The 72,089-nt window shown below is 50.5% G+C and overlaps 1 pseudogene; it reads right to left on the reverse strand.

Annotated features, from left to right (window-relative positions):
- Positions 1 to 50,483: 50,483 nt before the first annotated feature.
- LOC147711463 (transcription factor HES-5-like) lies at positions 50,484 to 58,061 on the reverse strand (annotated as a pseudogene).
- Positions 58,062 to 72,089: the final 14,028 nt, after the last annotated feature.

Raw genomic sequence — 72,089 nt, forward strand, 5'->3', positions numbered from 1 at the left:
AATGAGATGTGAGATGCGTGAGGTGGGTGGACTAACAGCAGTGCTTGAAATGGAAAAAAAAGCAGTGCAGGTACTCTGTACCAGAGTACCTGCTTGTTTCTGAGAAGTGCCGGTACTGTACAATAAATAGTATTTCATCTTTCGTGAGAAGTGCCGCTCCCCTCCCTCACAAAATAAACAAGCATTGGAAATGCAATAGGTCTCGCATTAGGAAAGTTTGAGCTATTGGTATTGTAAATGACACTTTTTTTTATTTATGTGTTGGTTTTGAAAGTAGCAAAATTAATAGCTTTGCCAGTTACAATGTCAATAGTTTTAACTTTTGCAAATTTGACACCTATAGCATTTGTAATGCAATGTGTGTTGTATTTACGTGACTTAGATGTATTGATATTACAAATAACAATGGCTTTTAATTTTGTAAATAATTAATACTTAAATAAAAGTTATTGTAATTTATAATGGCAATAGCTTAAACGTTTGTAAATAACTTTTGTGAAGATTATGTTCAGTGTATTTTATTGTGGCGAAAATCCAAAAACATTGCATTTGCACCTACACACACACAGAGCCACACACATATAGATGTGGTGGTGGTGGATCTGGGGGATATGGTGGTGGTGGATGTGGTGGTGGGTGTGGTGGTGGATGTGGTGGTGATGGTGGTGGATGTGGGGGTGGATGTGGTGGTGGTGGAGGTGGTGGATGTGGTGGTGATGTGGTGGATGTGGTGGTGGTGGATGTGGTGAAAGTGGTGGTGGATGTGGTGGTGGAAGTGATGGTGATGGGTATGGTGGATGTGGTGGTGGTGGATGTGGTGGTGGTGGAGGGGGTGGATGTGGTGGTGATGTGGTGGATGCGGTGGTGGATGAGGTGGTGGATGAGGTGGTGGATGTGGTGGTGGATGTGGTGGTGGTGGTGGATGTGGTGGTGGTGGTGGATATGGTGGTGGTGGTGGTGGTGGTGGATGTGGTGGTGGTGGATGCGGTGGAAGTGGTGGATGTGGTGGTGGTGGATGCGGTGGAAGTGGTGGATGCGGTGGAAGTGGTGGATGTGGATGCGGTGGTGGATGTGGTGGTGGATGTGGTGGTGGATGCGGTGGTGGTGGAAGTGGTGGTGGATGTGGTGGTGGATGCGGTGGTGGTGGAAGTGGTGGTGGATGTGGTGGTGGTGGATGTGGTGGTGGTGGATGTGGTGGTGGATGTGGTGGTGGATGTGGCGGTGGATGTCATGGTGGATGTGGAGGTGATGGTGGATGTGGTGGTGGATGTGGTGGTGGTGGTGGATGTGATGGTGGATGTGGTGGTGGATGTGTTGGTGGATGCGGTGGATGTGGTGGTGGTGGTGGATGTGGTGTATGCGGAGGTGGTGGTGGATGCGGTGGTGGTGGTAGTGGTGGATGGGGTGGTGGTGGTAGTGGATGTGGTGGTGGATGTAGTGGTGGTGGGTGTGGTGGTGGTGGTGGATGCAGTGGTGGTGGATGTGGTGGATGTGGTGGTGATGGATGTCATGGTGGATGTGGAGGTGATGGTGGATGTGGTGGTGGTGGTGGTGGAGGTGATGGTGGATGTGGTGGTGGTGATGGTGGTGGATGTGATGGTGGATGTAGTGGTGGATGCGGTGGTGGTGGATGCGGTGGTGGATGCGGTGGTGGTGGTGGTGGATGTGGTGGATGTGGTGGTGGATGTGGCGGTGGATGTCATGGTGGATGTGGAGGTGATGGTGGATGTGGTGGTGGATGTGGTGGTGGTGGTGGATGGGTTGGTGGTTGTGGTGGATGTGGTGGTGGATGTAGTGGTGGTGGGTGTGGTGGTGGTGGTGGTGGATGCGGTGGTGGTGGTGGACGCGGTGGTGTTGGATGTGGTGGTGGTGGATGTGGCGGTGGATGTCATGGTGGATGTGGAGGTGATGGTGGATGTGGGGGTGGTGGTGGATGTGGTGGTGGTGGTGGATGCGGTGGTGGTGGATGTGGTGGTGGTGGTGGATGCGGTGGTGGTGGTGGTGGTGGATGGGGTGGTGGATGTAGTGGTGGTGGTGGTGGATGTGGTGGTGGTGGATGCAGTGGTGGTGGAAGTGGTGGTGGATGTGGTGGTGGTGGATGCGGTGGTGGTGGAAGTGGTGGTGGATGTGGTGGTGGTGGTGGATGTGGCGGTGGTGGATGTGATGGTGGTGGATGTGGTGGTGGATGTGGCGGTGGATGTCATGGTGGATGTGGAGGTGATGGTGGATGTGGTGGTGGATGTGGTGGTGGTGGTGGATGTGATGGTGGATGTGGTGGTGATGGTGGATGTGGTGGTGGATGCGGTGGATGTGGTGGTGGATGCGGTGGATGTGGTGGATGCGGTGGTGGATGCAGTGGTGGTGGTAGTGGTGGATGGGGTGGTGGTTGTAGTGGATGTGGTGGTGGATGTAGTGGTGGTGGGTGTGGTGGTGGTGGTGGATGCGGTGGTGGTGGATGTTGTGGTGGTGGATGTGGAGGTGATGGTGGATGTGGTGGTGGTGGATGTGATGGTGGATGTGGTGGTGGATGCGGTGGTGGTGGTGGATGCGGTGGTGGTGGTGGATGGGGTGGTTGTGTATATTGTCTAGAAGCCTTGTATTAGCAGAGCTGGGCATTATTGAAATAACAGCAGTGGCTACATGCACGTGACCTGGTGACTCTGGAGGCGTGAGTGGTAGGACATTGTTACACCCCTACAGTGTGCGTCTGTGTGGTGTGTCCTGGTGCGTGTCTGTCCGTTTTCACGTGCATTTATTCTGGGAAGGTCTGTGTGTCTGTCAGTCTTTGTTAAAAAATGGTTGAAGGGACATCTGTTGTAGAAGTGTTTGTGTGTTTGCGACTGTTTTCGTGTGAATGCGTGCCTGCGGGTGTTTATCATCATCTGTGGGAGTCTCTTTGCAAAACGACATGTATGTTTGTGTGTATGTGTGCTCGCACGTGCCTGCGTTAATGTGAATGTGCGTGCTATTGTGTGTAGTGTGTGTGTCTATATGCGTGCGAGTGTGTTTCTCTGTATGTGTCTGTACGCGTGCGTTTGCACCATTGTGTGCGTGTCCGTGGGCGTTTGTGTGTTGAGCTAAAAAACGGTTTCCAGTCTCAATTTATTTAAAAATGGCCGAGATTTGACTGGCTGCAGTGAACCCCGAGGCGTTCACATTTAAAGCACACTTTAGCAAAGCATTCGAAGGCCAGTTCACTTTGCGAAAAGGTAGTATATGGCGAAATGTTCCACTAAACTCCTTCATCAAACAGATCAGGTAGAGATGAGAGAAATTCACAAGTCGGTGCTCCCGACTGACTCACAGTTAAATCACCAAATGATTGTTTGACACAGGAAACACCAGCCATGGGTTCTGAAAATGTAAGGTGTGTATGTGTTACATCTCGAGAACTTTAGCACCAGGAGAATGGGGATGTAAGACTTAACGATGCACGCACCTCTAACTATATGGCAAACAATATGATTACATGCACGCAGAGAGCGCTGCATTAAAAAGGTACTTGATGTGAAGGGTGCCTTCTGGAATAGAAGGGGAGGTTTGGACAACTCAATTTATTGTAGCAATTTCGTGTGCCACCGATGTTATTACCCGTCTGCACAGGTCTATATACAGTTACGTCCAAGTAATTGCTCCATCTATGTGACATTTACAGTGCAGCATGACAGGTTGTCTTTTAACCAATTTGTAAAAAAAATATTGTCGCCTTTTCACTAAAAAGAAATCTCGGCACCGGAAATCTCTCAAAAACACATGTTCTGATGTTCCCATTTAAATTGGCTGCTCTAGCCGTAAGACGGCAGCACAGACGTGTACACAAACGGAGGGGGTTGAAGAGAAGTGTTGAATTTCAGCCTAACGCGTTTTCTATCTGGGAAATTGCATGTGGCGAGATGTGCCAGGGTCATATTGCAGCTCTCCCAGGCACAGTTGATAAATACCTTTTGTCTTTCACAATACATTTCACGGAAAAAATGTAAAGAAAAGGCGTGAAACCAGAACAGGTCTGCGCAAACCACAAGTACAAGCATCAACTATAACAGACTGCTTCACCGTGTCACTTTCATGCCACTATTCAAGATGACAGAGCTATGGGTTTTAAAGTGCAGTAACATACAAATCCGAGTATCAACATAAGTTGATAACAGCTTAAAATGCGGTAGCACAGCACCAAATGTCAACCTTCTCTAACATTCCACTCTAGTCCGGAAAACCAAAACATGGAAAGGGTTAAAAAAAAACAATACGGATTGAAGGCAAAGAAGGGGGGGGGCGGAGAAATGCAACACGGCGGGCAGGGGAGGGGGCGGAGTGGGGAGAGGGTGTTAAGCAGCAGGGGCCTTTGAAGTGAAGCTAAGCTTCACTTCAAAGCTAAGCTTCACTTCAAAGGTGTGGGAGGAGTGCGGCTGAGGGAACAGACGGCGATTTGATGATGTGCACGTGCATTGACCTAAAAGCCACGGGCACAGCACCAAATCGCCCAGTCTAGGTAAAGCTTATTTAAGCCCCTATATATCTTCGCTCCCGCTAAATGCGCATGCGCATTGAGATAGGTCTCTCGACCTAAAAAGTGCTGGTACTCTGAACAGGACAGTACCAGCCCATTTAAAGCACCGACTAACAGGGAGCGGCAGTGGGACGTCTTTCATTAAAAGGCAATAAATACATGTATGGAGTCACCTCCTATATGGAGTGTTGGCGGACTCAGTCATAATAAAAATATTTAAAGGGTTATGAGCTGACAAAGGTCAGTCTTGAAAGCTAAATAGGAGCTTTAGTCTACACACAGGCTGCTGTTGTGCATCAGGCACTGACAGACGCAGACTGACAGCCCCAGCGAGATTATTTACCTTCATTGTCTGAGTGTTTATATCACGGGTCTGCAATACATCCCGATACAGTGCTCCTCCGTGCAAGCTTGGGGCTGGAGAGAGGTTCCCACACTCAGCAGCCAATCAGAGAGCAGCAGGGACAATAGAAGTGTGACACATTACAGGGAGGGAGGGGTTATGACATCTGGGACCCGGACACAAAGGATCGGAGTGTCGGAAAGCGCGGCCCCTTCTCCTTTATAGGTTTAAATCACTCTGGGCCTGCGAGAGCGAGAGCTGTGCTGTGCGGACAAAAAACGAAAAACGCAACGGAGCCACGGAGCCGAAAGAGCCTCCTGTAACTTGTAATTAGGAGCCAGGCCCACGGCAGCCGCTCGGAAAAGCAGTTAGCGGTCAGCAGAGGAGTCCGCAGGGCTCGGCACGGCAGGGGCAGTGCGGGAGAACTGGGAGCTGTGAGTGTGCCGCTGCAGGAGCACTTCCCCCGCGCTCACCTTTTCTCTCGAGTATCGGGCCGGTGCAGTGCTGGGAGCCGGGAGGCGCTGCTGCTGGTGTGCCGCCGCAGGAGTGCTGCAGGAGTGCTTCTATCGCCCCCACCTTTTCTCTGTGTCCTGAGCCAGGGCCGGTGCAGAGTACTGCCGTGCCGTCGCGTTGAGTCAAGTCGTCAGGCTGGGCAGGGTGAGCACCAGCGAGCGACGGGGACCAAGACCACAACAGGGGCCCGGGCTGGGCTGGTGTCACGCTGTGCTGCGGAGCTGCCGGGCAAGGCGAGCAGCTGCCAAAGCGGGACCAGCCATAAGCTGTGTGCAGAGTGCACGGCACCGGCAACGCAGCCGCATAAAGGAGACGGCCACGGGAGGCAGTAGTGAGCGGAGGTGACGCAAGCATACCAGCGCTGCGCCGCACCACCCCGGGGCACCTGAATGCCCGCCAGGTGCAATGAGTCAGGAGACAGGAGACAGCGACAGAGTTAGTGAATACATTCGTTTTTCGTTCACACTTGGTCTGCATTTATTTAAATTTATTAAAATTCCCGCCCCACCCTACGCCCGTCGTTGCCAAAGTTAACCTCAAATAAAGCCGGGGAACCGAGAGCCATCTGTGGCCGGACGACGCCAAATCCAAATCAGAAGCCACAAGAAAAGAGGTAGCGCGGGCAGCAGAACCGGGAGAGGAGGTAGTGGCAGGGGGGACAGAGGGAACGGTGGCAGCAGCAGCAGTAGTGCCGCAGTACGCACCGCAGACATCCTTCGGCCACGGCCACTGCCCCTGTCACAAATTAGACCCATCGAAAAGGATAACATAAGTGCGAGAGAGCGGAAAGCCTCATAAACGACTGTCAGCAAGCGGCAGGTTTTACATTCACCAACTTTGAGACAAGAGTAAACAAATAAACAAACAAAAAAAAACCTTTTCAAAGGATCAGATTCCGAAGTAGGGCAATGAGGAGCACAAGGCCCCGTCTGGGGAAATGAGATCGGGGAAGATGCGCCAACTCACCGAAAGTAAAAAAAAAAAAAAAAAATCAAGGAAGCTTATTACGGAAGTAAAATCATCAACGAAAACAGGGACCGAATCAAACCCCAGGGAGAGGTTGGTATCAGCCCCAACCCCCGATCTAACATCAGACTCCAGACGGAAAACCGGTCTCTTAAAATTCTTCTATTTAAAGGACCCAATGGCAGCGATCTATGCACCAACAGCCGAGGCTGGCAAGCTGCCAAGCCCCATTGCGCCATTGAATGTACCCTCCCCACTGGCAAACGGCTTGCAGAACACGACGAGCACTGAACCAGAGCGTATACTGTTTCTATCTTGTTCAGGTTGCCCTCTCCAAGGCAAACTGGAGTTAGTAACCGCCTAGGTGCACTGTTCCAACTCTCCCGTAGCCACAAACGAAATCAAGGGAGGTAGAGCCATAAAGGACACCATAGATAACCGCCTCGTAAAGGACACCCGGCCAAGTCAGAGTACAAGTGCGACAATCATGGAGCTCGTCGAAGCCAGTGTCCACACTAAGGAACCTAAGAGCGCCAAGGAGGGTAATTTAGGTCCCAAAAACGTATCTACTTCATCTGTACAAGAAGGGGACCTATGGTTAAAGCCCCTTTTCCTATCAAACGATTCTCAACTCGAGGAACTCTCTGAAAGAATCATGAAGTACATCGACTCACAAGGGAGAGGACCACGAACAGAATATGGTTTTGCTAATCGACATCTGAGTCCCGGTATGCTGGTCTCAACCCCTCGCTGCCCAGAACTAAAAAGAGACCAACAAAAAGTATCCATAAACGATAGTATCATTATGCAGATGAACCAGTCTCATTTCAACCATCCCGTACCAATTACAATTTCATCGGGGAGCACGCTGGACTCAGAGCCCAAGGACCCAAGCATAATCCAAAAAGTCGAACCCTCCACGTCATGGACTCAATCCCTGTTAAGCACTTTAGAGCAGGCAATAAGGGTATTGAACTACCAATCCAACAAAATGGAAGTCCAGATTGACCTCATCACGTTAGTGGCTGGGCACATTTCGGGCATAAATGCTAAACTGGACTCCTTAACATCCCTATTAACAACCCAGGGGAAATTGGAGGCCAACACCAGCTCGAGGAAACAACAGTGCAACTGTGGATGCGGAAGCATAATCGAAAAGCTAGCAAGCCTCCCGGCCATCTTGATGGACATTTTAGGGGAGGTAAAACAATCGCGCAGTCACAGTCAGGTGATAGAAGCAAAACTAACCCCGGAGAAACCTCACATAGTAAAGACGATGTATATTAACGGTCCCACAAGATGTAAACAAACAATGGATCAAGACCAAACATCAAATGAAACTGGTAAAGGAAAACTAGTCTCGGAAACTGACGAAACACAATTTATCCAACAATCCTTTACTGAAGATAAACCAACAAAGAGGCAAAAGAAAAGGGCAAGGAAGGCTAGGCTTAAGTATAAAAAACAACCAAACGCAGATCCAGATAAAATGTTTCCAATTTTCAAAACCAGCATCTCTCAGGAAAATAAACCTAAATTATTGAACGAGGCGCCTGCGGGTGAGGAGTTTCTTGCAGAGCCATCTGAGAAGGCAAACTCATCGAGTACTTCAAGGGTCGAAGGCCCTAGAACAGGAGCCAACTCGTGTCCATCCCCATTGATAGGTGCAAACAGTCAAATGGATATAAGATCGGTCCAGCGACTAAAAGTGCAAGAGCCTGGCCGGGATAATATGAGGTTCACGCAAGTGGTTGAAAATGGAGGATGTGAGCGAAACAAATGGAAATCAGCCCTGGGAAGAAACAGTATGGGCACAAAAGGCATTTGCAGAGAGGTTTTAAACCACGGTACAAAAATTATTATTGAGAAACAATTACCCTCAACATTTGAAAAAAGTGTAACCGAAATTCAGGGTCAAGCAGTAGCACCAAAAACAAAATCTGTGCCAACCCCCGTGCGAATAACAGTTTTTGAAAAGGATCGTAAATGTTCGCTAATGCCAAGGGTTCCAAGTTCGGCACTAACTAAGTTAACCAACACAGCTCCATTACAGGAAAAAACATATACAATTGAGGGAGTACAGAAAGATGAAGCACTACAAGAGACACACCCCCCTTACGGAAGTATTCAACTCCACAACTCGTCATCACGCAAAGCAGGCTTAATACATAAGGAGCTAAGTCAACATCTGGAGACATTTGACTTGAAACTAATTTTTATTCCCGAATATTCAACCAGGGGGACACAGGACATTCTAAACCGAGGTAATCTGTTAAGATTATTTAAGGAAATACCAGCTTTACAAGAAATTTCTTCTCATGACCTTTACTCCATTGAATTTCAACAAAACTTAAACAACGCGGCCATTGAGGAAACAGTTACAACATGGGCCTCAAAGGTCCTCGTAGAAAAAATATACTCTGCAAGACCTCAGTTTGAATCATGGGGTATCTCCATTATGCGACACAAGCGCCCAAGATATCCCTATCCTTTACAAATTAGGACAGGTGACCTGAACAAGGGGCAAGAGATAAGAGGTCAACACACCACCTGTCTACGTGGCGCCCGATCCGCCTCGCTAGTGTCATCAAGTGCAAGTCGCAAAACAACTGGTCTCCACCACGCAGATAGAATGGATTGGTCCTGGATACCCAATGTCTTGAGTAATAAAACTACCTAACCCAGACCCAAACCTCTCTGGGACCACGTGGAACAAGATGCTCTCCCAGAGTACAACAAAGAAATCAAATGTTTCACTTTGCTCGTGGAACGTGCATGGCTTTCGAGAAATGGCTCATGATCACGAAACACTATCCTTTTTCTTACGACAAGATATAATCTCGATCCAGGAGTCATGGAAACTACAACCGACTTCAATCCCAGGTTTTACAGAACACCATATATCTGCAGAACGCAATTCAACACATGGGCACCCCTGTGGTGGATTACCAATATATGTAACCCATAAATATAATTGGGCATCAGAAGAGTTGGACGTGGGTCTGAACTGGGCCCAAGTGATTAGAATCACTGAAGCCCCACTATCGAGGTTTGATCCATGGAAAATATTAATATTCAATGCCTATATCCATCCCGACAGAAAGACACAAAAAGAAAAATACGCAACTTTGCTGTCACTGATCAAGGCAATGCAAAGAACCCACTCACAATGACCAATGGTTATTTCCGGGGACTTCAATAATGCCCTCATTGTCCAAAACAAGATGAAGGCGAAGTCGACCGCAAATATTGGCGGAAAAAGGCTAGTATCAAGCCTAAAAGAATACGGACTGTCAATCCTGAACGGCAACACAAAAGGGGATAGGCCGGCAGCCGTCACCTATTTGAGCGGTAAGGTCCATTCAACAATTGACTACTCCATAGTAAGTGACGAGTTAATTCCCAGCATCGAATCATTCAGCATCGAACACCGAGTAGAAAGTGATCATTTCCCCCAAATAATAAGACTAAATATCGTACTAAGTAAGGCTCCAACCATGACCTCCCTTTTCCACCACGCATCAAAGTTCAACTTAAGAAAACTAAAATGGCGTGGTGACGGGTTGGGCAAAATCACGGACACCGTTAAGGACCAAATGGCCAACCTTGGGACCCAAAAAGAGGTGGAGCTACTCTCTAACTGGGAGCAAACGATTCAGGTCCTTCAGCAAAAGTTCCCAGCAAGGTCAGGGAACCAGGGTTTTCGCAAAATCAAGAAGGAGCCTTGGTTCAACATGGACCTAAGAACAAAAAAAAGAAAAGTCGCCAAGGAAGTCCGAGCACTCGCAAGGCAAAAAATGTTGGGGGCCGTGACAAACAAATTTAATTTGAATGGAGCCAGGAGCATCTATAGGAAGGCACTGAGGGCCGCAAAGTACTCGTATAAAGAAGCCATCTGGAACAAACTGCTAACCGCGGGCAAACAATCAAACAGCCAGGACTTTTGGGGTATTATAAACGATTTAAATCAAGGGGCAAAACTCCAACAGGAAGTTGGGGTTGGAGCAGAAACCTGGACCAGACATGTGCAAATTCTATACTGTAACACAGATTCTGGCCCCGTTAATGGTTCCGGGGCATCACAGGAAAATGCGGAGGAACTAAAAGGAGCTGAGTACAAAGAAAAAAGAGCTCTTGAGCAGGAAAAAGTTCAGAAGGGGCCAACATAGCTCGACGACTTAACCACCAAGGATGAACTATGGATGATAATATCAAGATTAAAGTCAGAAGGAGCTGCAGGGCCAAACGGGCTGCCAAATGCGATCTTTAAGCATGACCCGGACCTGTGGTCTGAGATCCTAACGCCCCTGTTCAACCAAATATACAAACAAGGAGAGTTACCCGCATCCTGGAAAGGCAGTATCATCCACCCCATATTTAAGCATGGCGATCATCGTAACCCCAGGAATTTCAGACTGATATCATTAATAGACATAGAGGCTAAGCTCTATGCTTCCTGCATTCTACGAGAACTACAAGCCTGGATAGCAGAAACAAAGATAATGCCCAAATTTCAAACCGGTTTCAGGCAAGGAATGGGAACAACAACAAATGTAACTTGCCTGTCCATCCTAATGGATCAAGCGGTTGCAAAGGGATGCCGCTTGTACGCCTGTTTCATAGACATCAAGTCAGCTTTTGATCGGGTGAATAGAGAGCGCTTATGGATGAAATTAAAAAGCTGGGGGTTGCCACATCAACTCTTAAAAGCCATCAAAGCCCTTCATCACCATACTTGGGCAAGAGTGAAACTGGGAAACGGGGGCAATACAACCAGGAGCATCCCGACACATCAAGGCCTAAAACAGGGCTGTGTATTAGCCCCCACCCTCTTTAACCTTCTTCTCTCCGACCTCTCAAGCGCGCTGGAATCGGCAGATAGCCATCCACCATTTCTAGCTAACAACCCAATATACTACCTACAATATGCTGATGATATTGTATTGCTGAGCAAAACACCAATCGGCTTACAAAGAGCTATAAATAAATTAACATCCTACTTAGAACAGGAAAGCCTAGAATTAAATAAAGAAAAAACTAAAGTGGTCCGTCTGGTAGACGCGCACAAGTTACGGTACAAATGGATGGCTCAAGGGGCAACAGTGAAAGAAGAAAGGAATTACAAGTATCTGGGAATAATAATATCAAAAGGTGTTAACCACAAGGACCATAAAACCGCCCTACAAGCAAAAGCACAATCTTTAATTTTTGCGTATCGTTCCTTAAAAGTAAAAATGGATTGGCCAAATTATAACCATCTACTAAAAGTAATGGCAGCGCAGATCATGCCTACCCTATCTTATGGCCTGGCGACGTGGTGTGGCAAGGAGGCCAATCTTTTAAATGAACTACAGACGAAAATTTATAAAACGGTCTTCAACCTGCCAAAATCCGCCTCAGCTTCACAAGTCAGGCTTGAATTTGGACTGCAAAACCAAAACTTCCGGAGCATGTGCGGCTTCGTGAAACTCTGTTACAAACTTCGATCCGCAGACCCAGACACATTGGACTGGCTGAGCTGGGAGGAAATCAAAAAATGGGCGGATACTGCACACCCGAACCCATGGGGAAAGTACCTGAAACTATGTGTGGAAAAGCTGGAGCTGGAATCAGTCTGGAAATTAGGGACAGATAAAGCAAGCCTAAGCAAATTAGCCAATGCGGCAGTAAAAAGGAAATCCTTTTTGGAGGATAAAGAGACATTGGCAAAACGTCGGCATGGCTGGACTATCATGAACTCGTATACAAACTCAAAACCACTCGCTTACCTATTATCTCACTTTAGTGGCCATTTAAAAAAGGCTTTTATTGATTATCGGATGGGGATGCACGTTTCAAAAGACTTATTACCGTCCTGGAAACCCTCCGACAAGAAGGAGCAATGTCGCCTCTGTGGGTATAAAACTGAAACCCTTGCCCACTTTCTTTGTGTTTGTCCTGCTCTGATAGGACAGAGACGACTGTTATTGAAACCTATTTTTAACGCACTTAACATACGCTCTTGTAGACACGCCGTTACAAGCTGGCTTGGAGGTTCCTCCATAATCCTGGCATGCCGCGGAGTTAAATTCCTGGCTGAAGTAAGAAATCGCCTTGGACAAATTGAAAAGGGGGATCACCAGGCTGGTGGGTTATCAGAAACGTTTTTAACATGATGATCTTTCACGTTTTGACCCCAATTTTAAAAGATGCAGAGAGTTTATAACTCTAGTAGTTTTAATCCATTTTGTATCGCTATTTTATTATGCGAATTTTGTGATAATTTTAACCAATTATGCAAATAAAACTTTGACACTCTGGGCCTGCGGGCACCTGTTGTGAGTAAATACTGTTCGCACGGGTCAGATCAAGGCGCTGGGCCGATGAGTTAACAAAAGACTCCCGTCAAGAACAGATGACTACAGGTTGCTTTGAAAAGGTCACTCGGCCCGAAAAGCCCCGTGTCTGTATGATATGACTGACTCATTTGTGTGTTTTGTAGGCGCGCTCAAAAAGGAATTGCAGTTGTTGGAGCTGCCTGTTGGATTACACTCGCATCTTTCAAACAAACACGTCCGCAGCTGTTTTGGAGAATGCTACAGTCTGCTTGCCTTTGAATTGACTGTTTGACGGTCCTTTTAAACTGATTGAGAAGTGAGGATATATTCCGATATTCACACATATTTTACCCAAATATCGAAATCAATCACCCCAGGCCTAAGACAACAGACAGACAGCTGTACAGCACAGTTGACGTGCGCTGTATTTCTTATTTTAGAGTTTACATAGTGCACACCATTCAGCACACTCTTTATCACAATACAAGTTCTTAGGTACTATGAAGTTCCAGCAGCAGGCATTGCCACTCTGTCATACAAGCGTACTTAGTGCTGGCAAAAGATGTTCAACCCACTCCACACTGCAGTAGTCCCAAATTAGAACGGGGTGTGCAGCCCTGCCAAGTGTCTGTGGGCCATGCATGATGTGCTGCTCCAGTACATGTTTTTCTTGTACTACAAGTCCCATAATTCAAAGGAGAAATCCAGTACTTGAGGAGCTCGAATGGACCTGTGTAACTTGGCACTTATAGATGTGGGGGCTTTCACAGTTCGGCCCGACTGTCCACCCCGCTCTGAAGACAGCTTACTAGCCTGCACCCCACTGGGAACAGCCGGAGTGCACCCACAGGCAGGGATGCAGATATTGTAGCATACACACAGCGATGCAGATATTGCTATGAAGAAGCAGTTCTAAAGGAGGGCCTCGTTTAATTATCCCCAGCAGACGTTCTACGCGCCAGTATGGCGAAGGTACTCTGACCTGCGCCATAGTGATGGATGACAGTCCGACATATTTCAAGATGGCGACACTGCAACGAGGCAGCTTGGGTTTACTTGTAGATCTGGCAGCTCATCCATGGCGGTAGACTCTAGGGCCCGGATCCCCCAGCATGCTCCACGCCCGCCCTACCCACCAATTAATCAAACTTTGAGATAAGGTGGGAGTACAAAAGGCCATGTTTAATGACAACACTCATAAACATGACAATAGATGATTAACAGAAAACACATTAGCAAAACATTATCAGCTATTATTGAAGCATATTATGCAGAAAAAGGTAGGGTCGATGAACCTTTTTAAGTATTGCCCGGCGCTAACCGCCTCTCATACCACTTGAATCTTTCAAACAAAGAGGCAGGCACTGGAGACTGGAAGGCAGGAAACAGAAGTTTATTCCGACGGAGCAGAACACGTCGACTCAGACAACAGGGTATCTTCTCGAGGTGCTCTAACCGCATCTCTGAGGCCTGGCCTCTTATACACAGGTTTATGGTCTTTATTACAGTTTATTACATGTGGTACATTCTTGCAAATACTTTGAAGTACGGAAAGACATCCTCGGAATCCCCGCTTCAAGCCCGTTCCCACACACATTTACAGTAGAAGTCCCCACCCCGGTCACAACAGGTGACGATTGTCGCGCAGCTGGGCATTCCGCCGATTCCCGGAATGCATGTGGTCGATCGGATCTCATGGGGTGGGGGCTTTGATCAGTTTGTGGATCCTTTGATGGGAGAAGCTTCCTACTGTATGGGGGCAATAAACAGCATCCGCAGGGCCAGGTGGCGGCCTGGGAACGAGCAGGACAATAGGGCACAGAGGAAAGGGGGGTTTTATCAAAGGGATACAGGATCATGAAAGGGATGGAGGGAGGTGTTTAGCTGGGAACTGGATGGGGTTCCGAGGCAGGGTTGTGCCGAAGAGGGGTTTATGGCCCAAGCATGTGAGAGCGGGGGCTGTCAGCGCGCGGGGGATGCCTGCGAGGTTAGGAGAGAGTGAGAGAGAGACGCGCTGGCTATCGGCAGTGAGCAGAGAGGCCATGGCATTCAAAATGGCTGCCGCTTACGCGCACGAATGGGCCTAAAAAGGGACAAGATGGCGCCGATAATGTTGAGGCCGCAAACTAGATTTTAACAGTCCTCCCTTTTCAACATATCTAGCCAACTTGTCTAATCGATGTCTATCTTCATCAAATTCCTAACCTCAACATCGTACAATGCTCTCATGCGTTCCTTTTCGAAGTCCAGAGTCTTAGGGCAGATACAATTCGCACATAGTGAACACAGAGGCGGCAGGCATTGGATTCCTAAGCAGAACCCACATATCACAACAACAGGTATCAGTATAAGTGTAAATAACCTCCACCCCCAGTTCTTTACAGTACTCCAGAACCAACCACCAAGCGACCATTCTTCTTGTTCCTGGTGAACTTCTGAGGAAAGTCTGTGGAGATGTTCGATGGCTTTGTACACTGAGGGTGAATTGTCCGGTATATATGTGCAGCAGCTGGACCCAATGATGCAGCATGCTCCTCCACGATTCGCTAGAACCACATCTAAAACAAGGCGGTTCTGGAGAGCCACCAGGCAGACCGCTTGAAGCTCGGCTGTGTTGTTTGCAAGGATGCCAGCTGTAATGTTCATCGTTGTTTCGACTGCCTGGGTCAAATGTCGGATGGCACGGCTGTTCGCCATCTGGCCCCAGAGTGGAACAAGTCCCTTCATTGCATCGAGGAACTGTGCTCCGGTGGAGTCGGCTTGCTCAATGTCCTTGGCTCGTTTTTGTCTGTGGTGATTCGCTGGAGCCACATAGGTCGGAGGAACGATGAAGGAGATATAACAGGTGCCCCCCAGCCTTTGGGGAGCCAGGTGTAGGCCTTTGTACCACAAACAAAGTACATGTTCGGAGAAGAGACAAAAGAGGGTGGATCAGTGGAGTCCAAAGTTCTGGTGATGCGGCAAGCGCTGCGGCCTACCAGCTGTGTCCCAAGCCCTTCAAAACACATAAGGCCTGTGACGTTGATGACGGATAGGGCCACAGTCAGGGTGGCGGCTGTTCGTTTCCGGAGGTAGGAGAAGGTGGGTCTGGTCGGATTGTTTAACACCTGCATTTCAATTCGTTCTTTGACAGGGATGTCCATGTGGATAGAGTCCTTAGATGTCTGTGGACAGAAGCGTGCAGCAGTTTTCTTCGTTTTGTTCTGCCAGACCTCATGAAAGAAATGTATCATAGTTCTTCTGGAGGTGGAATTGTCCCTATAGCTTTCTTGCAAGAGGATCAGCCAAGCAAGGCAGGAGCCGTGAATTGAGAAGGGTGAAGGGATGAAGGGTATAGAATGTCCAGTGGCGTGGGGTAGCAACCCACAGATCCAGCAGTTGGTGGCATTGGTGGCAAGATTGTGTTGGTGCAGCAGTTGCACAAAGGAGTTGTTCCAAAACTCCTTACGTCTTTCTCGGAGTTGGGGTGAAAGAGAAATCAGATAATGTTCTTTAGTTGTGGTAGGCTGTGCAGTGGTCAGGAATGTCTCATGAGCTGGTGCGCTCTCTTCCACAATCCAGAGGGTGGTCATGAGGAGGAGGCAAAAGAGAAGGGCGATAAAAAGTGCAACAGTCTTTGAACCATGGATTTTGTCAGTCTTTGGATTTCTGTAGCGAATCTTCGGATGTCCGGTTGCTTCCATCATCTTCTTATCGGGCGCTTCCATCACCTTCTTATCGGGCGCTTCCATCATCTTCAAGGGAGCTCGGTAGTGGGCAGAACCACAAACTTCATCTGGCTTCTCTCCTGACAGCCTTAGTAGTGTTAGGCCACCGCTCTGAGAATTATGACTTAGTCAGTGGTCTGCTTAGCCGAGCTCCCTCCTTTCGTCGCAGGTTATACCCTTCTCTGGATGTCACAGTGGGGTCGGGATATTTTGCTAATTCGAGTGTCTCTGTGTCGGGGTAACAGTTCAAGGATGGTCGGTCTTTGTTCAGGAGCCACGTCTTCGGTTGTCGTCAGAGTCGATGCGATTTTCTTGCAGTGGTGTGCATGTATCCAATTGCGTTTACCCTCCAATCGAAGAGCTGTTCGGGTGGTGAGTAGGACTTGCCAGGGGCCCTTCCACCGGGGTTCCAGACTCTTAGCACGCTGGAAGTTACGGATTAGGACGAAGTCCCCGGGTTGCAGGTTGTGTCCGGGACCCCTGGAAGCGTCAGGAAGGGCATGCAGCACCTGTTGGTGGATAACAGACAGTGTCTCAGTCAATTTATACAAGTAATCAGACATAGAGTCACACATATACATTGTGCCAAGTGGCACGGGCAATATTCACAGGGATTATGTACACAAGACAGGGCCACAAGGGCCACTGTCATATTCAGATATAGCACTTCTAGATAAAATGTAGAATATAAAATAATAATCAAAGATAACAACCAGTAACCACTGGTAACAGGAACCAGGACCTTACTAGGACCACCTGTACTAAGAAAAGAAGAACCCCCTAAGTATCACACAGCATTTAGGGGTCTAAGAAAGAATACATTACTCATGATGCAATAAACCTACATTCAGAGGAGTAGAAAAGACAACCATCTAAGAATAAACACATTTAGGGGTATAAATCAGAACACCTTACCCATGATGCATGAACACATTCAGAGGAGTAATAAGGAGAAACACATGACGCCATAAACATTCAGAGGTGTTAAGAATAGAGCACATGATGCAATAAAATACATTCAGGGGTGCAGCGCAAGAAGACACATGATGACTAACCATTCAGAGGTGCAGCACATGGAAGGAAGACACATGATGCAGTAACACATTCAGAGGTGCATAATAAATCAATAGCGCAAAAACTCACATTAGCAATAACTATTAAAAAGCATAGAAATCACATTGCGCCAACACTACATAAGCCACTACCTGTGGCAGTCCGTAGGCCAACTGGCCTTGTGGGGCAAGGATGCCCTGGGTCCAATGTCAGGGCGCGCTGCCATGCAGCGCCAGTCCAAAGTACAAAAGCCTAAACGTGGCAGCTGCCCACAAAGTGCTGGGCAACTGGGATCAAAAAGCTGTGGCAGGGCTCTCAGTAGCCCCTAGAACAAATCTGCGCCACCTGAGCCACACAGGCTCTAAAACAAACACTGCGCACGTTGGAGCCACACAGGCTCTGGCCAACACTGGTCAAACGTTGGAGCCCTCAGGCTCTGCAGACAATGCCCCCTCGAGCCTTCTCATGGCCCTGGACAACGTTGGGGCGACCCACTGCCAACCGGGGCCGCCCTGACTCTCTCTTCACGGTGGAGTCCCCTACGGGGGACTCTAACTTCTCAAAATGCCCCCAGAGCCTCTCAGGGCTCTAAATACAACATGAAGCGGTGAGCCTCTCCGGGCTCCGTGCACGTTGGGGCGACCCACTGCCAACCGGGGCCGCCCTTGAAGCCTTCATGGCTTCCTACTGGCACTAGGCGCAACGTTGGGGCGGCCCACTGCCATCTGGGGCCGCCCTTGAAGCCTTCGTGGCTTCTCTGCATCGAGCGCGAGCTCGCGCTACTGCGGGGGAGGGGCGGACACCGACAACGTGTCCCGGCACCCCTCCCCTGCTCTGCCCCACTCCGCCCGGCCCCAGCCCAGACTCACCGGGCCTCAGGGGCGGCTCCTCCGGGCGGCGGCTCTTCTCTGCTGGCGGTGGGGGCAGGCACCAACAATGTGCCTCGCGCCCCCGCCGCTCCTCTCCTCACTCGGGCCTCCTCCTCAGATGCCGCCGGGCTCCCTCAGCTCACGGGAGCCCGGCCGACCCGCCGCCATGCGTCCTCTTCTCTCCCTTCCTTCCCCGGGCTCGCGGTCGCCATTCCTCGGCACCCGGGCTGCGGGGGTGGGACTTCTGGCCGGCCGCGCTGCAATTGGCCGGCCGGCCGAGCACTTCCGGGTCGCCGCGGGCAGCGCGGCGGCCCTCGCTAGGCAGGCCGGTAGATTCAAGTCCGAAACAAGAACATTTTGGAAGGGGACACAGCCCCTTCTTATACACAGAAAAGCCTTTGAAGTCCTTTGAAGTCCTTTGAAGCAGGCAGTGTGAGAACCAGCTAGACTGGTTTAGAGGGAAGTCCCCTTCAGTATCAGGGACAGAGGTGTCAGTCGCCCAGCGGGAGGTGGAGCCAGCTTTGTAGTTACACAGGAACAGCCCTTCACTATCAGGTGCTAATCTCCTCCCACTTCCTTGGCAGCAGATGCTGCCTTTCATCCATGGGCTGACTTCAGACAACCTCCTGGGCTCTCTAGCCCCTGTCATCCTCAAACCAGACAGTCAATCCACAAGCAGGCCCAGGCACTCTGGGCCAGGCTCACCAGCCAATCACACGCTAGCACCAACTTACACAAATAAGCCCACTTCTAAAAGTAGTACTTCTAGACTAGACACAGTCATGCCACATACATCATTTTGCAGCATTCACTCTCACGAGCTCATCCATACCAAACTCGCCCCTGCACTCCCCACACATCAGGAACTACCATGGGCATACATATTCCCCATTCATTCCTATGGGAGGGCAGGTCACTCACCACACATTCACAGAGAGCTCAAGCACTTTACACTGTACCACAGTGAAAAAGTGCGCAGAGGCCTAAAATCACCAACACCAGGTTCCATAAACAGGCTAGGAAAAAGCAAAAAGTCTAGGGGTGAACCTGCCCAACGGGCCGGGTCCAACAACCCTCCACTCGAAGAACTGTTCGGGTGGTGAGTAGGACTTGCCAGGGGCCCTTCCACCGGGGTTCCAGACTCTTAGCACGCTGGAAGTTGCGGATTAGGACGAAGTCCCCGGGTTGCAGGTTGTGTCCGGGACCCCTGGAAGCATCAGGAATGGCATGCAGCACCTCTTGGTGGATAACAGACAGTGTCTCAGTCAATTTATACAAGTAATCAGACATTAGGACGTCCGGGACGTCATGAATGGAAGTTGGTTTTGGTGCAGACCAGACGCTCATGGGCCGGCCGAAAACGACCTCGTAAGGTGTCAAGTGGTGTTTGGTGGGGGTGGAACGCATCGATAGCAATGCCAGTGGGAGAGCGTCTGGCCATTTCATTCCTGTGGTAGCCACTATTTTAGCCAGTTTTAGTTTCAGAGTGGCATTGTGTCGTTCAACTAGTCCAGCAGATTGGGGGTGGAAGACTGCGTGGAACTTTTGTTTTACACCCAACCCCTTCAAGATGAGTTGGATAACTTCGGCTATGAAGTGGGGGCCATTGTCGCTCCACAAAATTCGGCAAAGGCCATAACGAGGGAAGAATTCTTTCAGTAGTACTTTTGCAGTAGCAATGGCAGTGTTGTCACGGGTGGATAGGCTTCCACCCACTTGCTAAATGCACACACCACAACAAGTACATACGTCAGGCCTTGGCATCTGTCTAGCTGGATGTAGTCCATCTGCAGGACTTCAAACGGGTGATTGGGAACCCCAAACCCTCCCCGGGGTACTACAGTTCCTTTCCCAGGGTTGTGTTGCAGGCATATCAGACATTGTTGGACCAGACGTTTGGCGGAGTCTGCGATCTTGTCATTGTGCCAAACTTTGGAGACAAGCTCGGTTATAGGGGCTGATCCTATGTGTGCAGGGGAGTGTGCCATGGTCAGTATGGGGATCAGATATGAATCGGGTAGCAACTATTTGTTTGTGTCTTTTGTTCGCCAGCAGCCTTCATCGTCCTTCAGTCCCACCCATTCCCATTCAGTCAATTTGTGTTGTGAGCTGGCCATTTGGATGTCCCTAATAGTTTCCCTAGCGTCTGTCCATTTCTCGGCTTGTGACATGGTCACGTACATGCGTGTTGTTGTCCTATTCTCAGCTGTGGTTCGGGCAGTCATGTCGGCTAGTGCATTCCCTTGTCCAATGATGTCTGTCACCTTTTTGTGTGCTTGGCATTTTATTACTGCAAGTTGTTTGGGAAGAAGGACTGCTTCAGTTAGGGCAGAGACTAGATCTCCGTGTAAAATGGGGGTGCCGTGTGAGGTCAAGAATCCCCTCTCCTTCCAAAGGAGCCCAAAATGGTGAACCACCCCGAAGGCGTACTGGCTGTCGGTGTAAATGTTTGCTGTGGTTCCTGCTGCCAGGATATCAATCAATCAATCAATCAGTGACACTTATAAAGCGCGCTACATACCCGTAGGGTCTCAAGGCGCTGGGGGGGGGGGGGTGCCGCTACTGCTCGAACAGCCAGGTCTTCAGCTTCTTCCTGAAGGAGAGGTGGTCTTGGGTCAGGCGCAGGTCGGACGGGAGGGAGTTCCAGGTCTTGGCGGCTAGGTAGGAGAAGGACCTTCCTCCTGTAGTCGCTCTTCGGATGCGGGGGACGGCGGCGAGGGCGTGGTTGGCTGATCGGAGGTGGCGTTTGGGAGCGTAGAAGTTGACTCGGCTGTTGAGGTAGCTCGGGCCTTGGTCGTGTAGGGCTTTGTGTGCGTGGGTGAGGAGGCGGAAGGTGATTCTCTTGTTGACGGGGAGCCAGTGAAGGTCTCTCAGATGTCCGGAGATGTGGCTGGATCGTGGGATGTCGAGGATGAGTCTGGCTGAGGCGTTTTGGATCCGCTGGAGTCTCTTCTGGAGCTTGGCGGTGGTCCCGGCGTAGAGGGCGTTGCCGTAGTCCAGTCGGCTGGTGACGAGGGCCTGGGTGACGGTCTTCCTGGTCTCTGTGGGGATCCACCAGAAGATCTTCCGTAGCATGCGTAGGATGTTGAAGCACGCCGAGGAGACGCTGTTGACTTGCCTGGTCATGGAGAGGGAGGAGTCCAGGATGAAGCCCAGGTTTCGTGCATGGTCTGTCGGTTTGGGTGCGGTGCCCAGGGCGGGAGGCCACCAGGAGTCGTCCCAGGCGGAGGGTGAGGAGCCCAGGATGAGGACCTCCGTCTTGTCCGAGTTCAGTTTCAGGCGGCTGGTCGTCATCCACTCGGCTACCTCTTTCATCCCTTCGTGCAGGTTGGCTCTGGCGGCGGCGGGGTCGTTGGTCAGGGAGAGGATCAGCTGGGTGTCGTCGGCGTAGGAGATTATGCTGAGGTGGTGTTTGCGTACGATGGCCGCGAGGGGGCTCATGTAGACGTTGAAGAGGGTGGGGCTCAGGGATGATCCTTGGGGGACGCCGCAGATGACTTCGGAGGCCTCTGACTTGTACGGTGGTAGGCGGACTCGCTGTGTTCTTCCGTCGAGGAAGGAGATGATCCATTCCAGCGCCTTGTCCTGGATTCCGATGTTGCTGAGGCGCCGTACTAGGGTGCGGTGGCAGACCGTGTCGAATGCCGCGGAGAGGTCTAGGAGGATGAGGGCCGCTGTTTCTCCATTGTCCATCAGGGCTCGGATGTCATCGGTGGCGGCGATGAGGGCGGTCTCGGTGCTGTGTTTGGCTCGGAAGCCGGACTGTGAGGGGTCGAGGGATCCGTTCGTCTCGAGGAAGGCGGCCATCTGCTTGTTGACGGTCTTCTCGATGACTTTGGCTGGAAACGGGAGAAGCGAGATGGGGCGGTAATTCTTGAGGTCGGTGGGGTCCGCTGTTGGTTTCTTGAGTAGAGCGCTGAGTTCGGCGTGTTTCCAGCTTTCAGGGAAGATGGCGGTGTCGAAGGAGGTGTTGATGATGTCTCGCAGGTGGGGTGCGATGACAGCGTCGGCCTTGTTGAAGACGTGGTGAGGGCAGGGGTCGGTCGGTGATCCGGAGTGGATGGAGTTCATCGTGCGGATGGTGTCTTCGGTGCTGATCGGGGTCCAGGCGTGGAGGGTGGTGGTGGGGGGGGTGGCTGGTCGGTCGTGGTGTGCGTTGGTTGGTTGTTGAAACTGCTGTGTATGTCCATGATCTTGTTGTGGAAGTATGAGGCGAGGGAGTTGCAGAGGTCTTGCGATGGGGTGATGTCGTTGTTTCCTGCGCTGGGGTTGGAAAGCTCTTTCACGATGTTGAAGAGTTCCTTGCAGTTGTGTGCGTTGTTGTCCAACCGGTCCTTGAATGCTGTTTTCTTGGCGGCGCGGATCAGCTGGTGGTGTTTCCGGGTGGCAAGTTTGTAGGAGGTCCTGTTGTCTGGTGTCGGTTCCCTTTTCCAGACTTTCTCGAGGGCTCGGCAGTTCTTCTTGGAGCTCTTGAGTTCGTCGGTGAACCATGGGGCCTTCTTGCTGCCGGGTCTGCTAGGCGGGGTCCTCAGCGGGGCGAGTTCGTCCGCGCAGTTGCTGATCCACTTCGTGAGGTTGTCGGCGGCCTGGCTGGGGTTCGCTGAGCTGGCAGGAGGGTGTTGGCTCAGGGAGGTGGCGAGCTGGTCTGCTGTGATCTTGTTCCAGCTTCTGCGGGCGGTCTGTTGCTGGTGTTGGTGGGTCGTCGTTCTCTTGAAGGTGAAGTGGACGCAGCTGTGGTCCGTCCATTGAAGCTCTGTGGCGTGGCTGAAGTCGATGTCTGTGCTGGATGAGAAGACGGCGTCGAGTGTGTGTCCGGCGAGGTGGGTGGGGGTGGACACCAGTTGCTTGAGTCCCAGGTTGGCGAGGTTGTCGAGCAGGGTGCTGGTGTTGTGGTCGTTGTTGTTCTCCAGATGGAAGTTGAGGTCTCCCAGGAGGATGTAGTCAGCGGAGGGGAGGGCATGCGGGCTGATGAAGTCGGCGATGTCCTCGCTGAATTGCGTGCGTGGTCCAGGGGGTCGGTAGATCAGGGTGCCTCTGAGGGTGGTGTTCGGGTTGGTGTGGATCTGGAAATGCAGGTGTTCGGCGCTGGTCAGGGTGTTGTCGGTGCTGGTCGTGAGACGGATGGTGTTCCTGTGGATGATGGCGATGCCTCCTCCCATCTGGTTGGCATTTCGGTCCCTCCGGACGATCTTGTAGCCCTCTGGGATAGCGATGGCGATGTCGGGAGCTGAAGAGGCGTTCATCCAGGTCTCCGTGAGGAAGGCAACGTCAGGGGCTGTGGCGTCTAGGAGGTTCCAGAGTTCGATGGCGTGTCTGTGGACGGAGCGGGTGTTGAGCAGGATGCACTTGAGGTGGGTGCTGCTGGAGTTCGACTTGGCGGGTGCTGGTGCGGGGCTGGTCCGGATGCAGGAGAACTTGCAGGCGTGGCAGCTGAAAGGTCCGTGGGTGCGTCTTGGAGTGGCTTGGTGGCATTCTGGGAGTCGGCCGGTGTTGAGAGCGATGAGGGTGGCGGCTGAGTACGTCAGGCGGGTAGGTCGAGGTCTTCGAGGTGCAGGGGTCCTGGCGATGGTCGCGATCCGGTCGCGGACGGGCGCAGACGGGCTTACCTTTGGCGCGCCTTCGGCGCACAATCGGCGCGCCCGCTGCGCGTGACCGCTGCGCGTTCGCACGGTCGCCATTTAAGGCGAAGTGCGCGGGTGGGCGAAGCAGCTGGGAGGCGGGAGCGGGGAGGGTTACAGAAGACAAAAAAGGGGCGGGGACAAGCGGCGGTGGCGGGAAGGGAGGGCGGGGGGCGGCGCGGTAGGCGGACAACAAGGAAGGAGAGCAAACACGGGGAAAAATGCAAATACAATCAAATAGGCACAAATTAACGCAAAAACAGGGCAAAAAGAGAGTTAAACCAAGTTTACACAAGCAAGCACAAAAAAACGTCAAAACAAGGGCAAAAACACTCGCAGCGGCGGCAGCCGGCAAACGAGGCAGCAGCGAGGCAGAGGACAGGCAAGGGGCACACGCAGCAGCTGGTGGCCGTGCGGCGCGGGGGTGTCCCACAAGTGGGTCACACTCACCTGCGTCGCACGGTCGCCATTTAAGGCCAAGTGCGCGGGTGGGCGGAGCAGCTGGGAGGCGGGAGCGGGGAGGGTTACAGAAGACAAAAAGGGGCGGGGACAAGCGGCGGTGGCGGGAAGGGAGGGCGGGGGGCGGCGCGGTAGGCGGACAACAAGGAAGGAGAGCAAACACGGGGAAAAATGCAAATACAATCAAATAGGCACAAATTAACGCAAAAACAGGGCAAAAAGAGAGTTAAACCAAGTTTACACAAGCAAGCACAAAAAACCGTCAAAACAAGGGCAAAAACACTCGCAGCGGCGGCAGCCGGCAAACGAGGCAGCAGCGAGGCAGAGGGCAGGCAAGGGGCACACGCAGCAGCTGGTGGCCGTGCGGCGCGGGGGTGTCCCACAAGTGGGATACATGCTCATGTGTGGGCAATCAGTTCTGCTGCCTGTGCAGATCTTTGTGTGATGCGGGCTGTTTGTACTACAGTTCGGGCTGTGGTAACTGCATAAGCAGCTGAGGTGGTGCCATCGGGGAGTTTGATGCAAGAACCGTCCACCCACAGCTCTCCGTCAGGGTCAGGGAAAGCCGAGTCTCTGAGGTCGACCCTACTCCTGGTCTGTTCGTCCGTGAGGGTCACACAGTCATGTACAGGGGACACATTGGGATCGTTCTCTGGTAGGGGTAACAAAGTCGTTGGGTTCAGTGTGGTGCATCTTTTCAGGGTGATGTGGGGTGCAAGCAGAGTCAATTCGTATCCAGTCAGTCATGCACTCGTCAGGTGTTGCGTCTTAGTCTGGTTCAGGAGGGTGTCAACCGCATGGGGCACTAACACTGTGAGGGAATTCGAGAGTATGATCCCCTCACTCTGTCAGATAGAGATAGAAGCGGCAGCTACAGATCGAAGGCAGGCAGGCAAAGCTCTGGCTACGGGGTCAAGAGTGGCAGAGAAGTAAGCGCATGGGCGTTACTTTGGGCCAATGGACTGGGTCAAGACAGACAAAGCACATCCCTCCCTTTCGTGAGTGTAGAGGGAGAAGGGCTTCGTGTAATCGGGTGTTCCTAGGACAGGGGCTGAACAAAGGGCATCTCGTAGTTCTATGAAGGAGGATTGGCATTCAGGGGTCCAAGGGAGTGGGAAGGGAACATCTTTAGCTAGCAGAGAAAGCAGCGGTTTCACGATGAGGCTGAAATTCGGTAACCACTGTCGGCAGAAGGAAGTGAGGCCTAGTAGGGAGCGGACTTGTTTCTGAGTCTTAGGGACAGGGGTCTCTAGAATGGTTTGGATTCGGTCGGGAGTAAGTTTCCTTCCGTCTTTGGACAAGAGGTGGCCTAAGTAAGTGACCTGGGGTTGGCAGAATTGCAGCTTCTTTTTGGAGACCTTGTGGCCATTTTCCGCAAGGAAGTGCAGGAGTTGGATGGTGGCTGTGACTGCAAGTGGAGTGGTATCGGCCGCCAAAAGGATGTCATCGACGTATTGATTCAACACCACTCCATCGGGTAACTGGACTTCGTCCAGTTGTCTCTTGAGGGCCTGACTGTAGATGCTGGGGTTTTCTGTGTAGCCTTGGGGTGCTCGACACAATCTATATGAGCGGACTTTTAGGGTGAAGCCAAAGAGGTATCGGCTGTCTGGATGGATAGGGATAGAGAAGAAAGCATTCTTCAGGTCAATGACAGTGAAGGTGGTGGCAGTGGAAGGAATCAGAGTCAGAATAGTGGTGATGTCTGAGACCACGGGGTACTGAGGTACAACTACTTTGTTGACCTCTCGAAGGTCGATGATGAAGCGGTACGCTTTCTCATCTCCCTCTCCTTGTTTCTTTATGATGGGTAGGATAGGGCTGTTGCAAACATTGCTAACTACTTCCTCTACCACTCCTGCGTCTATCAGGGACTGAATAATCTTTACCAATGCCTTCTCGCCCTCGGGCGATATCCGATATTGTGGGAGTTTCGGGAGTATTGCATCCTGTCGCACAGTTATGTGTACTGGGTCAATCATCATGCGTCCTACGTCCGAGTCAGTTTTGGCCCACAGATACGGAGGCAGAGTGTCAAGTAGGGACGAGTCAGCGTCAGTGATGGAAAACATGCGTCGGGAAGGACAATGTCTAAGCAGAGCTGGGTTGTCGTACAGAAAGACTCGAACTCCATCTTGTGAACATCTAATAGTAGCTCGGAAATGTTTCAGCAAGTCTAGTCCCATAATGGCGTCAGGGGTATTGGAAGAAAGCAAAAACGTGGAGGGTGTTCCATCGAAACCTATCGATGTTACAAGTGAGCCAGACAAGGGTGCCCTTGGAATCAGTCGCTTAGATAACGCACTACGTGTCGCGCCAGTGTCTACCAGAAATAGAGACTTCGTACCTAGGACCTTAGCGGTGACTTAAGGACATTGCTGGTCAACATAGAGCTCGACTGGATCCCTCCCTTGCCCTAGGCAGTCCTATGCAAAGTCGTGGGCGTCGTCGCAGTCAGACTGCTGGTACTGGTTCTGTCGGGGACGGTCAAATGTATTCGATCTGCCTGATCTGTCGTTATTCGTATCATTCGTGGACCCTCCTTGCTGTCCTCTATTTCTCGGTCCACCTGCTACGTCTTTGGGGTCCCTATTCTTGTTCATCTCCAAGAGAACCGGACACTGGGATTTCCAGTGGCCGAATCCCTTGAAGAATGCACACTGGTCCTCGCTAATATCTTTACGTCCAACATGGGGTACTGGAGTAGGGTCTTTAGGGGGTGCGTTCCTAGGGGCATTTGTCTGGTAATTCCCTTTGTACTGCTCTCGTCCTATAGTCACCCCTTGCAACTGCGCAATCATTACCCTCTCCTTCAAGTCCTTCTTCTTTTTCTCTGTCGCCCTATCGTTTTCGTTTTTCTGATGCTCATAGTCTTGGGCCATCGGGAGGATAGCTGCGGGTTTGGAGGCTGCCCAACTACTCTTGCTGGCCTGCAGTTTCTGAGAGACCTCCTGTGACAGACCTTTGACATAGTTCTGGACAAACAGATGGTGTCCGGTTGCAGTGGTCATGTCCTGGCCGCTGTAATCGGAGAACACCATTTCAAACCGGGAGAAGTATTCTGATACGTCTTCCTGGGGTTTCTGAAGACAGGCCGTTACTATCGACCAGTCTACTTTCTTTTCTGGGATCAGGGTTTTCAGTTTCTGCACAATTTTGTCTGGGAGTTCTAAAATGGATTTCAAAGGCTTCTGTTCAAGCTCTTGTTGTCTATCTATGCCGGCGAGTTGTGACCAGGTATGTCCAAACAGCTCAAGGTGGTCGACTTTCCGGATTTGCTTCCACACATCAGCTGGCAGGCATAATCAGAAAAACAAATCGATGTCGGCTAGGGTCATAATCGTTGAACCTAAGGCTGTACCTAATTCAGTGTAGAAGGCAGTGGGGTTTTTACGTAAATCGGGCAGAGATTTCCGGAACGTCATAATATCTTGCCGATCCCATGGTTGGTAGACCCAGTAATACACTACCCTCCCTCTTGCATCTTGGTGGTTGACGTCATCGTGTGTTCCCTGACCTCGTGGGGGAACCCAGTAGGGGGCAGCCTCTCTTATTGGCATCATGGCGCCAGCTTGCTCTATTCGTGGTTCGGTCGCTACAAAAGTCGTAGGCTTAGCTTCCAACCCTTGTTCAGTGAGGTGGCGGAAAACCTCAAGCGTACGCACAAGGAGGTCCGTCACGTCACACTCGCCCTCATCCCCGATATCGACTTTCCTATACAGAGTCATTAGGCTCTCTGGACCTTTGTCTCGATATCGGTCCTCATACGCATTTAGGGCATGGTAACATAATCGTACAGCAAAGTGCCGTCTGTGGTTCCCAGCATATGAGTTGAACATATCCATGATGTGCTCCTCACTCTCCTTTTGTTCTACTAGTGTCCTGACTACCTTGTCAATCCATGCTCGCTCATCTTTGCTCAACCTGTTTGTTCTTGTGGAATCTGTCTTTCGGGCCTCAGGGTCATCTAACATCGTTGCTTGTGCTGTATCTAGTACGGATCTATGACAGAATTTCGACTACAAAAATATCGACCTACAAGAATATCGAGTCAACAATATCGAGGGCAAAAATATCGACATCCTATCTACAACATGGTAAGTACAAAAATATCGAAAAATTAATATCGTTGTAAAAAATATCGATGTTAAAAATATCGATTTTTTTTTAATATATATAAATGTAAAAGTAAGTATATAACACTAATAAATAAAATATACATATTTAAAAGTATCTAATAATGTTTAAAATTAATAAATAAAACATATATATTAATAATACATTAATTAAATATATACAGTAAAGATATAATATATATGTACTGAACAATAAGTATTAATAATTAATTTACTAATTTCTAAATTAATGAAATATATTCTAATTTACTAATACATGTACAAACATAAAACAATAACATACATAAAATGTAAGTAATATAAAAAATAAAATAAACATGTGATATTTTAACAATTAATTATATAAAGCGTTTGATAGCATAGGGATAAAATTACTATTCCCACTCCAGAGAGTGCAACAGTTGAGAAAACTGACCCTGAACCCAAAAACAACCCCTTTACCCACGAACTGAAAACTGACCCTGAACCCTAAAAATACCCCTTTACCCAAAAACTGAAAACTGACCCTGAACCCTAAAAATACCCCTTTACCCAAAAACTGAAAACTGACCCTGAACCCTAAAAATACCCCTTTACCCAAAAACTGAAAACTGACCCTGAACCCTAAAAATACCCCTTTACCAAAGAACTGAAAACTGACCCTGAACCCTAAAAATACCCCTTTACCCATGAACTGAAAACTGACCCTGAACCCTAAAAATACCCCTTTACCCATGAACTGAAAACTGACCCTGAACCCTAAAAATACCCCTTTACCCATGAACTGAAAACTGACCCTGAACCCTAAAAATACCCCTTTTCCCATGAACTGAAAACTGACCCTGAACACTAAAAATACCCCTTTACCCATGAACTGAAAACTGACCCAGAACCCTAAAAATACCCCTATACCCAAAAACAGAAAACTGACCCTGAACCCTAAAAATACCCCTTTACCCATGAACTGATAACTGACCCTGAACACTAAAAATACCCCTTTACCCATGAACTGAAAACTGACCCTGAACCCTAAAAATACCCCTTTACCCAAAAACTGAAAACTGACCCTGAACCCTAAAAATACCCCTTTATCCAAAAACTGAAAACTGCCCCTAAACACTCAAAATACCCCTTTACCCAAAAACCCAAAAATGACCCTGAACCCTAAAAATACTCCTTAACCCAAAGTTAAATAATATTATTTAATTAGCAATTAATAATTAATTAACAATAACAATAAAGTAAATATATTAGCACATAAGCTGTAATTAATATAATTTAATAATTAATATCATTTTTCCCCAATTAATTAATTAACAGTAACTAAAAATTATATATATAAATAAATTACTCTAATAATGTAATTAACTAACTAATATTATTTAATTACCAATTAATTACTAATTTAAAATATGTACCAAATTATATTAATTAATTAACTAATTAATATTAATTATTTGCCAATTAATTAGTTATAAATATTTAAAAACATATATTAATTAATTAATTATTATTAAATTACTCCCCACCCTATTCCCCTATAAACCCACATCCCGCTACAGAAAATATATATCAATTAATCAATTGATTATTTCCCAATTAATCAATATTAATTAGCAAATAATTATAATTAATTAATTAATCCTACTAATTATTAATCAACTTACCATAATTAAATTACTTCCCACCCTATTCCCCTATAAACCCACAACCCGCTCCGGTACTAAAACATCAAATTTCCTTATAAATTTCTATATTATTATAGAAAATGTATACACATATAATAGTAATTATTTTAAATACTTAAATTAAACATATAACACATACATAATAAAAAACTATAAAATAATACAAATATCGATATTAGTGTCATCGAAATTATTAACATCGATATATATGCTATCGATATTACTAACTTCGATATTACTTACATCGATATTAAGTATTTCGATATTACTTACCTTGGGTCGATATTCTGTCCTACGATATTCTTGCCTTCGATATTATGCTCCTTCGATATTTCAGACTCGATATTATGGTAGGTCGATATTTCCAACTCGATATTTTGACTGTCTACCATCTAGTACAAGGGGTTCGGCCGGCGCGGAGGCCATGAGGACCGAGGCCCTGGTACTACTCTCGCCTGTGCTTGGGGGTGGCGGGTGCTGTGCTAAAGGTTGGGAAGGGGCATATGAAGGGGGCATGTAGATGATCGGAGGACCTAATAAAAGATCATCGTTTGCTCGCTGTTTCGAGGGTAATTCAGGGTAGAGCGTAGAGGGTGTTCTAACAGGGCACTGACTCGATGTTTCGGACTCTTGCTTCCGTTTGGCTTCCTCTCTCTCCTTAATCTCTTCTTCTAATTTCCTAGCAGCTAGGTGGGCTGCCTTTCGTAGCTCTTTCTCCAATCTACTTTCGTTTCTCTTTTTACGTTGTTCCGTTTCTTTGCGCCACATGCCGAGACTATCAAGCATAGTGGGCGTTGTCTTATTGTTGCAAAGGGCCGTTTCTAGCGTGCTTATTTTATCTTCATCGAAGGATCCTATCAGTGGCCACTGACTTTTCTGATCCTTTTTCGTATATTTATGCCATAATTTGCTGTAGGCTATGGCGATCAATCCATGCTTCATGAACATGTCCTTATTAGGAGTGCCTTCCAGTGGAGCCGGATGGTTCATCTCTAATAAGCGGTCCGGGCTGAACCAACTACCAATCAGTGGGGAGAAGATAGGCATGACGGATTACAACGGGGACAAAAGTCTGCACTACCTATCCTTTCACTACTTGCAAAGACTAGACTGAATATTTCTATTCTTCGTTGTTTGCAAGCAGAGAATACCTCAAAAGAACCAATATCGAACAGTCAATGTTCGGGCAATCAAACAATCAATGGGGAGAAAGAATAGGCACGACGGATTACAACGGGGACAAAAGTCTGCGTTACCTACCCCTCACTATCTGCAAAGGAAGAGAGAATATTTCTATTCTTCCTCGATTGTAGACAGAGAGAATCTCAAGAGAACAATCCTCGAACAACAATGTTCGGGCAAACAATCAATCAGTGGGGGAGAAAAAATAGGCACGACGGGTTACAACAGGGGACAAAAGTCTGCGTTACCTACCCTTCACTACCTGCAAAGGAAGAGAGAATCTATTCTTCTCCGTTTGCAGACAGAGAATCTCCAAAAGAACCAACAATTCAAGGAGTAATACTAGTATTTTCCAAACAATCATTTCGCAATTTGTCGTGTTACACAACCTTACCCGGACCGCATGGACAGTTTCTTGTCTTCCGAATCCAGCGCCCGATCGTCCTCTATTCTTCGTGACTGTCGCGGCACTCCTGATGGTTCCCAGTCAGGATCACTCGAGAGAGGTCTGTTCGGAACCAGTGAAGTTCGGATGATCGGCTGTCAGACGAGGGTCTATCGGACAGGAGCTCTCCCGATCGTTGCAGTCGTTCACTCTGTCGTCAGGACCTCTCCCACTGGATCCACGGGTCACTGATGGGCCCCACGTTTGGGACGCCAATTGTAGAAAAAGGTAGGGTCGATGAACCTTTTTAAGTATTGCCCGGCGCTAACCGCCTCTCATACACTTGAATCTTTCAAACAAAGAGGCAGGCGCTGGAGACTGGAAGGCAGGAAACAGAAGTTTATTCTGACGGAGCAGAACACGTCAACTCAGACAAAAGTGTATCTTCTCGAGGTGCTCTAACCGCATCTCTGAGGCCTGGCCTCTTATACACAGGTTTATGGTCTTTATTACAGTTTATTACATGTGGTACATTCTTGCAAATACTTTGAAGTACGGAAAGACATCCTCGGAATCCCCGCTTCAAGCCCGTTCCCTCACACATTTACAGTAGAAGTCCCCACCCCGGTCACAACAGGTGACGATTGTCGCGCAGCTGGGCATTCCGCCGATTCCCGGAATGCATGTGGTCGATCGGATCTCATGGGGTGGGGGCTTTGATCAGTTTGTGGATCCTTTGATGGGAGAAGCTTCCTACTGTATGGGGGCAATAAACAGCATCCGCAGGGCCAGGTGGTGGCCTGGGAACGAGCAGGACAATCGGGCACAGAGGAAAGGGGGGTTTTATCAAAGGGATACGGGATCATGAAAGGGATGGAGGGAGGTGTTGAGCTGGGAACAGGATGGGGTTCCGAGGCAGGGTTGCACTGAAGAGGGGTTTATGGCCCAAGCATGTAAGAGCGGGGGCTGTCAGCGCGCGGGGGATGCCTGCGAGGTTAGGAGAGAGTGAGAGAGAGACGCGCTGGCTATCGGCAGTGAGCAGAGAGGCCATGGCATTCAAAATGGCTGCCGGTTACACGCACGAATGGGCCTAAAAACGGACAAGATGGCACTGATAATGTTGAGGCCGCAAACTAGATTTTAACAATTATCGAAATTGCATTGTTCATTATTAAAGCTGCATTTTCTCTTAAAATATTCTTCTATCCCCCAGCACCAAGGGGTCCTCTGGTTCGCATCTCCCAGGCCGAGATGCCCACGCAAGGTGCAACCCACCTGCGCCCCTGAGTGATGGGCCCCAGCCCTCGGGTCCTTGTCCGCCATTTCCAGGGCCCCACCTCTCGTCCACCAGGCTGCCCAGGATCCCAGGAGGCTCGTACCTGTCGCCCTAGCCTCCCCAACTGGTGGCCTCCATCCCCCTGCGGAGAGCTTACCTTCTCTCCCCTCAGTGCTGGCCTAGGGAGTGCGCAAGGCGTACTCCCGTCCATTTAGTAAGTCAAGTCTATATCAATGGTCCAATGTCTCTTTTCCGCAACTCACCCCCTCAAACTACTGCATTAGGGGACGGGTGGGTGGGAGTTAAAGTATTAAACTAAGGCGAGGGGTATGGGGCCAGCAGGGTGAGAGCAGTTCCGGCGTAGGCGAAGGAAGAGGCCGAGATCCCTGTGTTCCTGACCTAAATAGGTCACGGCCTCTGCCCCTGCCCCACACCGGACATGCGTCACCTCCCGCCGCGGAAGCACTTCCTCTGGCCGGCCTCCCATAGGGCGGCCGGCCACCTACACTGACCGAATGGCGTTGCCTGGGCCGGGGGGCCAGGCCCTAAAGGCGGACTCGTCTAGCCTCGCCCTTGGTATAGGGCCCGGATCCCCCAGCATGCTCCACGCCCACCCTACCCACCAATTAATCAAACTTTGAGATAAGGTGGGAGTACAAAAGGCCATGTTTAATGACAAGACTCATAAACATGACAATAGATGATTAACAGAAAACACATTAGCAAAACATTATCAGCTATTATTGAAGCATATTATCGAAATTGCATTGTTCATTATTAAAGCTGCATTTGCTCTTAAAATATTCTTCTATCCCCCAGCACCAAGGGGCCCTCTGGTTCGCATCTCCCAGGCCGAGATGCCCACGCAAGGTGCAACCCACCTGTGCCCCTGAGTGATGGGCCCCAGCCCTCGGGTCCTTGTCCGCCATTTCCAGGGCCCCACCTCTCGTCCAGTATCCCAGGAGGCTTGTACCTGTCGCCCTAGCCTCCCCAACTGGTGGCCTCCATCCCCCTGCGGAGAGCTTACCTTCTCTCCCCTCAGTGCTGGCCTAGGGAGTGCGCAAGGCGTACTCCCATCCATTTAGTAAGTCAAGTCTATATCAATGGTCCAATGTCTCTTTTCCGCCACAAGTGTGACTAGGGCCCACAGGTCCGTCGCCCTTCCCCCCTTCCAACAAGTTCAGCACAAAGGACCATATCCCTTTGCTCCATGTATCCGCACCAGTGGCAGATAGATGGACTCCATCATGGTGACACATTGCAGCTCCTGAAATCATCTTAGTGTGGAAGGTGCAGCCAGCGGCCCTTCGCTGAGCACGACTTTGCCAACTCCCCATCGAGACGTCTCACTGACACATTCACACCGTGATATTCAACGCTCTTGGTCGCGCTCTGGGTCCATCCTTATGATATAACACCTCTCTGGAAATCCTTTGGTGTGTGATGCGACACGGGCGGCCCTTCGCTGAGCACAACCCGGCGCTCTGCCCTGCGTGGTATCGTACCTCCTGACCATGCGATTTCTATCCATGGAAATTCACTGCCCAGTCAGGCAAACACGGTGAACGGCACCTCTTCGACTGTCAGGGGCAACTGCCCCATTCCCCCTACCACTTCGGCAGAGCACCCTAATGCACAGGCGAGAAATGAAAAAGTCAGGCACAGTCATGACCAAATTGCAAGCATCATTTAACAGCCATCGTCACCCAGGCTGGATATGAAGATACAACCAGTGGGTCGCCAGTATCCCCCTTTTTTCCAGCTGTGTCAAAACGACAAACCTGTCCCTCATTGCTAAGGCTGACGACCCCATTGCACAGGAATCCACTGAGGCCGTCCGTTCCTTAGTGCAAAATGTTTCGGCACCCACCGATGGAGCACCAACTGTCGCAGTTATACTCGCAGGGCAATCAGGATGCCCCGACGGCCGTAACTAGCTTGCGTAACTCAAGCGTAAGAAATGCACTGCCACAATCGTAATCCTGGTTATATAGTACACTGTATATACGAACAGTACTATAAAAGTGGTTCTGCACAAGCATTACCTGGTTTCCCTGCCATAAGTTGTCTAAAACATATAAAGCATCTATCATGCTAAAGGATGACGGCCCGCACCCAACTAGTGCAACCACCATATGACAACCCTGGACTACCAAACCTAAGGACAATACGAGGGAATGAGTAAGAGAGGAGTAGCTCAAGTAGCTCAAGTTTGAGTCATTCTCGGCCACTAGCCAAAATTTCTTAGGGGTTGAACAAGCTCTGTCCATTTGGGTCACTTTGGGTTATTTGGAATCAATCAATCAATCAAAGCATTTATATAGCGCACAATTCACCCAGAGGGTCTCAAGGCGCTAGGGGAGGGGGGTCCGCTACTGCTCAAACAGCCAGGTCTTGAGTTGCTTCCTGAAGGCGAGGTGGTCCTGGGTCAGGCGGAGGTGGGTCGGGAGGGAGTTCCATGTCTTGGTGGCGAGGTAGGAGAAGGACCGTCCCCCTGTGGTGGCTCTTCGGATGCGGGGGACGGCGGCGAGGGCGTGGCCGGTCGATCGAAGCTGGCGTTTGGGAACGTAGAAGTTGAGGCGACTGTTGAGGTATCCTGGGCCTTGGTTGTGTAGGGCTTTGTGTGCGTGGGTGAGGAGTCGGAAGGTGCTTCTCTTGTTGACCGGGAGCCAGTGCTGGTCTCTCAGGTGTCTGGAGATGTGGCTGCGACGGGGGATGTCCAGGATGAGTCGTGCTGAGGCGTTCTGGATCTGCTGGAGTCTCTTCTGGAGTTTGGCGGTGGTTCCGGCATAGAGGGAGTTGCCGTAGTCCAGACGGCTGGTGACGAGGGCCTTGGTGACCGTCTTCCTGGTCTCGGTGGGGATCCACCGGAAGATCTTACGTAGCATGCGCAGGATGTTGAAGCACGACGAGGAGACAGCGTTGACTTGTCTGGTCATGGAGAGGGAGGAGTCCAGGATGAAGCCCAGGTTGCGTGCGTGGTCTGTTGGTTTGGGTGCGCTGCCTAGGGCGGGGGGCCACCAGGAGTCGTCCCAGGCGGAGGGTGAGGATCCCAGGATGAGGACTTCCGTCTTCTCCGAGTTCAGTTTCAGGCGGCTGTTCTTCATCCATTCGGCTACCTCTTTCATCCCTTCGTGAAGGTTGGCTCTGGCGGTGGCGGGGTCGTTGGTGAGGGAGAGAATCAGCTGGGTGTCGTCGGCGTAGGAGAGGATGTTGAGGTTCTGCTGGCGTGCGATGTCTGCGAGGGGGCTCATGTAGACGTTGAAGAGGGTTGGACTGAGCGAGGAGCCTTGAGGAACGCCGCAGATAACTTCGGTGGCTTCAGATCTGAATGGGGGGAGGCGGACTCTCTGTGTCCTTCCGGCGAGGAAGGAGATGATCCACTCCAGTGCCTTCTCCTGGATTCCGACGTTGCTGAGTCGCTGCACTAGTGTACGGTGGCAGACAGTGTCGAAGGCCTCGGAGAGGTCTAGGAGGATGAGGGCTGCTGTTTCTCCGTTGTCAAGCAGTGCTCGGATGCCATCGGTGGCTGCGATCAGGGCGGTCTCGGTGCTGTGGTTGGCCCGGAAGCCATACTGCGAGAGGTCGAGGGATCCGTTCATCTCGAGGAAGGCGGCCAGCTGCTTGTTGACGGTCTTCTCGATGACTTTTGCAGGAAACGGGAGCAGCGAGATGGGGCGGTAGTTCTTGAGGTCGGTGGGGTCGGCTGCAGTCTTCTTTAGTAGAGCGCTGAGTTCGGCGTGCTTCCAGCTCTCCGGGAAGGTAGCGGAATGAAAAGATGCCTCATATCTCAACTATGGAACTTGATTTCCCAGTCACCCGCCAGTGGGGGGGGGACCGGAATCCCTGGAGCTGGATGTCTCTAACGGCGAGAAAACAGCCTCTCTCAGTGCGTCAGCTGGAAGAAGCTTCTCTCGGCACTTGCAACTGCGAGGCATCGGCAAGTAGTAAGTTGATCTGCTTGTCAGGATTAATCTGAGCCTATTCAAACTATGGAGGGACTGAGTTAGTCGAGCGATTCTCCTTGCTAACGTCCTATGAGGCCCCCAATCCCAGCCCAACCCAGATTCCTGGATAAATTAGCATCCAGGCAAGGGAAGACCCGAGCTGCTGAACGCAGGTTTCTCTAAGAAACAGTCATTGATTCTAAGAACTTAGCGTAAGTCAGGGAATGTTTTCTGTGGCTCCATGAGGTTAAGATGCCCATATAAGGGGAGGGAGGGGAATCGGGAAGACTGCAATAAGGGGCCTAGATTCTCTACTAACAAAAGTATGTTTCCCTATCCCGTGGACCCCCCGTTCCCGGATTGGCCAGCCTCCCACGGGTGAATCACACCCTCTGGTACCTTTGCAGCGATGACACCCATCCTGCTTGAATGCCTGCCATAAATCACTAATATCCCTGAGGAAGCCACACTGCACCCCTCACTTCTTTATCAGTAAACACAGCATTTTCTTTTCCCCGGGAGCCGTCTATGTTCTAGCAGTCATGTACTTCTCCTTCACACATTTTCATATAACATGGCAATTACCTTTTGGCACCAGTGACATTTGCTATGCACCCCCTGCCAGGAGGCCAATGATTGCAAGACGTAGTCTGAGCGCCTGTTTCCCTTACTCACAGGCATTTTTGTCGCTACCCTCTATTTTTTAGCAATCGTGTACATCCCCTTCACACACTTTCACATAAAATGGCAATTACCTCCGGCCCATGTGACCTTTGCTATCTATACACACGACCTAAACAGGCCACAACTCGGACTCTGTCACACCTGCAGCAGATCGGAAAATAACATGCAGCAAGACTCAACGCCATTGCAGCACTCCAGTTGAGGATAGTGTTAGACGGGGACCCGGAGGGTAGGCCGAGTACAGGGGGAGAGGCCTCCGGTGAGGGCCGTCTCCAGCGATCGTACAGACAAGTAACTTCCCCCCCCCACAAATGGACACCACACAGGGATGCGATCTGCACACTTTCTATAGGATTCTTGAGGCAAGGTTATCAACGATACAGTGGGGGCAGGACACGAGGATCCTCCCAATTCTAGTCTCTGTAGGGTAAGGGGTAGCGGGACAGTCTTGGTACCGGTCCGGTACGAGGGCGGCCAGAAGGAGCTCACAATCCTCAAGCTCGGGGGTCTGAAAGGTCAGGCCGCGGCAGCGCCAGCAGGCTAGGATGATAGTTCTCGGCAAGGAGGACCGCGGCAGCGCCAGCAGGCTAGGATGATGGTTCTCGGTAAGGAGGGCCGCGGCAGCGCCAGCAGGCTAGGATGATGGTTCTCGGTAAGGAGGGCCGCGGCAGCGCCAGCAGGCTACGATGATGGTTTCTTTGCAGAGGGGCCGCGGCAGCGCCAGCAGGCAAGAGCGATGGTTCACAAGGATGGGCCGCGGCAGCGCCAGCAGGTCCAGACAAAGATGCACGTTGCAGAGGGCCGCGGCAGCGCCAGCAGGCTTCGGAGATGGTTCACAAGGCAAGGCTGCGGCAGCGCCAGCAGTCCGTCTGGGATGAGTTCTTCAAGGTGTCTCTCGACTCCAGGATACAACTGCCTTCCTGCTCTGGAGCTGCCCCAGTTATAGGTCTGGCCTCCTTTGATGTCCGGACCCTCGCGCTTGGAGGTCGGGAGGTCCGGGATGAGGGAGTCCAGACACCCAGCAGGGGGGTGGAGCCAGCGCCCGGGGAGGCCGGGGGCGATCGGCACCTGGCGGGGGAGAGCCATCAACACTACTTTCTCCCATTGACCTGCCAAGTGGTCTCTTCACCTCCTGGGTGGATGGTGGTGCCTCGATGTCGGGGCCTGGCCAGGCCCAGGGTTGGGGTCGCGTTGAGGCCACGCGGCCTCGTGATGCAGTGTCCAAAGATGGCGGCTGGGCCAGGGCAATGGTGCTGACGGGGGCCCGGGTCAGCCGATGCTGGGATGTTCGGGAGCAGGCGTCCCGTTGGGGACGGGTTACGGGTTGCTTCGGTGGGTTGCCGGGATGGTTCTTTCTGGGGACACAGGGAGAGCCGGCGTCCGGGCCTTATCATGCGGGGAGGGAGCGGGCCTTTCACGAGGCCTGTCCAACATGCGTCCCCCCCAGCTGAAGGCAGGGAGAGTCACCCATCCTCTTGGGTACTCTCCTCGCCGAGGCGAAAAAAGCGTGACAGGCCGTCCGCGTTGGCGTGGTCCTGGCCAGGACGATGCTCCACAGTGAAGTCCATCCCCTGCAAGGAGATGGACCATCGCAACAGTTTTGGGTTCTCCCCCCGCATCTGCATCAGCCATTGCAGGGGTCGGTGGTCTGTCTGTACCCTGAAATGGGTACCGAAGAGGTAGGGCCGGAGTTTCTTGAGAGCCCATTCCACTGCGAAGGCCTCCCGCTCGATGGTGCTCCAGCGCTGTTCTCGAGCCAGCAGGCGTTGGCTGATGAAGGCCACTGGCTGATCGACTCCCTCGGCGTTTAGTTGAGAGAGGACTGCCCCAACGCCATGATCTGAGGCGTCCGTCTGGTCTATGAATTCCCGGCTGTAGTTGGGGGCCTGGAGCACGGGGGCGGTGCACATGGCGGTCTTCAACTTCTCGAAGGCCGCTTGACAGTCCGGAGTCCAGTTGACTGTTTTGGGGTTTTTCTTGGATGTGAGTTCTGTGAGGGGCCCCACAATGCTGCCATAGTCCTTTACAAACCGCCAGTAGTATCCGGTTAGCCCTAGGAAGGCCCGGACCTCGGTTTGGGTGACAGGTGGTTGCCAGGACTGGAGGGCAGCGATCTTGAGCTGAAGGGGGGCCACCAGACCGCTCCCCACTTGGTGTCCGAGGTAGGTCACGGACCCCTGGCCAATCTGACATTTGCTGGCTTTGATGGTGAGGCCGGCCTGCTGGAGGGCGTGCAGGACTTCTCGGAGGTGGTGAAGGTGGTCTGCCCAGTGGCGACTGTACACAGCGATATCGTCCAGGTAGGCGGCTCTGAATTCTTCGAGGCCCGCCAGTACCTGGTTCACGAGCCGTTGGAAGGTAGCTGGAGCGTTTTTCATGCCGAATGGCATCACTTTGAAGTGGTAGTGGCCATCCGGGGTAGAGAAGGCGGATCATTCTTGGGCCCTGGTGGTGAGGCCGATTTGCCAGTAGCCCGCTGTTAGATCGAAGATGCTCAGGTAGCGGGCAGCCCCCATGCGGTCAACCAGCTCATCCGCCCGGGGGATGGGGTGAGCGTCGGTTCTGGTAACAGCGTTCAGGCCCCGATAGTCTACACAGAACCGGATCTCGGGGGCAACGCCCGGGGCGGCAGCCTTGGGGACCAGTACGACTGTGCTGGCCCAGGGGCTGTCGGATGGCTCGATCACTCCTAGAGCCAGCATTTTGGTGACTTCGTTCTGGATGCAGGCGCGCACCCGATCTGGCACTCGGTGCACCCTGTGTCGAATGGGTGGACTATCCCCAGTGTCCACGTCGTGAAGGCACCAGGGGGTGACCCCGGGGGTGAGGGAAAACAGGTTTGCAAATTGTAGCAGGAGAGCTCGACAGTCTTGGCGTTGCTCCGGGGACAAGGCATCGGAGAGTCTGACCCCTTCCACTGAGCCATCTTTTTCAAGGGTCCTCAGTAGGTCAGGGAGGGGCTCGGAGTCTTCTTCTGTCCCACTATCTGTTGCCATCAGCAGGCTGAGCTCCGAGCGTACGAAGTGGGGTTTGAGTCTGTTGGCGTGGAGGACTCGTAGGGGGTTCCGGGAGGACTCCATGTCTATTAGGTAGGTGACAGGGCCCTTGCGCTCTATCACTTTGAAGGGTCCTGTCCACTTGTCCTGCAGGGCACAGGGTTCGACTGGAGACATCACCCAGACTTGTTGGCCTGGTTCGAACTCGATGGAGGAGGCATGCTGATCGTACCATTTCTTCATGTCCTCCTGACTGGCCTCAAGGTTGGCTTTGGCGAGTTCCCTGAATCGCCGGGTCTGGTTGCGGAGGGTCAGGAGATACTTATATACATCTGGAGGAGTCTTCTGGGGGGCCATCTCCCATCCTTCCTTGACCAGGCTGAGGGGGCCCCGGACGGGGTGTCCGTACAGGAGCTCAAAGGGACTGAAGCCGAGGGATTTCTGGGGAACTTCTCGATAGGTGAAGAGGAGGCACGGGAGCAGCACGTCCCATTGGCGACGTAGGGGTTCTTCTAGGCCCATGATCATTCCCTTGAGAGTGCGGTTAAACCGCTCGACCAGTCCATTTCCTTGCGGGTGATAAGGGGTCGTGAACCGGTAGGTGACCCTGCACTGTTGCCAGAGAGACCTCATGTACTTCGAGATAAAGTTTGTGCCCCTGTCGCTGACGACTTCCCGGGGGAAGCCCACTCGAGAGAAGATCCCCATCAGGGCTCGGCCTACCACGGGTGCTGTCACGGTCCGAAGAGGAATGGCCTCTGGATAGCGGGTGGCGTGGTCCACCAGGACTAGGATGAACCGGTGCCCCTGTGCCGGTCGGGGTCTAGGGGCCCCACAATGTCTTTTCCAACCCGTTCGAACGAGGTGGTGACGACGGGAAAGGGTTGCAAGGGTGCTTTGATCTTTCGGCCACTCTTCCCGCTGGCTTGGCAGGTGGGGCAGGCCCGGCAGTGGTTGGAGACATCATTTCGCATTTTGGGCCAGTAGAAGTGAGTTACCAGGCGGTTGTACGTTTTGTCTTGCCCCAGGTGCCCAGCAAGGGGGACATCGTGTGCCAAGTTCAAAAGGAAGTCTCTGAAGGGGAGGGGCACCACCAGCACCCGACTGGCCCCCAGCTCAGCAATTCTTTGCTCACTGTAGAGCAGGTCATTGTCCCAATAAATCCAGTGGGCCCCTGAGGTGTCTCCTGCGTTCTGGGCGAGGGCTTGCTGTCGGAGTCCCTCGAGGGAGGGACAGGTCCTCTTCTCCTGTCGGAATTGTTCCTGGGTGGGACCACCCTCTTGACGCCACTGGGCCAGTTCGGGAAGGTCCTGGAGTTGAACGGGCCCTTCTTCATTTTGCTCTGGAGGATTGGCGCTTAGGGCGGCTCCCTCCGGGACGATCGGGGGAGGAGGTTCTGGCCATTCGGGTTCTTCGGGATTGGAGATGGCGCGGGCGGCCATGGACCGGGTCGTTATGCAGGCCGATTCAGGGAGGCCCAACATCCCCAGGTGCTCTCTTCTTTCGACGGCTGCTCAGGGGGAACTTTCGAGGTCGTTCCCCAGGAGGCAGTCCACTGGTGCATCATCGCGGACAGTCACCTTCAGCATTCCGGACACTCCTCCCCACTCGAAGGGGACGCAGGCCATCCGACACAGGCTTTCTGAGTTGTCGGCTGACCGGACGGGGCAAAGGACGTTCGGCAAGATCTGATCCGGGGTTACCAGATGACAGCGGACTGCCGTCACACTGGCCCCGGTGTCGCGTAGGGCTTCAGCCTGGCGCCCATTAATGTTGACCCACTGGATGTATTTCCGCGTATTGGCGGGTAGGGGAGCCCGCGGAATCATGTCTCTTTACCCTAGGCAGACCAGGGACATGGCGGCTGGTTCCCACTCGGGCTGGTCGGCCTCGTAATCTTCAGAATCTTCTGGGGTTTGCTCTTCCCTCAGGGCGGCGGCAGCGACCTGGCGGGGCATAGGGTTCTGGTTCTTCGGGCAATTAGGGTCGTTGGCGTAGTGGCCGGGTCGCTGGCATCGGTGGCAAGTAACGTTGGCTCGGAACCCTGGACGCATCGGGGGGTTTCCCCTGCCGGCCGGGGGCGGGGCGTTGCTGGCGGGAGCCGCCGGGACGGCGTCCCTGCCCCGACCCTGGCCTCCTCCTCCCCCTCGGGGGCGATGGGGTCCTTGGTTGGTTCTGTTCGGTTCGCTGGGCCCGTTTCGGGCAACTCGGGTGCTTTCCCATCGGTCAGCTTCGGCGGCGAGTTGCCGAGGTTCAGTCAGTTTATTGTCGAGGAGGTGCTGCCTGAGCTCGACGAAGCAATTGTTAGAGAGGTGCTCCCACACAATAAGGTTAAAGAGTTGCTCGTAAGTGGTCACCTTGCTGCCCTTGATCCACCCCTCGAATGCTCTGCTGAAAAAGTTCACGTACTCCACCCAAGTTGTACCCGGGATCCGTTTGCAGTCGCGGAACCGCTGGCGGTACATCTCGGGCGTGAGTCCGTATTGAGTGAGGAGGGCGGCTTTCATGTGGTCGTAGGAGGTCATCTGATGGTCCGGGAGTTGCAGCAGGGCGTCTCGCCCTTCGTTGACGAACCTCCCCCATAACCCGGCTCCCAGTCGCTTCGGGGAATCCGGTGGGAGGTCATGGCTACCTCATAGGCTTTGAACCATTGCTGGATATCGTCGTTCCGGTAATATTCTCTGACGACATCCTTGGGGATGTGGACTTTAGGGTCTGTAGTGGCAGGAGTGTTCGGACGCTCGGGAACACCGAGATCTTTATTCTGTTTCCGAAGCTCTATTTCTTTTAGGTTGCGCTCATGTTCGTAGGCTAGCTTTTTCTCTTCTAACTCTCTCTGTCTTTGTTTCTCTTCCCGCTCCTCTCGGAGCCGCAAGTGTTCCAATGTTATTTTTTGTTCCGCCAATTTCAGTTCTCCATCCAAATGAAGTCGGGCCAGCTCCAATTCATGGAGCCTGCTTTTTTCCCGTTCTCGGATCTCCTCTGGGGAGAGACCCGATCTTCTTTCTTCCGTCGGAGTGGTGTTCGTTTCCGTTGCCTCGAGGCTTTGGGTTTGGGGTACGGCCGTACCCGTCTCTGCCCAAGATTCTAGGGCCTTTTTGAAGTCTTCTTTCGTGCTCAGTCCTGTGGTAGCAATGCCTAGTTCTATGCAGAATTGCTTTAGTTCTTTGTGGTTATACTCTTCTAGTTTCTCCATCTGGAATTTTTCTGTGGTTCCGCTCTCTTTTGTTGTCATTGTGGTTGTGTCGTGGGGTGAGTTACTCTCTGTACGATTACGCGTTGGTTCGGATCGCGCCGCTGGCCACCAATGTTAGACGGGGACCCGGAGGGTCGGCCGAGTACAGGGGGAGAGGCCTCCGGTGAGGGCCTTCTCCAGCGATCGTACAGACAAGTAACTTCCCCCCCCACAAATGGACACCACACAGGGATGCGATCTGCACACTTTATATAGGATTCTTGAGGCAAGGTTATCAACGATACAGTGGGGGCAGGACACGAGGATCCTCCCAATTCTAGTCTCTGTAGGGTAAGGGGTAGCGGGACAGTCTTGGTACCGGTCCGGTACGAGGGCGGCCAGAAGGAGCTCACAATCCTCGAGCTCGGGGGTCTGAAAGGTCGGGCCGCGGCAGCGCCAGCAGGCTAGGATGATAGTTCTCAGCAAGGAGGGCCGCGGCAGCGCCAGCAGGCTAGGATGATGGTTCTCGGTAAGGAGGGCCGCGGCAGCGCCATCAGGCTAGGATGATGGTTCTCGGTAAGGAGGGCCGCGGCAGCGCCAGCAGGCTACGATGATGGTTTCTTTGCAGAGGGGCCGCGGCAGCACCAGCAGGCAAGAGCGATGGTTCACAAGGATGGGCCGCAGCAGCGCCAGCAGGTCCAGACGAAGATGCACGTTGCAGAGGGCCGCGGCAGCGCCAGCAGGCTTCGGAGATGGTTCATAAGGCAAGGCTGCGGCAGCGCCAGCAGTCCGTCAGGGATGAGTTCTTCAAGGTGTCTCTCGACTCCAGGATACAACTGCCTTCCTGCTCTGGAGCTGCCCCAGTTATAGGTCTGGCCTCCTTTGATGTCCGGACCCTCGCGCTTGGAGGTCGGGAGGTCCGGGATGAGGGAGTCCAGACACCCAGCAGGGGGTGGAGCCAGCGCCCGGGGAGGCCGGGGGCGATCGGCACCTGGCGGGGGAGAGCCATCAACACTCCTTTCTCCCATTGACCTGCCAAGTGGTCTCTTCACCTCCTGGGTGGATGGTGGTGCCTCGATGTCGGGGCCTGGCCAGGCCCAGGGTTGGGGTCGCGTCGAGGCCACGCGGCCTCGTGATGCAGTGTCCAAAGATGGCGGCTGGGCCGGGGCAATGGTGCTGACGGGGGCCCGGGTCAGCCGATGCTGGGATGTTCGGGAGCAGGCGTCCCGTTGGGGACGGGTTACGGGTTGCTTCGGTGGGTTGCCGGGATGGTTCTTTCTGGGGACACAGGGAGAGCCGGCGTCCGGGCCTTATCATGCGGGGAGGGAGCGGGCCTTTCACGAGGCCTGTCCAACAGATAGATTAGTAATGAGGGTGACTTCACGAGACCTGTCAGGAAGAAGACTGGTGAGACTCGGTTTATTTCGGACACCGTGGAAAATTAGGCTCACACAAGTCAAAGGCACGGTTATGAAATATGTGACCTGCTCAAGATCACACGACCTGGCTGTCAATTCAGCGGTTAAACACGCGAATATGCGTGCATCTGCCTACAACCTTATTGCCGCCCAGATAGTCAATAGAGGCCCGTTTAGATTGATATGTTTTTTACATCGGGAAATACTACAATTCTTTAAAGTCTGTCCTTTGCCCTTTTCTGCTCGATGTAGCGGGCGGGCCAAGGTCAGGGCAGGGTAGCTCGGTGGGTTCGAGCCCGCTAACACAGCAGTCGTAGGTGTGGGCAGCGGTCGATGTCTGCACAGACCCTACATTATGTATTACAATCCGCCGGCCGCCGGTTCTCTGACGCTGCCTACCTCTCAAACGTACTTTGTGGTTCCCACTTGTTCAAATACATTATTTATCAATAGATTGTGCAATCCAGTCACGCGTCTCATAATATATTACACTAAATTGCCACAATAGGATGCAGACAAGAAAGCAGAGCTGAGAGCAGGGCGCCTTGATATGAACAACCTGCAGCATCAGTAATGTGTGGTCTTCACAAGTGTACAAACATCCTCAGTAGTGGTGGGCATGGAGGACAAAGGTGCAGAGGGTATTTTGTTTTCCACGTGGAAAGTTGCAAGGCGTGTGCTAAGTACCTAGACGGAGCAAAGTGTGCCTGAGCGCGAGCATGGACTCACATCTTGTGACATTGGAAGAGCAGCCAAGTAATACCCCCGAGGGTAGGATGTGTTTGTTGACTGTTCCTACTAATGGTCGAACTTACAAAAACATTTGATAAACCCCAAGTTACCCAGAAAGGCGCTGCTTTCTTGTGTAGGATTATATTTCACAGTTCAAGAATCTGTTTAAACGTATAATGGCAGGATGTTTAGGCCCTGTGGTAAAGTATTATGTCTCAAACTCAAAGCCGATAGGAAAAGTCAGCTATTCCTTCGTGCAGAAATGTTTTGTTTCACCTCTCATACCAAGGGCGAGGCCAGGCGCAAATTTCAGCACAGCACTGTGAAGCCAAAGACGGCTGTTCGTGCATTTTTGGCGCGGAGCTTAGGCGCCCGCACCCATTCCATTGGAGCCTGGCCGATTTGCATCATTGGAATATCACAAACTAGTCCCTTCCCTTACAAACAAAGCAATTTACAGAGAAAGACGCACTCTTCTCAACAAATCAAGCATGGCCTTGGATAGCTATTTCATGATGCGCCATACTCAAACTGCTATCTTCACCGCTGTCCAAGTACTTTTTATATGCCATCCTCTTCCAATTTCCCATAAGGATATTTGGTGGGGAAAACTGGGTGCGTACTGTGCTACATTATGAAAATTCACCCTTCTAAATAGTGACAATGGAAAGGGCCCCCTGCACAATCATTCCCAAAGCCTCGCGTTATGCTAAATAAATTATAACTAAACAATGGCCCATTAGCTCGGGAACCTTTAGTTAATGCATCATTTCAGCCGCAAGTTCTGACTGTACTAGCCCCATGCCGGGCCCCAATTTGCCAACTTCACTTAATCGAGCGCTGCTAAAAACATGGCAGCGCCACTTTACCCAACCGCTTTAAAATACCACATTTAGAGCAAGTATCCCCGCTGGAGATGATGTTAAGAGCCAACGAATGGAAAGAGATCACCGCACCCTGTCCCCCCCTACTTGCCCACGTCGCCCAGGAAGGAGCCCGTGAGCCCAGGGGCCCTGCCGGCAGCCGCAGACCACAGAAGCAGACCCAAACCCCACTCTTATACCGATAATCCTCCGCTGCCCCCAGACCCCCCGAGCACACCCGTCTCCCTACCTGGCGAGATGGACGGCCTTCGACCTCGACGCGCTTTTCCTCCTCGACCCTCTCGACGGGCTCTGCAGTGCTGAATCGCCACCCCACGAGGAACCTCCGACCTCCGCCTTAAGTTAAACCCTTAAACAATTCAAATGGAGGGAAAGTTAAACTAAAAAAGGCGGGAATCGCTTCTGCGAGCCCGCAACCGAGTTAAAGTAAAGTTAAAGTATTAAACTAAGGCGAGGGGTATGGGGCCAGCAGGGTGAGAGCAGGTCCGGCGTAGTCGAAGGAAGAGGCCGAGATCCCTGTGTTCCTGACCTAGATAGGTCACGGCCTCTGCCCCCGCCCCACACCGGATGTGCGTCACCTCCCGCCCCGGAAGCACTTCCTCTGGCCGACCTCCCATAGGGCGGCCGGCCACCTACACTGACCGAATGGCGTTGCGTGGGCCGGGGGGCCGGGCCCTAAAGGCGGGCTCGTCTAGCCTCGCCCTTGGTATTTCGGGCACACAGTTTATGATGGGAGTACACGTGAGATATGGTGGAAAAGTGGGGACAGCTTGTGCTCACATTCCGCGTGGCACTAATGTGCTGGCCGTTTTCTTTCAGCACTTCAGGGACACTTGCGTAGCATCCCTTTATGGAAGATGGATTACCACAAGAGCTTGACAGGACTCCCGCTCACTTTGGCTCGTCGTCTCCACCTGAAGACTGGCGTCTGCTGAACCCTTGCATATAATCCACATGGGGCGCTACTACTACGATAATAATGTTTGGATGGGAACTCATTGTAACTCATTAAAACATGTCTGGTCATGTAATACTATATGTTATGTTAATTTCGATTTATATAGCGCCAAATCACCGACAGGTCTCTTAGCGCTTGCTTAGGGAACCCGTCCTGGCTTTCCCTGCGAGATAACCCCTACTGGGCATCCCCAAGGTGAAGACCAGGCATCCCATCGCGGTAGGGCCGTAGTGGAGATTAAGCAAGCTATTGCCCAGAGTTGTAGAGTGTGAACGCATGATTCGAGTAGGCACCGAGGCGAGAATTATCAAGTCCGTGGACATTTTGAGCTCAAGACCCTGCCGCGTCGGGAATTGAACCCTGGTCCCGGGTCTGATCTCTGCATCAGGGTCTGCCTCCTCTAACCAGTGAGCCACACTTCTCCACTATAAAATAACTTTGAATATTTAAGCATCTTCTCTTTAGTGTAAAAGTTAAATAAATTTGAGCAGTAACCCCGACCACAGAAGAGAGCAAACGCCACAAAGTGAGTTTTTTCCCATCCTTAGCTGAACCTTTTCTCAAAGAGCAGTGGGTCTTGCCTCCTAGTAAAAGGCCCTTCCAAGGTGTGCTTGATATATGAAAACTCGAGCTCTACTGATGCTCTTTTGCTTTGGGAATTTGAAGTTCTCAACAGGCACTGTCACCAGTAGGCCAAGGCAGTGCCACCTGCAATGGTGGTTTTACTGATAAACGTGTGCAAGACAAAAAGGCAGTGTCGAACTGGCCAATAGGGCATCCATCAGTGCCCATGGGCATGTCTGACAGGTCAGTGTGTGGGCTGTTTTTGCTCTTTAGGTTGAGCATTCGAGACCTCTTGTATATACTTTAGTATATACTTTAGTATATATACTTTAGTATATGCTTATATGTGTATGTACTTAGTGTGCTCTGGGGGTAAGCCCTAGGACTTGTCTGCTTCCGCGTAGGGACTTCTTTTCTGTTCAACTGCTTCTATTTAACTGTCTTGATAGAAAACGACCAGTAGAGGCCAGTAAAATACCAGAATTGCTTTTTGCTGAGGGACTTTCTTTTTTTATTTAATTTTTCTGGCAACTGCCACTATTTAACTTTTGTGATAGAAAACGACCAGCAGAGGTCAGTACAATACCAGAATCAATTTATCATTCTCTAGATTCCAGTCTATAGACATTGTCCCGTAGTCAAGAATTTGTTTTATCAAATCTTGCATTTTCAGTGATTTGACCACTGAAGGCCCTGCTTTTATATTAAAAACAGAGCTTTGGCCAATACCATTTCCTACTGAAAGGCACTATTTCTCCCCATGTGTCACGCAGTTTGGTGCTTACTTTCCCTCCATGTTAAAGAACAGTAGATGTTTCAGCACCCAGGCTAATGTGTTGCATAGCTAAATACATATAAGGTCCCAAAGGAGAGACCGTTTGCATTGCAAATGCTTGTTTGGCTACTTGTGGGCTTATTTCATGGTCTGGGTCAGTTTCCACTATTGATTTCACAGACCTTCAAACATAACAATCCCTGTAAGCACAAATCCAAGTAGTCTTCCATACCTTTCAAAACATTTAAACAGTGCGTCTTTACACGTTAAAAACTGCCTCAATTGGCGAGATGGGCCTCTTTTTCAGCGATCTAGGTACCTAATGGGGACCATTTTCTTTATTGGGCCAGCGCCTATTTTCTGTCCCAGACCCACCGGCAAAAAAATGTGGCATTGAGTAACTTATTCTTCACAGCCAATGAGGTCAGCTCCTTCCATTCAATGCCAAGAAAACAGGTAATTGTCTACATCAGTCACCCAAATGAAAGCACAGAGTGAAGCGCTGTATTTAGACAGTGATTTATTAAGATTCTTTCTTTGATGAACAAGTCACAGTTCCACAGAAAGCAACCTGTTCCTTCAGAAAGTAGGAAGAGTGACAAATCACGTGACAGATAAATAATGTACAGAAATGCCACAGCTGACACAAGAGGATAAACACAGGACATTCTTACATCTGATACAGTGAATATCTGTCAAGAGGAAAGTGCTCAACCCACCTGAGCACGCACTGGATATAATGTCTTCATCAAAGGAGAGAAATTCTGAGTTTCATTCTGTAATTGAATAAGTTTCCACTGATAATCACAGTCCTACAAATATTGAACAGGACCCGGAAGTAGTTACATTCTCAGACACTGAGATACAAATCTGTGGCAAGATGTTCACCACACTGAACATCTTTATAAAAATAAAAAAACAGTATGGTGTATCTTACACATACAGCGCTAAGAATATTTCCAAAATTAAGACTTGGCACTAGCGATAACTTTATCTCCATTTCATTCATCACCAAATTAATGTTCCGCTTAGGAGGATACTGGATAAATATGTACATTGTCACGTATATTTTTCATATTTATATATCTTTAAAGATAGATACACTTTGCCTTCACAGAAGGCGACTATTTCTAGCAATGGCTCTTTCAAGTTACTATAAACAGTGACATCACTTAATGATGCAAATAAACAGTGACATCACTTAATGATGCAAGATCGTCCACTTGAATTGCAGTAATCTCTCTCCCCTGCACAGCAGGATCAGCTCAGACACGCGAATAAATATTCTGCTCTCAGAGCGGACCAAGGCCTCTAAAGAAGTCCGAAGAAAAGTCCAGGCCGCAGCCCCCGCATTACCAGGGTCTCCACGGGGCTCTCGTGGGCGGCCTCTTTAGTGCTGCTGGGCCAGGACGGAGGCCGAGAAGGACACACCACCTCTACTGCAGCCGCAGGTCTATGGAGGGCCCGCAGCAGCTTCATCCTGGTCTCTGCGGGGGCTCCGTGGAGGGAGAGGAAGTGCATAGAGTCCTGGAGGCACCGGGAGTAACCTTCACTGGAGGACGCGGCTGCAGGGAGAGAGGAAGGGTTAATGGTTGGACAGTCTCACAGCAGGAAGTGACAACACAGAACAATCTTAGCAGTCAGTGCGCATTGCGAGACTTGAAGACAAAAGTGCTACAATATATCCTAAACCAGGCGCTCCTTGTATGAAAAGCTGGCTGCGCCCGTATAAGGTTTTGAATGAGGCCCCAAAACCATCTTTCAGACCAGCAGTTATAAACATGCATTTATAGTTTGTGTTTTTCTAGTTCAGGGATTGAAAGAAAAATCACCCACTCTTGCTCCCCATCACCTTCAGGACCTCTTTCTGTCCTTATCCAAACTTCACACTTTACCACATTAAAAAGCTAAAATCATGTCACGAGCTCTCATCTGGTGCCGGTGTCTGCACACGCTGGGCCAGGTATGTCACGGCCATTTCTAGGATATCCGCTTTCTCTGCTTTGGGCGGAAGTTCATGCTCATCAAACTCTGCCAAGCGACGAAGATCACGAGGCGCGCCCTTAGGGCACACCCCCTCCGGGCCCCGCCATACGTTCTGCTGGTTGGGCGGCCTGGCGGCCAATAGGCAGCCGGCCGCCCCTTGTCCTTCCGGGTCGCGGGTGACGCACATCCGTAGAGGTGTGAGGGCGGAGACCTCGGGCCTACTTAAAGTCAAACTCCCTTGACCGAGGTCTCTGTTCCCTTCGCCACTACTGGACCGTGTGTGCCCCGCAGCTGCCCTCCGACTGGACCGATCTTCTGGAAACTTTCCCGCGTCTCCCGTTGGATTGTCGAGGGAGAGCGGGCGGTGTCCGAGGGGATCCTGGTTGCGGCAGGCGTCGGTCCCCCTTAAGCTGCATCTCCCGTTGGATTGTCGAGGGAGTGCGGCGGCCAGCTGGTGTTGGTGGCGGTGGCGGAGATAGAGAACAGGGTGCCGTGCACTTTGCCAGGTGAGGAGTCGGGCCTCGGGGGGCCTCGTGGGCAGCCATAGTTCGCGGGGGGAGTGTTTGGTTAGGTAGTGCCTGCCTTCCCGCCTTTATTGTTGGGTTGCGGCTGCACGCGGGGCCTCTTTGGGTGCGGGCTTCTGCCGGGCGGTGTGGGCGGTTGCGCTGGGGAGACCGGGTGCAGGGAGCGGAGATTCTGAGGCCGCACGCGTCGAGGTTCCTTGGCAGCGCGCCGGGTGGGGTTGCTAGGCTACGCAGTCGCGCTCAGGGGTAGTCAGGAGGACGCTAGCAGCGCAGATCGCGAGCGCAGGTTGGCGCGCGTGTTAAAAGACAGTATTGAGATGGCGCCCAAAAAGGGAGGGCAGAAGAGGAAGGATACAGAACCGGAGCTGGCGCAGATAATGAAATTGTTGTTGCGTAAACTAGGCGAAAACTCCCCAGATAATGATACTGGGAGCGATGAGGAGCAGCCAGAGCCAGAGCCTGTAGCAGAGAGGCCACGCAGGGAAGGGGTACCACCTAGGGCGGCATTTCCCACACTGAAGAAGAAGGGCAAAGCACACCCGAAGAGTAAAGGGGGGGACAAGACGCAAAAACGTAGGCACACTCCGGTATCAGAGGAGGAGGACGAGGGATCAGTAGGTCCCGTCCACACTCCGCCACTCATACCCGAGGTAGTGGTGGTTCCCCCCCCCAGCACCACTCGTGCCGCAGGCCATTGTCCTGCCTCCAATGGATCCGGTTGGGTCACTGTTGACGGAAATCAGGGAGGCTTTACACGCTTTAGCACCAGGGGGGGCACCCCGGTTCCGCCCCCACCGCAGCCAGTAGCCGCAGTCGCGGTGGTGCAGGACCCTTTGGAAGGCCTAATAGCATTGGTTGCTTCCCTAGTAGGGCAATTATCATCCCAAAATGGGGTGGGGGAGCGAGTAAACACGGGGGCGACAGAGCCATGGGTTCCACTGCAGGCAGTAGAGCAGGGGGCACTGCAGGACATCCAGAGACAGCTGGCGCAGGTAGTAGAGTTGCGCAAGGAGGCAACAACTGGAGCGAGCGGATCCCAACCCCCGGCAGCTGCACTGGCATCGGGTCTTTTGGGAGGTAAGGTAGGTGGCAATACGGGGAGGCCCAGTGAGATTGGTGGGTCTCTTGGGGGAATGCACGGCAATGTGCTGTCACAATCAGGTATGCTGGCGACACATTTGACCCCGGAAATGCGCGAAAAAATTTGGAAAGGCGCTTACGTGGACATTTTTCCTTAATTAGGCCCAATAGGAGGGATGTAGATTTCAAGGAGAGGGAGGGCAAAGAGGGATCCTTTAAGAAAAGGAGGCCGAGGGTGGAGGAGACTCTGACTAACTGGCTTTTTGGTTTCCATGTTTTTGTAACGGTTCTTTTGGAGAAGAGACCGGATCTAGCTATCCCTCTGGTATTCTACACTAATAAAATTGTGAAAGCGCATGCGACGCATGGGGGCTCAGTGTGGTTAAATTATGATAGGGATTTCCGTTGGGCCAAGGAAGAGAACCCAAGCATTGGATGGGACCAGGTGGAGGTGAACGCATGGTTGGAGAGTGTTAGCAGGAGGGACCAGCCCGCTAGGCAGCCCTTTCGGACATCTCAGGGGGGCCCAGGGGGAAAAAGAGGAGCTTGTTGGGCCTTCAATAGCAAGGGGTGCACGTGGCCACCTGGACAATGCAAATTTAAACACGCATGTTCTTACTGCGGTCACTCCTCTCATCCTGAGTTCAAGTGCAATAAAAAAGCAAAGGAGCGGGGGGGGGTGCAGCTCCAAGGGACATCAAACCTCCACAGGCGTAAACTGCCTACCCCGGTTGATATTGGACGACTGATTTATTGGCTGGACCTGTACCCTGATAGAGTGGCACCCAAGGTTTTGTTTGAGGGTTTCTCTGAAGGATTCCGCATTCCTGCTTTACATGTTACGCCAGTTAGCCAGTGCAATAATCTGGTGTCAGCCAGGACTCACTCATCAGTTGTGGTGGCAAAGGTAGAAAAAGAGCGCTCCCTGGGTCGGGTAGCTGGACCATTCCCTGCCCCTCCCTGGGACAACTATGTTTGCTCGCCACTGGGGGTGGTACCAAAAAAGGAGCTGGGGCAGTTCAGGATGATCCACAACCTCTCTGCCCCGAGGGGGTCTTCAGTGAACGGTTCCATCGACCCAGCCCTTTGCACGGTCACGTACTCGTCCTTTGACTTCGCTGTGCAGAAAGGGAGGGACCTTGGGCGAGGGGCTTTGTTAGCTAAAACAGACATCGAGGCGGCCTTTCGCCTGTTGCCAGTACACCCAGAGGATTACCAATTTCCGGGTTTTCAGGTGCAGCATCAGTTTTATTATGACAAATGTATGCCTATGGGAAGCGCTGTGTCTTGTAAGTACTTTGAGACCTTTAGTTCTATGTTACAATGGGTCTTTTCATACAGGTCAGGGTGCATGGATGTGGTACACTATTTGGATGATTTCATGGTAATGGGCCCTGCTGAGTCGAGCAGGTGGGCGCAGGCGCTCAGTGATCTGGTAGACATGTTTCAGGAATTCGGGGCCCCCCTGGCACCCAGCAAGACAGTGGGCCCGGAGACGTGCATGTCCTTCTTGGGGATTGAAATTGATACAGTGGCAGGGGAGTGCAGGTTACCCATGGATAAGGTGCTAGCGTTCTCTCAGGCGATTGAGGCAGCCTTAGCAGGCCCAAAGGTGTCTCTGCACCAGCTCCAAGTCCTGGTAGGGCAGCTGAATTTCGCGCTGCGCATCATCCCGATGGGTCGCACTTTCTCCAGGTCTATTGCCCATCTGGGTGGCGGTTACTATCTGGGCAGATTGCTTCAGGGACAGGGCTGTGACTTTCTGGTCTGACAACATGGCTGTTGTCCAGGTCATCAATAGGCAGGGAGCCACCTGCCCACATGTGCTGCGCTTATTAAAATTGGTGGTGCTTGCTTGCTTGAAATTGAACTTAACCTTCAAGGCGGCGCATATACCTGGTATTGATAATCATGCTGCTGATGCTTTGTCTCGTTCCAAGTTGCAGGAGTTCCGGAGGTTCCACCCGCAGGTGGAGGAGCGAATGACTATGTTCCCTACATCACTGTGGACAATTGGAGCCCCGCTAAAGCGGGGCTGGTAGGTGCCCTCCTGAGTGACCGCACGAGGCGGGCTTACCAGCAGCATTTTAATGTGTACAGGTCTTTCACGGAGCGGGCAGGCGCTTCAAGAATTTTTTCCCCAGACTCAATACATGGTTTTCTTCAGGTGTTAAGGGATCAGGGCAGGGCCGTGGCTTATGCAAGGGCCAACTTGTCGGCGATCGGTTTCTTTGCCAAGGTAGCGGGGGAGCGGGACCCAGGGGCTTCCTTTCTCATCAAGAAGGCCTTGACGGGGTGGGCCAGACTGGAGGGGCCAAGGCGGGATTGCCGTAGGCCTCTGGATCTCCCGACCTTGATTGATATCCTGGGGGTCTTGCCATCGGTGTGTGATTCTCCGTTTGAGGGGGCCTTGATGGGTGCGGCCTTCTGCTTAGCCGTTTATGGGGCGTTCCGCCTGGGGGAGATAGTCGGGGCCTCCAGACTGGATCATGGGGGGGGCCTGCAGTTCCGGGACTTGGTGCTTTCCCAGAGTGGGCGTGTAGTACTGTTGAGACGTTCCAAGACGGATCAGGGCGGGAGGGGTGCCTCCGTCCACCTTTGTCCCGCCCCGGGGGTGGCGGCCTGCCCGGTAGCCCGGATGCAAGCCTATCTAGCCGTACGTCCAGCCGGGGGGGGCCGGGCCTTGTTCATTCACAAGAATGGCCACTGTTTGTCACAGTATCAATTTAAGGCTGTTTTCAGGTTGGCCTTGGTGGATCTGGGTCTGGGTTCTGCCGGGTTTTCCTCTCACTCCTTCAGAATTGGGGCTGCTACCTTAGCGGCCGGGGCGGGCCTCTCGTCCGACGCAGTAAAGGGGGTCGGGCGCTGGACGTCGGGCTGCTACAAAAGATATGTTAGGCCAGATTTGTTATGACCAGAATTGACCTCCTCTTGTTTGACGGTGTTTAATGGTGTCTTCTTTCTCCTTCTGATTAGTATGCCAGAATCGGTGGTATGGGTTCTGGGGCACTCCTTCGTGCGTCGTGCGGCGGTGCGCTTGCAGCAACGTAAGGTGGTGAAGCCAGCGGACTTGGACGAGACCGAATTCTTGTGGCATGGCGTCGGCGGGATGCGGATCCGACACTTGAGGCGGACAGTCGAGGAACTCAGAGCACAGAAGCGTCACAAGTCTCCAGACTGGATTGTGATACATTTGGGAGGCAACGACATGGTCGACAGAGGACGCTTGGCCGTCAAGGAGGCCTCACTGGCAGAATTTGCCTGGCTAGGGCACACGTTCCCGGCAGCAAAGATTGTTTGGTCAGGCATGCTCTCACGCAGGACATGGGGCCCAGGAGTCCGGGTCAGATCTTTGAACGTTTCAGTGAGGAGACTAAATGGTGAATTGGCGAGGCTGTGCTCAGCGAAGGGCCGCTTGCACTACATTCAGCACAGGTTGATCTGTGAAGAAGCAATGTACCACCAGGACGGGGTACACCTGTCGGACTTAGGAACAGACACTTTCATAAGAGAACTTTGGTCATTCATTGCGAACGCAGATGGGGAGGGTGTCAGACCTGAGGGCCTTGGCCACCCTTGTGGCGGAAAAGAGACCTGCGAGCAATAAACAGTGATTGATGCGAGGCCGCCTGGCGGACTCCATAGGCCAGCTCTGAGGGGGGATATGGTAAGCTCTCCGCGGGGAGGAAGTCACCACCGGCTGGGGAGGCTAGGGGGACAGATTTCGAGCCTCCTGGGCATCCCAGGGCAGCCTGGTGGTAGAGGAGTGGGCCCTGGTAATGACGGACAAGGAACAGGAGTGCGGGCCTACCACTCTAGGGGGCAGGTGCACGGCACCTGGCGTAGGATACCCCAGCGCGAGATGCGAACCAGATGGGGCTCCTCCCTTAGGGCTGGGGGAACAGGAAATGTACAAGAGTTGTTTTTAAATGTAATTATGAATATCAATATGCATAGTGTATGCTTGTCATGTTTATTCAATGTTGAGAATTAAACATGGCCTTTTTACCCCACGGAAATCTCCTGGTTATTTGAAATGTAATGTGGGGTATTGCATGTTGTGTTCATGTTGGGGAAGAGGCGGGGGCAGAACTGGAGGGTGCGGGTCCTATGCCAAGCGACGAAGATCACGAGGCGCGCCCTTAGGGCACGCCCCCTCCGGGCCCCGCCATACGTTCTGCTGGTTGGGCGGCGTGGCGGCCAATAGGCAGCCTGCCTCCCCTTGTCCTTCCGGGTCGCGGGTGATGCACATCCGTAGAGGTGTGAGGGCGGAGACCTCGGGACTAATTAAGGTCAAACTCCCTTGACCGAGGTCTCTGTTCCCTTCGCCACTACTGGACCGTGTGTGCCCCGCAGCTGCCCTCGACTGGACCGATCTTCTGGAAACTCCCACCCACCCGTCCCTTAGAATAGGGGTTTGAGGGGGCGTTGTTGCGGAAAAGAGACCTGCGAGCAATAAACAGTGATTGATGGGAGGCCGCCTGGCGGACTCCATAGGCCAGCTCTGAGGGGGGATATGGTAAGCTTTCCGCGGGGAGGAAGTCACCACCGGCTGGGGAGGCTAGGGCGACAGATTTTGAGCCTCCTGGGCGTCCCAGGGCAGCCTGGTGGTAGAGGGGTGGGCCCTGGTAATGACGGACAACGAAACAGGAGTGCGGGCCTACCACTCTAGGGGGCAGGTGCACGGCACCTGGCGTAGGATACCCCAGCGCGAGATGCGAACCAGATGGGGCTCCTCCCTTAGGGCTGGGGGAACAGGAAATGTACAAGAGTTGTTTTTAAATGTAATTATGAATATCAATATGCATAGTGTATGCTTGTCATGTTTATGCAATGTTGAGAATTAAACATGGCCTTTTTACCCCACGGAAATATCCTGGTTATTTGAAATGTAATGTGGGGTATTGCATGTTGTGTTCATGTTGGCGAAGAGGCGGGGGCAGAACTGGAGGGTGCAGGCCCTATCTCTGCAGTAACATCCTCAGCTGCTCAATGCTGCTGTTGATGCGATCTCTCCTCAGCTTCCCCACCAGTGGCTTCCTCAGCTGCAGAGACAAAATGTAGATTTGTTATTTTATTGGCACAAACTTGGAAAGTTTGTTAACAACACCGTTAAAACAGTCTGCGTTAAAAATAATCTACAATCACAGTTAAAATATTTAAGGCTGCCTTTGAATGTAATATATGAAATACAAACAGCTGATTGGATGGACATTGGTATTTTTCTGTAATATAAGCTTGCATATAAAGCGCTATTATAAATGTCATATATCTAACCTTTCTAACTCCTCTCCCCTCGCGCTCCTCTTCATAGTTTCTCTTGGTGCTGAAAGGCGCCATCTTGCCCAGTGTGGGGTGAAGAGCGGGGTCTCTGCCGTGAACCCACAGTGATCGGTATCTGAAGAGCTCGCTCCCTCCTGCCCTATTTATTCCCCTCAACCTGAAGGGTAAGATGTGAGTCTGGAGAGAGGTCGCGCAATAAGAACAACCACACCAAATATTTGCACTTAGCATAAAAGGTTACTTTATTAGGCCAGGCAACATAAATTAGAAAACTTGCTACAAAATACATTATAGGAACAAATACCCCATTGTCATTACTCTTGAAACTTTTGCTATTCAACCAAATATTCCCCACAAGACTTCTCATCAAAAATACCCCATGAAATGCACAATCCCAATCAACCTTTCCAACCCCCCCTCCCCCCCCCCCCAAAGGGAAGGATAAGCCCGCTCCAGACCATCCAACCCCCAAGAAAAAAAGCACCCAATGAAAATCAGCGAACCAGGAAAATGCTACCTGACCTAAAGTGACTTTAAAAAAAAAAAAAAAATGTTTTTTATTTCTTATAGGGAGGGTGGGTGGTTCACAAAACGACAGCCTACCAAACTCCTCACCTAAAGACCTCCGTTTTTCCCAAACTGCCACCTGCCTTGCTCCCGCTAAGCCCCGCCCCCTGCCTACCTAAGCCCTCACGCGCTGTGTGGACTGTTCCACCGCGAACTTCCCCAAGGGGACAGCGGCTCGTGCCGCGATCCCCTTGGGACCCCATTCCCACACTCGGCAGCCAATCAGAGAGCATCAGGGACAATGGAAGTGTGGCACATTACAGGGCGGGAGGCGGGACGCAAAGAATCAGAGTGTGAGAAAGACGTGAACATTCAAGAAAGAACCGCAGGGTATGTGTTCATACATCAGGTACCGGTCACAAGCTGACTATCCTGTTACCTGAACATTCTTTTAAAAGGTGGAGGTACATACGGCTACAGGCAATCGATGTAAGCAGAGAACCTCAGTGCACATAACTACTGATATTAAATCAATGCTTCTCCACGTGGTTACCCTGTGACGTTGAAGTAACGCGAACAAGGGTCCCTTCTCAATAGCTAAATGGTGTGTTTATTGAAGGCCCGCGCGCGGCAGTGAGCGCCGAGGTATGCATTGAAAGACCTGCCTTGACGTGATTGCAGAGCACGGATGCCAGCGGCCCTGGTGCAAACAAGGAAATGCCTCTGCCCCGTCCACTAATTGGTTAGAGGCAGAGTAAAAACAGCCGTAATTAGGGTTCAGTGGGTCCCTAAAGCCCATAGGCCCCAGTACTATTGATAGCTGTGCCATGCTGCCTTCAAAAATGAACACCGTGGGCTGGATGTGACCTAAAATGCTATGCCTGTTGATTGAGGGGGAGGCCTTGCTCCATGGACTGAGGACGGAGTGCTGTGAAAACGTACTGCTCAGTAGCTGGGAAATAGAACACGTGAACCTTCTCTTTTGAGGTGGTGTGAAAGTGTGTCCTTAACTGGCATCCCAGTGTAAATGTGCTTCAAACAGCGCCGCTGGGTTGTAAAAGGTCACACGTGACTACTTCTGGTGTGAAAACGTGTGAACGTGTGCTTCCTCCCTAGTGATGGGGTGGGAAAGTGTCTTGTAAATTACACCCGTCTCTCTCTTGTAATGTCTGTGACAGTGTGCTGCACACGTTGCGGGGTTGCTAAAGGGTGTACGTGTGCTTACTCTAGTGATGGGGTGTAAAAAGGGCCTTGCTACATCCGTCTCTTGAGATGTATGTGAAAGTGTGCTGCGCACGTGGCGGGATTGATAGCGTGAGAACGTGTGCTGCACGGAGGCGTGTGCTTTCTCTCTCGTGTTAATGTGTGAAAAGTGTGGTGTTATTTACCCCCGCCTGTGAAAGCAGCAGCTCTCAAGCTGAGATTCGGCACCAGAGGGAGGGAGGGCGCCCCTTTGATCAGGCATTGACTGAATCCCTCCCCGTGACTTGTGCTGTATGCACTTTAAAGAACAGTGCACCTGTGGAATACTGGGGCTTACACTGGTTGGCTGCAGCACTAAGACAATCATCATGTGTTATAATGAAGTGTGGGGACCGTGTCAAAAGTAGAATCTTCTTATGTGGGATAAGCCTGACTTTAGGTTGAAGGGAAAATGCATGTACACAAAACTTGGTAGATACCCCTAATGGCCTGTCGTTCTAGAGAGTTACAGGCATTAATTACACAGAGGCAGTGAAACAGTGAAATACTTACTGATTCTAAGAAACACAAAACCAAAGCAAATAACTTACAAGATGGCGACCATGACATGGAAATAAATATAGGCAGACACGGGAACTTTAACAAATAAGCATTGGCAAAACCAATAGGTTGCGCCTTTGTGAATTCTACTGGTGTTGTCAATGTTTTGTTAGGCATATTACACACTGAAAAATAGCTTAAAGATTTTAAAAAAGCCCTTGACGCAGACAACGCTGGCCACATCATAGCATTTTTTGTTGAATGCTAGAGACTAAGTAATGGCCCCTGGGTACTGCAATACAAAGTAAAAAATCGAAATATATAGGCCTGGGTACCTTTTTCTGACACAATAGCCTACAAATGTGTGAGCAACTCAGAACTGGTTGCCATATAGAGGTGGGATGTAGGCTGTGTTGAGAGCTGCAGGGGATGCTTGTCCTGTCATGCGTTGCAATGGAAGCACTCCTAAGGCTAACAAATTTGTATGCTGGATGTGTCCATATCTCAGACAAGCGTGAATCCCTGGTAGTTTGAAATGAAAGTTTATTTATGGGGGTGCCAGGATAACGGACAGACCAAGTCTTGCCACTTCAAATGCCTTTTCTCAAGACTGATGTGTTCATTCAAAGAATGGCTGATGCCTGTGTGTTGGTCAATCTGTAAGTGGCACCTACGACATACAATGGCTAAGGGGAAGGGGAAGTCTTTTTATCCAGCATTACATAATTTTGCCAAGGATGCTGCGAAAGCCATAGGGCCTGGTGTTGCCGAGTCCCGTCCCAAGAGAGAGCCCCGCAAGGAGACCCAACCCCTGGGCACAGAAAAATAGTGAAACCACAACTGTCTTGGATTAGGGGTCAGAACAACCCTGGCCGTATTTGATTAAAATGATAAACATAATAAATAAATTGTTACAAATTTACAAAACTCTGATGACCCGCCAAACGGTCCCGAATCTTCGTACACCAATTCTGTACACAATGTATTTCCATTTTTTTATGGAAGGCTAACCTTAACATAGTGTCTAATACATAGCCACTCCTAACCTAAAACTAAATTGTGTACATTCTGTATTCTGCGCATCCCGAATGAGCCTACAGGCAAGGTTATGACTGGTCCAACTAAATGCTAGGTACACCCTACCCTCTGGAGTGACCTTGCGCAGGAGGCTTGGTTGCCCAGAAAGGTTACCTCTCTCAGGCACCTCCTACTCCATCAAATAATACCCCCAAGGGGGGGCGTGGCTAGCGCCCGAAGAAGATGGCGGTGCTTCCCTAGCTCTCCCAGACGGCGGAGGAGGCGGCGTTCCTAGCGTGACCCACCACGACATGTGAATATATCTCGCTGACGGTAATGGCGTAGGAACATCTTCAGACTCGGAGGATTCGATTTTTGGAACTTTTACCAAGCTGTTTCATGCCTTGTATGCCAAGTGAGTGCGGCGGGCCGTTCCTGCTTTCACGGCCGCCATTTTGTATGTACAAAAATGTTCAAATGGGCTTTTCCTCTATTTATCTTCTGCCTGAAACCTCATGTCTTGTTGCTCTATAACGTTGAAGTGACTGCTGCTTTTATGTGACACAACGCTGATGGAGTTCCCGCTACTACGCGGTCCACACTGCTCTATTGTTCAGCACCACTGCTGATCTTGTTTTTTTGGGCATCGTTTTTCTTCACAGTGATTTTTTCTTTAATGAGGCTGTGCGCTACAGAGCATCCATGACGTTTTTGCTCATGGGTTTTTCATCTTTCCTCAAATGAACTGTATTTTTCAATTGCTCCCTGCTATAGGCTCATACGATCTTATCATTCCTGACAGCAGTGTATGCTCGAATGGTCTCTAAACACTGTTGAACACTTCTCTCCAATACTTTCAATGGATTCCTGGACCTCATACAGCCAACATATCCAGCATACTCAATACAATAACTGATTACCAACCTTCCATTGTGTAATTATACTAATTTTTACGCCTTCTGAGATGGTTGCTTTACTTCTTGATACCTACTCTCATGGTTTTAATACCTATTTGTGGCTATCGTTCTTTTTTGTGACAGGATGTACATGGTAATTTGCATCTAGTGTCTTATTATCAATGTGGTATTGATGCTTTTATGACATGTCTCTTTCCTCTGATCTTTTTACCTGCTAATCTCTGTTCCAGATATGTTTATTTACTTATACCATTTATGCTTACATTACTTGGCTGCATATGTACAACATGGTTTCTTCTTGTTGGAATCTACGCCTAATTTGCCTTTGAATTCACTGACTCTGCACCTGTGGCACTTCCGCCATAGTTTTGGCCTATGAACTCTGTTGTTTCAGTTACCATATATTTACAGTGTCTTCTACGCTAGATATACCTACTTAGTTCGTTGACTGATTGTAATGTTATCCTAGTAGTTGTGAATTGTGATTTCACTGCTTTTGTCCTATATTTTTTGAACTGCTCACCTTCTTTATGTGAAAGTTATCCAAGGATTTACATAAACCATCTCCCTCTTCACTCAAATTCTTAATTCACACGAGCTCTCGATATCATTGTCTCACAATGGAGGACTCACTTGACGCATCACTTAAAAGTTCATCAACATCCTCAGCTACGTCAACGTCTTGTGCTAATAAGAGCTCCATCAAAAGGTTAAAAAAGGACCCTCCTTCTCCTCCATAGCAGCCAACTTCGGTTACAATGGATCTTCTATTAGATGAAATTAGGGCCTTCTGCCCTTTTATTGAGGAAACTAAAACCACACTCCAAATGCTCTCTGAGAAGTGGTCAAATGTCGACGAATGTGTCACCCTGTTGGAATAAAATGTTGCTTCTCTCAACTCTTCTGCATCCAAGGTAGACCCACTATGTGCACAGGTTTCAGCTCTCCATAAGCAAATTGAAAGTTTGGAAAAACAGAAACAGAAGAAACAACCTACGCATTTATGGTCTTCCAGAAGGTTCAAAAGGCTCTGACCCCCTTGCCTTTTTCAAATCTTTCTTACCAAAAGTTCTTCAACTACCAGAAAGTACCACTCTTAATATACAGAGAGCACACCATCTGGGCCCTCCTCCTAATGGGTTGTCTGCCTCTGCCGCCAAAAAACCACGGGGTGTTATCATCTACTTCCTTGAATGCACTGATTTGCTTAAAAATGTTGTCAGCTGCCAGAGCCATGAATCGAATTACCTGGTCAGGAAATCCTCTTTTCTTCTCACAGGACTATGCTATATCTACTGCAGACCGACGCAAAGAGTTTCTATCTCTCCAACCACAGCTTCGCTCCATGGGAGCACGTTTTGGGCTATTTCATCCTTGCCTTTTCAAAGTGACTCTCAATAATAAAACCACCACTTATGATGACCTGTTAAAGCTGAAGAGCTTTCTTTATTCTCACACTGTTGTCACAATGGCTATTGCCTCAGCTTCAAGCTCTAAGTAACTTCTTTTTGCTGATGGGTCTTGACCTTGCTGATCTCACAGTTGTTGTTTATGATTGTTACTTATAAGAAATGTCTCACGTTCAGAATGCTTGCAGAAGAAGTGTATCATTGGTGTGTGACATGTCAACAAATGAATACAGTGAAAAGAACCCACATTACACTGAGTCACATAGGGGGATCAGGTAGTCATTTCAACAGAATGCAGATGGACTTCATTGAAATGCCTGTTATCAACGGACTAAGAAATGTCCTGGTCATAGTATGTGTCTTTTCGAGATGAGTGGAATCCTACCCAACCAGATGAAATAAAAGTTTCACAATCGGAAATCTGTTATTACGAGAATTGATCTCCAGGGAACAAAATGCCAGTTTCTCTGGATTCAGATAGTGGGGCCCACATTAACAACGAAGTCCTAAAGATGATATGCACAGCATTAGATTACGCAAAGACTACATTGCAGCTATCGACCTGAGGCTTCAGGTATAGTCGAACTAATGAATGGGATTATCAAGTCTCGATTAGCAAAAGTTTGTGCTTCAACATCACTGACATGGCCAGATGCTTTACCTTTGCTACTGATGAGTATTCAAAGTATCTCTGATAGGAAGACTTGTCTATTACCCCATGAAGTACTAATGGGCTGTACAATGAGGATTCCTGCTGTACCTGCAAATTCACTTTTGAACATCGCAGATCATATGATACTTGATTACTGCAAAGGATTGGCTGATGTGGTCCATTAAGTTTCTTACCAAGTTGCAGCTGCCACTTAAGCTTTGCATCAAGAACAGTGCCACAACCTCAATCCTGGTGATTGGGTGGCGACCATGAAGCATGTTTGGAGGACTTGTCTGGAACACAGAGGTGGAAAGGCCCCTTCTAGGTCAACTTAGGGACTAATACTGCTGTTAAATGTGCGGGAGTTCCAAATTGGGTGCACACCTTGCAGAGCAAGAAAGTGATCAATCAAGAAGACTAAAGTATGTTCTTTCATCTGGAATGAAGAGCATTGATGACTTCACCACCACTAATTGAGGGACTGCAAAGAGCAGTGATAGAGAGAATACAAGAACAGCAACGAGAAGAACGGGGTGAAGATTTATAGACTGTAACACAAATACAAATGCCTGTTGTTTCACAAAGTGGCATTAAAGTGTCTAACGAAGTAGAAGCAGAGACTGATCCTCTGTTTGGATACGTGACTGAGACAGTATAAGTACAGTTGGAAGATCTGGGTGAAGGAATAAGCACTGAAACGAGAAGAGTTACCCTTGATGTTGAATGGCCACAAAGCTGTCATCAGAAAAGAATGAGAAAGAGCATATCAGTTGATCAGATTCCATCAACTATTCCTGAAGAGACAGGGACAAGTGATGAAAGTGATAAAGAAGTTGATCACCAAAAACTTAGAGGATCAAAAAGAGAAAGAGTGCCTTTTCCGAAGTATTCAGCACCTGAGTGGTCTTACTAGGTGGACAGAGTACTGAATAAGAGTCCTATTTTAATTGGGGGCAATCATTGCCCCTACCAAACGCACAGCTGAAAGTCGCCGTCCTGGCGGTCAAAATTGTTTCAAAAAATTACTCTCTGTACTCCTTATAATTCATGTTTTAACATCATTTGTCTTCAATTTATATTCAATAGTTTTTTAATCCACACGCGGAGTGGTGTGCCATTTTTCTCGTTTCCTTATGTCAAAGCTGGGCCATCCGAACCTCTAGCTAAAACATGAAAGACGCAAATTCGTCCGAGGCAGTGTTTTGTTTATTAAAACCCAATGCATTTCGGGCCTCTGGTGCCCTTCATCTGGGGTCACTACAAATGAAAATGAATTAAGACTTACATTTAGAAAAAATGTCACCTCTTACATCAGTGATATTTACACTTTACAATTTTACTGAATGCTGAATTACATGTATATTTATCTGTGTTGCCCACCTTATATTCTATAGCAATATTGAACACCCCTCAGCATAACAAATCTATCAGTAGCTCATTCCTAAATGTTCAGATTTCACTCCCAATCAACTCTCAAAACCGTCATCTATCACGTCTTATTCTCAGTCCATTATCTTATGCGGCTCATTGGTTATTGCTACCATTTATTTGATTATTTCTCTCTTGCCTCATGCATACCGATTGCGCTGACATGTTTTAATCAACAAGATTACCTACTCAAACCATCCCCCCGTTTTCATTTAACTTTCATACTCTCATACTTTCTCCTATCCCTGCGCTCTTACTCCCAAACTCCTCCTTTACCCAATTTCACTTAATGCTGTGAAAAAACGTCTCTCCTAAGCCACCAGTATTTCAACCTCACACCCACACATTCACTTGTAACCATTCAGTTAATCCACAGCTAAATAACTACTACACTCACATTTCAAATCATCCCGCACTTTCTCGCCAGACTTCACACATCCCTATAGGACCCGGATCCCCCAGCATGCTCCCCGCTCCCTCCTTATAACCTGACAACCCACATGAGAATCAAAAACAGAGATTTGTGTGGGTGTAAAACGGCCATGTTTAATATTTTGACATTTCATAAACATGACAAGGCATTTCAAAATTCATTACATACAGTTATCAACACAATTTTATTCTTGACTTCCTGATCTTCTTCCGCAAGATTAAGATTCTAATCCTCCAGCACTAAGGGGGCTTCCGGCTCCCCTCTTAAATGCCGTGCATCCACGCGAGGTGGAACCCACCTGCGCCCCATGAGGAGTGGGCCCCCAACCTCGGATCCTTGTTCGCCTTCTCCAGGGGCCCACCCTCCGACCACCAGGCTGACCAGGAACCCAGGAGGCTCGTAACCTGTCGCCCTAGCCTCCCCAGCCGGGGCCCTATTTCACAGCAGAGAGCTTACCGTCTCCCCCCTCAGTGCTGGCCTATGGAGTACGCAAGGCAGACTCCCGTCCATTCCGTCTGTCAATTGTACTGTTCCAAGGTCTTTCTACCGCAACACGCCCCTCCAATCCACTGAGCTAAAGGGACGGGTGGGTGGGAGTTTAAAACTATACAAGGGGCTGTAGGAGGGGGATGCTTCTGGGAGGCCTCCACCGATCCGGTGCAACAGAGGATGGAGAGGCCGGGGTCCCTGCCCCTAGAACCTAAATAGGTCACCAAGCTCCGCCCTCTGTCACACCGGAAGTGCGTCCTCCTGCCCCGGAAGTGTTAAGCGGACGGTCGCCCATTGGGGCAGACCGGCCGCCCCTATCTAGATAAGGTAGGGGGCGGGGGCCGGGGGGCCGGGTCCTAAGTGCGCGCTTGCCGATGCTCTGCTCGTGCTTGGCATTATTATTTGACAAACATCATTCCGTACCTGCCTCGATGTTTAAAATACAACAGTCCTCATTTCCGTTCAACAGATGATGGTTCCCTCCCTGCTCCAGCCCCTTATTTAATCACATGCACCCATGGCAATCGGTCCCTTATGGACAATTTTCCACCAACAGAGTCACTTAAAAAAATAGCTTAGCAATCTCAGAACTCCGACTCCCGTAATGCAGTTTAAAAGTTGGGTTTCAGTGCAACCGCATCATAAACAAAATATTCCATCACAATCCAAAAGTCAATTTCATGAGTGTAAACCTTTAAACTACTTAAAATGCCTTCCGGTGTTTGATGAAGGTTATCGTTCATAATATTATAACACTGTCTTCAATGTACGAACCACGATGTCCCACCAGCCGTGTGGAAAGTTGCTTAATTAGTCCTTCTTTCGTCTTTCTTCATTTCTTTTATGGGTGCTATCCCAATGTATGGCATTATTACGACAACATTCACAGTGGGGGTAGGGATGCACTCCTGTTTCAACTATTATGCCAAACTTGTCCAATATTGTTTTTAAATGCGTGCAGTTTGGATTAGTGCCATGCCCATATGGCACCTGAATAAGAGTCCTATTTTAATTGGGGGCAATCTGTGCCCCCAACCAAACGCACAGCTGAAAGTCGCCGTCCTGGCGGTCAAAATTGTTTCAAAAAATTACTCTCTGTACTCCTTATAATCCATGTTTTAACATCATTTGTCTTCAATTTATATTCAATAGTTTTTTAATCCACACGCGGAGTGGTATGCCAATTTTCTCGTTTTCTTATGTCAAAGCTTTGCATCAAGAACAGTGCCACAACCTCAATCCTGGTGATTGGGTTGCGATCAAGAAGCATGTTTGGAGGACTTGTCTGGAACACCGAGGTGGAAAGGCCCCTTCTAGGTCAATTTAGGGACTAATACTGCTGTTAAATGTGCTGGAGTTCCAAATTGGGTGCACACCTTGCAGAGCAAGAAAGTGATCAATCAAGAAGACTAAAGTACGTTTTTTCATCTGGAATGAAAAGCATTGATGACTTCACCACCACTAATTGAGGGACTGCAAAGAGCAGTGATAGAGAGAATACATGAACAGCAACGAGAAGAACGGGGTGAAGATTTATAGACTGTAACACAAATACAAATGCCTGTTGTTTCACAAAGTGGCATTAAAGTGTCTAACGAAGTAGAAGCAGAGACTGATCCTCTGTTTGGATACGTGACTGAGACAGTATAAGTACAGTTGGAAGATCTGGGTGAAGGAATAAGCCCTGAAACAAGAAGATTTAGAAAAGGGGGTGGTGATGAACAGAGTGTCTGAGTTAAACAGACCACTCTTACCCAGTCCAAAGATCAGGGCTTGATCCATCACCGTTATTTATCTCACTGCCCCATCCCAGCTCAGAACCTGGCTATATGCAAATCAGTCTGTCCCTGGCCCAGTGCATCATGGGAACAGGGCAGACTAAACTACCAAGCCAATTCTTCACCAGAAAGGAGACAAGCTACCGGGGACCGGTTTCTGGCATTTCAGCCTTCTTCGGCCCGGCTTGCTTGAATCCTGATGGAGCAGTGAGAAAGGGACTCATGTCTGAGTATACCCTGCCACACCTATAGTGGCCAAAAACGATTTAGAAAAGGGGGTGGTGATGAACAGAGTGTCTGAGTTAAACAGACCACTCTTACCCAGTCCAAAGATCAGGGCTTGATCCATCACCGTTATTTATCTCACTGCCCCATCCCAGCTCAGAAACTGGCTATATGCAAATCAGTCTGTCCCTGGCCCAGTGCATCATGGGAACAGGGCAGACTAAACTACCAAGCCAATTCTTCACCAGAAAGGAGACAAGCTACCGGGGACCGGTTTCTGGCATTTCAGCCTTCTTCGGCCCGGCTTGCTTGAATCCTGATGGAGCAGTGAGAAAGGGACTCATGTCTGAGTATACCCTGCCACACCTATAGTGGCCAAAAACGATTTAGAAAAGGGGGTGGTGATGAACAGAGTGTCTGAGTTAAACAGACCACTCTTACCCAGTCCAAAGATCAGGGCTTGATCCATCACCGTTATTTATCTCACTGCCCCATCCCAGCTCAGAACCTGGCTATATGCAAATCAGTCTGTCCCTGGCCCAGTGCATCATGGGAACAGGGCAGACTAAACTACCAAGCCAATTCTTCACCAGAAAGGAGACAAGCTACCGGGGACCGGTTTCTGGCATTTCAGCCTTCTTCGGCCCGGCTTGCTTGAATCCTGATGGAGCAGTGAGAAAGGGACTCATGTCTGAGTATACCCTGCCACACCTATAGTGGCCAAAAACGATTTAGAAAAGGGGGTGGTGATGAACAGAGTGTCTGAGTTAAACAGACCACTCTTACCCAGTCCAAAGATCAGGGCTTGATCCATCACTGTTATTTATCTCACTGCCCCATCCCAGCTCAGAACCTGGCTATATGCAAATCAGTCTGTCCCTGGCCCAGTGCATCATGGGAACAGGGCAGACTAAACTACCAAGCCAATTCTTCACCAGAAAGGAGACAAGCTACCGGGGACCGGTTTCTGGCATTTCAGCCTTCTTCGGCCCGGCTTGCTTGAATCCTGATGGAGCAGTGAGAAAGGGACTCATGTCTGAGTATACCCTGCCACACCTATAGTGGCCAAAAACGATTTAGAAAAGGGGGTGGTGATGAACAGAGTGTCTGAGTTAAACAGACCACTCTTACCCAGTCCAAAGATCAGGGCTTGATCCATCACCGTTATTTATCTCACTGCCCCATCCCAGCTCAGAACCTGGCTATATGCAAATCAGTCTGTCCCTGGCCCAGTGCATCATGGGAACAGGGCAGACTAAACTACCAAGCCAATTCTTCACCAGAAAGGAGACAAGCTACCGGGGACCGGTTTCTGGCATTTCAGCCTTCTTCGGCCCGGCTTGCTTGAATCCTGATGGAGCAGTGAGAAAGGGACTCATGTCTGAGTATACCCTGCCACACCTATAGTGGCCAAAAACGATTTAGAAAAGGGGGTGGTGATGAACAGAGTGTCTGAGTTAAACAGACCACTCTTACCCAGTCCAAAGATCAGGGCTTGATCCATCACCGTTATTTATCTCACTGCCCCATCCCAGCTCAGAAACTGGCTATATGCAAATCAGTCTGTCCCTGGCCCAGTGCATCATGGGAACAGGGCAGACTAAACTACCAAGCCAATTCTTCACCAGAAAGGAGACAAGCTACCGGGGACCGGTTTCTGGCATTTCAGCCTTCTTCGGCCCGGCTTGCTTGAATCCTGATGGAGCAGTGAGAAAGGGACTCATGTCTGAGTATACCCTGCCACACCTATAGTGGCCAAAAACGATTTAGAAAAGGGGGTGGTGATGAACAGAGTGTCTGAGTTAAACAGACCACTCTTACCCAGTCCAAAGTTCAGGGCTTGATCCATCACCGTTATTTATCTCACTGCCCCATCCCAGCTCAGAACCTGGCTATATGCAAATCAGTCTGTCCCTGGCCCAGTGCATCATGGGAACAGGGCAGACTAAACTACCAAGCCAATTCTTCACCAGAAAGGAGACAAGCTACCGGGGACCGGTTTCTGGCATTTCAGCCTTCTTCGGCCCGGCTTGCTTGAATCCTGATGGAGCAGTGAGAAAGGGACTCATGTCTGAGTATACCCTGCCACACCTATAGTGGCCAAAAACGATTTAGAAAAGGGGGTGGTGATGAACAGAGTGTCTGAGTTAAACAGACCACTCTTACCCAGTCCAAAGATCAGGGCTTGATCCATCACCGTTATTTATCTCACTGCCCCATCCCAGCTCAGAACCTGGCTATATGCAAATCAGTCTGTCCCTGGCCCAGTGCATCATGGGAACATGGCAGACTAAACTACCAAGCCAATTCTTCACCAGAAAGGAGACAAGCTACCGGGGACCGGTTTCTGGCATTTCAGCCTTCTTCGGCCCGGCTGGCTTGAATCCTGATGGAGCAGTGAGAAAGGGACTCATGTCTGAGTATACCCTGCCACACCTATAGTGGCCAAAAACGATTTAGAAAAGGGGGTGGTGATGAACAGAGTGTCTGAGTTAAACAGACCACTCTTACCCAGTCCAAAGATCAGGGCTTGATACATCACCGTTATTTATCTCACTGCCCCATCCCAGCTCAGAACCTGGCTATATGCAAATCAGTCTGTCCCTGGCCCAGTGCATCATGGGAACAGGGCAGACTAAACTACCAAGCCAATTCTTCACCAGAAAGGAGACAAGCTACCGGGGACCGGTTTCTGGCATTTCAGCCTTCTTCGGCCCGGCTTGCTTGAATCCTGATGGAGCAGTGAGAAAGGGACTCATGTCTGAGTATACCCTGCCACACCTATAGTGGCCAAAAACGATTTAGAAAAGGGGGTGGTGATGAACAGAGTGTCTGAGTTAAACAGACCACTCTTACCCAGTCCAAAGATCAGGGCTTGATCCATCACCGTTATTTATCTCACTGCCCCATCCCACCTCAGAACCTGGCTATATGCAAATCAGTCTGTCCCTGGCCCAGTGCATCATGGGAACAGGGCAGACTAAACTACCTAGCCAATTCTTCACCAGAAAGGAGACAAGCTACCGGGGACCGGTTTCTGGCATTTCAGCCTTCTTCGGCCCGGCTTGCTTGAATCCTGATGGAGCAGTGAGAAAGGGACTCATGTCTGAGTATACCCTGCCACACCTATAGTGGCCAAAAACGATATAGAAAAGGGGGTGGTGATGAACAGAGTGTCTGAGTTAAACAGACCACTCTTACCCAGTCCAAAGATCAGGGCTTGATCCATCACCGTTATTTATCTCACTGCCCCATCCCAGCTCAGAACCTGGCTATATGCAAATCAGTCTGTCCCTGGCCCAGTGCATCATGGGAACAGGGCAGACTAAACTACCAAGCCAATTCTTCACCAGAAAGGAGACAAGCTACCGGGGACCGGTTTCTGGCATTTCAGCCTTCTTCGGCCCGGCTTGCTTGAATCCTGATGGAGCAGTGAGAAAGGGACTCATGTCTGAGCATACCCTGCCACACCTATAGTGGCCAAAAA

The sequence above is a fragment of the Lissotriton vulgaris genome, chromosome 5 (genome assembly GCF_964263255.1).
Source record: "Lissotriton vulgaris chromosome 5, aLisVul1.2, whole genome shotgun sequence".
NCBI lineage: Eukaryota > Metazoa > Chordata > Amphibia > Caudata > Salamandridae > Lissotriton > Lissotriton vulgaris.